The sequence below is a fragment of the Meriones unguiculatus genome, chromosome 1, assembly GCF_030254825.1.
Source record: "Meriones unguiculatus strain TT.TT164.6M chromosome 1, Bangor_MerUng_6.1, whole genome shotgun sequence".
NCBI classification, from domain to species: domain Eukaryota; kingdom Metazoa; phylum Chordata; class Mammalia; order Rodentia; family Muridae; genus Meriones; species Meriones unguiculatus.
This window is the reverse complement of record NC_083349.1, coordinates 17498489-17560963: the sequence shown is the minus strand read 5'-3', so window position 1 is coordinate 17560963 and position 62475 is coordinate 17498489. Positions and strand designations below refer to the sequence as shown.

At 47.3% G+C, this 62475-nt stretch overlaps 3 protein-coding genes across 3 annotated transcripts; 1 reads left to right on the top strand and 2 right to left on the bottom strand.

The window, feature by feature from the left end:
- Window positions 1-2364: 2364 nt before the first annotated feature.
- Scart1 (scavenger receptor family member expressed on T cells 1) lies at window positions 2365-14825 on the bottom strand. The gene is made up of 14 exons (XM_021660362.2): window positions 14762-14825; window positions 13223-13555; window positions 11709-12002; window positions 10686-10994; window positions 10000-10305; window positions 9569-9886; window positions 9183-9497; window positions 5392-5709; window positions 5168-5233; window positions 4780-5094; window positions 4526-4549; window positions 3720-3857; window positions 3046-3242; window positions 2365-2579 (listed from the first exon to the last, which is right to left on the bottom strand). Exons 1-13 carry the CDS (start codon window positions 14823-14825, stop codon window positions 3055-3057), a joined length of 2988 nt encoding a protein of 995 aa, XP_021516037.1. The 3' UTR covers window positions 2365-2579; window positions 3046-3054.
- A 17010-nt stretch (window positions 14826-31835) lies between these two features.
- LOC110563324 (olfactory receptor 226-like) lies at window positions 31836-32792 on the top strand. Its single transcript, XM_021660366.2, has one exon. It carries the CDS (start codon window positions 31836-31838, stop codon window positions 32790-32792), a length of 957 nt encoding a protein of 318 aa, XP_021516041.1.
- A 24229-nt stretch (window positions 32793-57021) lies between these two features.
- Window positions 57022-57975, bottom strand: LOC110563311 (olfactory receptor 287). The gene has a single exon (XM_021660354.2). The coding sequence runs from the start codon at window positions 57973-57975 to the stop codon at window positions 57022-57024; it is 954 nt and encodes a 317-aa protein (XP_021516029.1).
- Between the last annotated feature and the right edge of the window lie 4500 nt (window positions 57976-62475).

The following is a 62475-nucleotide window of genomic DNA, read 5'->3' as shown; positions in this document are numbered from 1 at the left end:
TGGGTGCTGTAGCTAGTGAGAGGCAGGGCCAGCTCTACTACTCTAATGAGTTTGGGACCAGCTCTCCCAACTGTTGCAGGTGGTTAGGGGCAAGGGACAAGGAAAGCATCACCTCTACACCTGTGTCATCTCAGGGCAGACAAGGGGCAGGGTCATCTATCCTATGGTCACAACCTCAGGGCCAGTTTCTGCATGCCTTTGCCACAGGGCCAGCTCCATGATGCTGCCTAGATGAAGGGCAGGGCCTGCTCTCCTAAGTACTACAGTGTGCAGAGGTGGGGATAGCTCTGTAGAATGCTAAAGCTAGTGAGGGCTGGGACCATTCTGCATAGCCATTGGGCAGCCCTTAGTCCCAGGCAGCTGCCCAGACCAGGACATCTTCATGATCTCTAGCAGTAATATGAGCAACAGGTTGACCCATGCTGCACAGACACAGACCCAGACATGGCTCTCAGCGGCAGTACAGGCAGGAACTTCACCATGGCCTCAAGTGGCGAGGCTGATGCCTCACGACAGGCCATTCCTTTCCACCCTCTTGTCTCCAGTCCCATATCTCTTCATAATGCCCAAATTATTCTGCTTCTCTTTCCTATCTGCCCAGATCTGTACAGATCAGCACATTATAGTGTGTCTTACTGCAGGGGGCCCACATGGTTGGTGGGCCTCTGGGTGACCTCTGCCCACATCACATGGCACGGCAGCAGGTTACAGCCAGCCAGTGCCACGTGGTAGCAGGCAGGTCTCTGATGTCTTTCCCCACCTGCTCAGCATATGGCGGTGGGTGGATTTCTCAACTCTGAGGCTTTCAGCTGAGCTCCCTTAATCCAGTTACCCAGCTCCTACTCAGTCTGCCATTGTTCTAACATCACATTGAGCAGAGCCCAGCTCATAAAAGCAGATGTGAGGTGAACAATCCCGTGAACTAATGGAATGTTAACCGACTCTGAAGCATCCAGAGTTTCCTGGGGTCAAAACTAACACTTTCACTATTTTCCCACCATGTAGGCCAAAAATCCACCAGCATTCCAGGGGTGACTCTACCGTGACAACAAGAGATATAAGAGATCATATGCTCAAGGGCATACCAGGGGGTTCTACTTTCTTCCTTGACACTGTAATGGTCAATGGTACACTGGATACTAGAAGACTCCAGTGTTCGTAAGGACCTCATGAAGGTCTGTTTTTATCAGGTGATAGATCCTAACACACATGAGCAGTCTACTTTGCATGAAACAGGGAAGAAGACACCAGAATACAGTTTCCAGAAACCCTGTGGTACTGGAGAGGGTATATGGAAGTATGTATTCCTAGAGGGGTTCATCTACAGAGAAAGTCAGACACAGTGGTCATTAGTAGATGGGCTATGGATAGAGGTGGACATGAGAGTGTGATCATGGGCCGCTTTGGTGAGAAAAGAGGCCCCAGGTTGGTCTGAATTAGGAGGCTATGGTCCTGGATAAAGCTGGCCATGTTGGTTGTGAAGGTATGCTCACATAAACTTTTGTCATACCATTGTTGTGTAACCATTTCCTCTGAAATCGAAACGTTTATTTCTGCAAGAAAGTTCCTTAAGCAGGAGGGTAGACAACTCAAAAAAACCTTCAGGAAGTTACTGAAACCGATCAGATTCACTAGGCCCATTCCTGCCAGAATAAGCAATGATAGTTGAGAGTCCCTCTTAGAGGAGTGTAGCTGATCTGCAAAGAAAACTCTTAAGACCAGACCTGCATGGAAAAAGCGGAAACCAGTCAGCTGCCTAAAAGAGGTTTAGACCAAAAGAAGCATCTGTAAAGGGCACTCTCCATCCAGTTGATCAGCCTGTAGGCTGTATGGTGTGCTCCAGCGTCCCAGCTGTGTGAACTGTCACCCATCCTGGGGTGAGCTTTACTGATGTAGCTGTCCTTGAGTCATTCTGCCCCTGTAAGTAACCCCTCATCCATATTTCTGTAAGTTGCCCCCATAAAACTCAAGTTGGACTCTGATGGTACCTGTTCATTGTTCTATCATAGGATCCCTATCTGAGGTGAATAGGCATGTGTGTTGCGTCTCCCGAGTAAAAGTTTCATCCTGCAATAACCATCAGGCTTCCAGTGTATTCTGAGATCAAGACAGGACAGGCTTGAGAGCTGTAGTGCCATGTCTGTTGCCCTGTCCATTGTCAGGCATGCATCAACACCATGCTTCACTTGGGAGGCCAGCTACCCCTCAAGGGAACTGTGAGAATGATGGATGAGAGTCCTGCAAACTCCATAGAACAAAGAACAGAGGTAAGAGGTCAGAAAAAAAAAAATGAAGCCCAAACCAGAATGAGAACCATAGCCAAATCTGATAACAGTTTCTAGAAAGACTAATAATTAATCTGTGAATCCAAAGTTTAATAACATCTGCGTAATAAAAGAGGGTGAGGAAGACCTTCGTCTCCCAGGAATAGGCCAGTCTTGTGACCCCTAAGGTCAAGCAAGGACATCTGGTGTTGGAATAGGAACTACCATATCTTCTTTCCCAGTTTCTGCATCAGCTCCTGCCTCCAGGTTCTAGCCCTGTTTTAGTTCTTTGCATTGAGCTGCAAAGATGCCTGTCTGTTTAGGAAAAGAAACAAGCATTGTAATACGCATTTCACAGGCATCATCCACTCTAGGTTTTCCACTGAAGATCAAAGCCACAAAGGGATGGACCATGGAAATTGCGGCAATGACTCAGGTGACAGCTCTTGGTACTCAGACAGTCCACCCCTTCTAGCTCACTGTTTATCCAGAGTCCCTCCTACAACCACCATGGACAAGGTTATAAAAGGACATTATGTGTGGCTCATAAAGGGGCTAAGGGAACCGCAAGGACTACTCAGACTGTATGCCTCAGTAGAGGACTCAAAGGACCAACCTTGAAAGGGTAGAGGTATAGCCCAGTGTCCAGGACCGATGTGGGACCAAGGGTCAGAGACACTTAGAAGTAGCTGTTTGGTCCTTTAAATGCAGCAGCTGTGGCAGAACCACCATAAGGAAGCAATGATACAGGCGGATGATGGATCTCCCCACATGGACATACCTATGAAGCTCAGCGGTGCACATTCTGCTGCTCCTCATTCTCCATGGGCTGGTCCTCGGGCTCTTCAGCATCGTCATAATCCTCTTCCTGCATCAGTAGTCTGGATGCTGTGGCCTGCTCCTCTCCTTGCTGCACAGGAACAACTTCAATGTCCTCATAGACACCATCTGACTGTAGATGATCCAACATTCTAGAACCTGTGGAGACCATCCCAGAATCTTCCAGAACAAGCATTGCTCTCGATCCAGCCCACCCTCCTGGGACCTGCAGCCTCCTCTATGTGATGAAACTGTTCACTGGGATCAACCCCTGACTTCCAGAAACACGTGGGCTCAAAGGTCTGGAATGGGGTTTGTGGGTATCATGGCCAGATATCATCTCTGAAGTGTCCCACTGGGAGATAGCACAGGGGATGGAGGGAGACGTGAGGAAGTCCTAGGTACGCACAATGTCCCTATCTAGCCAACTTGGAAGCATGGAGAAAAAGATCCCAACATCCTCTAGACCACACCTTAGGGTCCCCCAGAATCCAGCTTGCCAGTGGCTACCAGAGACCTGCCAGATGCAGGGCAATGACAAGAACAAGATATTCCTGATGGGGTCAGGATCTCATATAGCTTCCCCCAGTTTCCTGTCACATTTCCCCCTGAAAACCATACCAGTATATGCCATACCCTTGCAAGAATCTCTGATGTGGCACCACCGAGCAGCCATAACCAGGAAGACAGTGCCCAAGAGGCAGCCAAGCACCAAGCAGGCAATCTCAGTTAGGTTCCAGACCTCAGCAATGGGTGGAGTGGGCAGGTAAGGAGCTGTGGGTCATAGAAACAGCTGTGCCTTAGCTATATGGAATAAGCTGACCCTAGGCTTAAATGACCTCAGCCTTGCAGAAAGAGGGTGGGACACCCAGGACAGCTGGGTCCCCAGAATACCTGAGAACATTTTGCTGCTCCTCAAGGGAAATGGTCTAAAGATTTATAGGGGAGACTAGCGAAAAAGGAGATCCCAGATGCCCCAGATTAGAGGACGGATGAAAGCCCATGAGGGTAGTTGTGGAGATGCCATAGGGAAATACAATAGGAGTGTTCAAGGATGAGGAACCAAGCAGGGGACGAGGATAAAAGACACAGACGTGGGCACAGGGCAAGGCTTGGGGTCCTCACTGCTCTGCCCTCCACTCTGCACTAGGCAAAAACTGTCCAAGAGAACACAGCATGCCAAGGCTACGCAACATAATCCCCAAATTAAAGGCCTTAAAAAGTGAAGACTTGTGACCCCTGCTATCCAAAAGTTTTCCCATGCAGCGGGCACAAAGGCAGGAAGAATTTCTATCACAGAATCATGATGCGGCCTAGATCTGATCTTGGTGGTGTGGCTGTAATAGCATGGCTTTCCAAAGTGGGCGAGTCAGAATTGAGGTCTACTGCAAGCCCTCTGGGTGATGGAAGGGGGAAAGGCTGTACTGAGAAAGAGAACTTACACAATGAAGTGGTGGAGGAGACAGCTGCAAGAGAAATAGGAGATGGGGAAACCTCAGCAGAAGAGATGTGCCCGCGCCTAGCAGGTAGCCTCTACCAACTGCCAGCTTAGCGTGAGTCACATGGGATTACAGGGAGTTCCCAGTGAAGCCCCACACCTCAGGGCCCAGTACCTACTGATGAGTCTGAGCATAAAGAACCGCTAAAGAAATCAATCAAGCAACCCTTTCTCTGCTGCTGCCTGCTGCCAACTCACCGGCACAATGGACGCCGGCATCTTCTTTGTGTGTGCAGTCTCCATGTCCCCACGGCTCAGACTGGCAGGCCTCCAGGGTCACTTCACTGCCAAGGCACTCCACCTCATCCAGCCACACGGGCCCCAAGCCAGGGCCAAAGGCAGCCCCTCCCAGAGCAGCCAAGGCCTGGCCACAGCCCAGCTGCCGGCAAACAACATGGGCGTCCACCAGATCCCAGGAGTCGTCACACACTGTACCCCACGAGCCTGCATGCCAGAGCTCCACACGCCCGGAACAGCCATCCTCACCCCCAACCACACGTAGCACGCTGTCCTCTGGAAAGGGCGCAGAGGTCACTGTGTTGCCCATCTAAATGGGCAGGTGGACAGGAGGCTGGTAGATGCATACCTAAGCAGCCGGGTGGAGAACAGTTAGAGGCCTGTAGAGGATCCTGTGGGGTTCTCTGCGGTGGTCCTACAAAATAAATGCAGCCAGCTGTGTTAAATGCCCTGTGATGCTTGAGATGGAAATGTTGGCAAACTCAGCCTCCAGTTCAATGGCAGCTCCTTTGGGTGGCTGGTCAGAACATAAAAGCCTTTGCTGGGGTCCTCTCTTTGACTATCAGCACCCACCTTCACAGTTAATCCAGACCTCCTCCTCCCGGGTACAGGAGTGTGCGTTCCATGGGGCAGAAGGGCACTGCCACAGGGTGGCATTGTGTAGCTTTCGACATTTGATATTGTCCACCCAGGAGATGCCCAAGCCAGGCACAGGAGATGGCCTGTTCTCCAGCCAGCCCTGGTCCCCGCACCCCAGCTGTCTGCAGATGATGTCCACGGAGACGTCTCTGAGTGCATTGCTGCACACAGCGCCCCATGACCCATTGTAGAGCACGTCCAGCCATCCAGCACAGCCACTGGTGCCACCTCGCAGCCTCAGAGCCACAGATTCTGTAGGAAAAGCACAGGGAGGCCCTCCTTCACCTCCGCTGACATGCTCAGAAGGAACAGGCTGATCCAAGAAGGTCACAGACACATAATGGCATTTGGCCCAGTCAGGCCCTTGGCATCAACTGTGCATGGATTGTCCTGGTTCCCAGCAATGATGGAAAGCAAAACAGAGGTTCCTTAGAAGTCTAAAAATAAGACCATGCAATCCAGCTGTCAAACTCCTGGGTTTTCTTATGGCTTGAATAGTAAATACCCACAACAGGATTATTGGAGGTTTTGTTTGAAGGCAGTGGGAGTATTTGGAGAGATTCTAGAAAGTTTAAGAGGTGGGGCACAGAGAAAGGAAGCAGACGCTAGGGTGGGCCCTTGTCCATGTCTGTCTGCTTCCTGAACACCATGAGGTGAGAGACTTTGCTTTCTTTCTGCTTAAACTTGCCCAGAGACCACTAAAAGTTTACTAAAAGTTCTAAAACCATGAACCCACATCTCCCTGTCCTCCTTTTTAAGATGTCTTAAGTATTTTGTTACAGTGATGAAAAATATGACTTACACAGCACCAAGGAAAATTAAATCTGTGAGTCAAAGAGAGATCCATGCTCTTGATTATAGCATGATTGACAGTAGCCAGAACATGAAAATGGCAGATGTGTCCAGAGAAAGATGAATACAGATGTTTTGTGTGAATTTACATATGTATAAAAATATAGATATGCATAACAGAAGCAGAGACAGAGATAGAAAATAATATTTCCAGCCTTCTGAAAAGGAAATTAGCTGCAGAGATGGCTCAGAAGTTAATAATGATGCAGCTCTCACAAGGGACCAATGCTCAGTTTCCAGGATTCACATAATGGCTCACAACTGCCCATAACTACAGTTCTGGTCTCCCCAGGCACCAAGGTACATACATGGTACACACACATTCATGCAGACACTCACACATATGGGTAAAATAGAAATAAAATGGAAGTCCTGCAGTTCATGACATCATAGGTGAACCTGAAGGACATGATGTTAATTGAAACAAACTAGGCACAAGAAAACTGCACAATCTCTCTTACATGTGTGTGTTTTTTTTTTAGTCAAGTACATAGAAACAAAATAAAATAATGGCCAGGGGATGGAGATGCCTGCCTTGCTCCAACAGATTTTACAGATAGGTATAATTCCAAAACAAGTTTCTCTTGACTATATGTCTTAGTTAAATGTTTTATTCTGGGTTTGGTTCTAGGTAGACACTTTACTGAAATGTCTTTTCTGTTTTCTTGGCTGCAGTCTGTGTTGATGCCCATATATGTCTCAGTAGCTGGGATTACTGGCTTACAACATCATCTCCAGCTCAGGTTTTTTAAATTATTTTTATTTTTATTAAATACAGTTTATTCATTTTGTATCCCCCCTGTACCTCCCTTCTTCTTCTTCCCCTCCCAATCCCACTCTCTCTCTTCCCTACCCGTGTCCCTCATCCAGTCCACTGAAAAGGGAGGTCCTCCTCCCCTTCCTTCTGACCCTAGTCTATCAGGTCTCATCAGGAGTGGCTGCATTGTTTTCTTCTGTGACCTGGTAAGGCTGCTCCCCCCTCAGGGGGAGGTGATCAAAGAGCAGGCCAATCAGTTCGTGTCAGAGACAGTCCCTGTCTCCATTACTATAGAGGCCACTTGGATACTGAACTGCCATAGGCTACCTCTGTGCAGGGGTTCCAGGCCATCTCCATGAGTGGTCCTTGGCTAGAGTGTCAGTTTCGGAAAAGACCCCTGTGCCCAGACTTTTAGGAACTGTCGCTGTCCTTATGGAGCTCCTGTCCTCTCCAGGTTTTACTATCTCCCACTTCTTTCGTAAGATTCCCTGTACTCTGTCCAAAGTTTAGCTATGATTCTCAACATCTGCCTCAATGCATTGCAGGGTAAAGCCTTTCAGAAACCTCTGTGATAGGCTCCTGTCCCTGTTTTCTCCCTCCTCCAATGTCCATCCTCTTTGCCTTTCTGAATGGGGATTGAGCATCATCAGCTCAGGTTCTTTTACTTGAAAAAGTGAACACAGTTATATTTACAGTTATTTTTAATAAATAAACATGTGCACACTCCTACTATCTCTTTATATCTTATGGCTGTTTGTCTATTGATTTTTTCCTTCCTTCTCTTATTCTGTGCTCTGGTAGTTTGAGCTAACAAGCTAACATTGGTGAGCAGACACACAATCACACAAAGACAGAGATCCCACTGTCTAAAGCAGCAGGAAAACTTGCTAAGACATCTAGGAATTCCTGGTACTTCTCCTGAGAAGAGTAACAAAATAGTAAACCCAAGAATGATGACCTCAGTCATGATCTGATGAACACAAATAGCCTCAGGGGTGATTTGAAGAAACCAAGTTCTCCAGGACACAGTAAGACAAAAATCACAATTAAGAATTGGAGATATCAGTTGGGTGTGGTGGCACATGACTTTAATCCCAGCACCCAGGAAACAGAGGCAGGCAAGCAGCAGCCTTTAGACAAAGGGATCTCCACCCTTGTGCTAATGTGCACCTGCTCACCAACATTAGCCTGTTAGCTCAAACTAGCAGAGCAGAGATGAATAAGAGAAGGAAAGAAAAAGAAATAGATAAACAATCATAAGGACTCTTGTGACTTCAAGACCAACCTGGTCTACATAGAGAGTTCCAACACTGACAGAATAACAAAGGAAGATCCAGTCTTTAAATTAAAAAAAAAAAAATGGAATTGTCTTGGCTGCTTTCATTTCCTAGTTATTGTAAATAGAGTGGCTGGAAACATTGCCAAGCAAGTATCTCTGTAGTAGAACACTGGGTCCTTTGGGTATACACCCAAGGAATAGTATTGCTAACTCATATGGTAGACGTGTTTTAGCTTTCTGAGAATTCTCCACACTGATTGATGCCCTTCAGCTGATGAATGGATAATGAAAATGTGTTACATATGCATAATGAATTCTGTCATCTGTGAAGAAAAATGAAATCATGAAATGTGCAGGTAAATGGCTAAAACTGGAAAATATTTTCTTGAGTGAAACTAATACCCAGAAAGACAAAGGCCATGTGCTCTCTTATGTATGGTTCTCGGCTCCAAATCTAGAGACTGGAGTATGTAACCTGATAACCTGAAGCAACCAAAAGCCAGGAGAGTACAAAGGGATCGTGGGGGCAGAGAGGAGAACTCTTCTAGAGAATGAGAGGGCACAGGTTTTTGAAGTGGGGGGGGAGCTTAACTAAGGAGAGGGAAGGGAGAGTAATACATAGGGAGGTGGAGGAAAAAGAGAAAAATAATGGGTGTTTGACAAGCCATAGGGAAACATTTTATAAACTTACTTAAAAATACGTGTGTGTGTGTGTGTGTGTGTTTAAATAAAGTCTGTCTGCAGAAACAGTTCTCTCGAGATCAAATGGTAACCATGGACACCAAGCCATGCACTTGATAATCAGCTGCTCCGGAAGAGTCCAGACGCAGCACCCACCTGAGCAGAACGCTCCTGCATCCTCCTTGTGCCTGCAGTCGTGTTGGCCCCAGCTTCCTGACTGGCACTCCCACAGCGAAGATTCATTTCCCAGGCAGTCCAGCTCATCCATCCAGATGCGTCCAGTCCCAGCCCCAAAGTGGGCGCCCCCTGGAGCACTGAGGGCATGGCCACAGTCCAGCTGCCTGCAGACCACTTGTGCGTCCCGAAGGTCCCACGCGTCATCACACACAGTGCCCCATGAGCCCTGATAGAACACCTCCACACGCCCGGCACATCGGCCTGGGCCCGCAGCCAGCCTCATGCTCAGGCTCCCTGCAGAGAGACCAAGTCACACATACTGGATATCATGACTGAGGCCGTGGGAGTGGAAGCTACGCACTTACCGGAGCACACCACGCCTGCGTCACGCAAGGTCCCAGCAGGCACCAGCCGGGACGTAGACACGTTGCACTGCAGCAGGCGAGTCTCAGAGCCCAGGCAGCGTACCCGGCTCAGCCCCACAGGCGCTGCCCAAGGAGCAGGGGCTGGAGCATCATAGACTCGCTGTGCCTCTCCACACCCTAGCTGCCTGCACACCACGCTGGCACCACGAAGGTCCCAGGCATCATCCAATACGCGGCCCCACGAACCATCCAGGGAAACCTCCAAACGGCCATCGCAATAGCTCTGTCCGTCTCTTAGTCGCACGATATTTTGAAGACCTGGAAGGAACAGGCTCAACGGGAAGATTACCACACCGGACAGCCCCGCCCACTCTTCACCCACGGTCCGCCACTTCTACAGACCTTCCTCTCCACAAACCTACTGCTCTCACCTGAACAGGTGCTTGAAGCTGAATTTCCCAGATCACAAGGTTGGGCCCCCAGCGTGCTCGCTGCACAGTGCAACAAATGAGGCTCTGTCCCCACACAATGAAATACATCTGGCCAGATGGGGGCATCCCCACCCCCAAAATGTCCTCCCGGAGGTATGGATACCGCATTGCCACAGTTCAGTTGGTGACAGAGAACCATTGCATCTGCTAGGTCCCAGTTGGCAGCACAGAGGGGTGCCCAGGCCCCTTGCACTTGGAGTTCCACGCGGCCTTCACAGTCACTGCTGCCATTGACCAGCCGGAACTCTGCAGAAGAGGCCGAATAAGAACTGCCTCATCCCAGAGACCCAGTTCATGACCCTACTTCTGTGAATTCTTTCTTCTGCACTTAACATGATAAAGCCCTTCTCCTGCAAACCCTAACCCACCTGATTATCAGTAGCCGCCTCTGCCAAGCTGCAGAAGGGCCAAGTGTTGCAGGCTGCACATCTCTGGGCAATCAGGGCCCTTCCCATCCCTCCTCTTCCACCTGAACCAGCGTAGTCAAGATTATCAGGAATATGATCACCCTCCTAGCCAGAAACACCTGTATGGGCTCTGCTGGAAGCCATCTAATGTGGGTCATGGAGGGAGGTTAGTGAGGAAGGGGCATGGATTTCGCCTGCGGAGCCTGCACAGCTACTCACCTGAGCAGGTGATTGCAGCGTCCTGGTTGTGGCCACAGTGGTGACCAGGCTCCTGAGGGCAGTGGAACAGCAGGGATTCATTGCCCACACAGCGGAAGGCTTCTAGCCACACAGGCCCTGAGTTCTGGCCAAACTGAGTACCCCTGAGTGTAGACACAGCCATACCACACCCTAGCTCCCGACACACCACATGGGCTGTGGGCAAGTCCAGATCAGCATGGCAGATGGTACCCCAGGTCAGTCCCCGAAGAACCTCCAGTCGTCCAGCACAGGGATGCTCACCACCTGCCAGCCGGGCCTGCACGTGTCCTGTGAGGGCAGACATCCCCTCAGACAGGAGACCAGTGCTCTCAGGTCAGCATTCCTGTCTTCAGTATGCAGGCAGGGAAATGCCTCTGCCCAAGCAGTATTTCCACACTGGCAGAAACCGACAACCAGAGGTCAGAGGTCAGGCCCACCTGTTCTACTACTCATATTTGTCCCAACCTCTGCTAGCCACGATGCTGACACCATACCCTCAGAGCCAATATCAAGGCCCCCCAGAGCATATGAGTACCCTTTTGTGGGCACTCAGAACATAGCAGCTACGACAGCCGGTGACATACGTATGTACTTTAGGACTAGGAAAGACTGATGTTCAACCCACACCAGCATGAACTGGCCATGAAGCAATCACAGACACCTCGCAGTGGTCTTAGCTAAGGTATCACACCGGCCCAGCTCCATCCTGTTGAAATGATACATCAGACCTGGCCACTCTGCCATCTGCCAGCCCACCCTGGGACCCTTTCTGAGCTCTTCATCTCTGGATCCCCGTCAGAGGGAATTAGGAAGTACTGATGGTGCCGGAGCTTTCAATGCAGAGTTCCAGGCTGTGGTTTTCCTTCCACTTCTCAACCTACTATGTTCCAAGGCAACAGGTTGCTGTGAGAACCAACGCTGAGAGTTAAGGACCTCTCCTGTGCTTTCCGGTACCCGGGCATCCTTGGGGGGCCGCTGGCAGCCTAGGATCGGCAGCCTTACCTGAGCAGACCACCTCTGCGTCCAGCAGGAGGTTGCAGCCGCTGCGTAGTTTGTTGTTGAGTCTGCAGTTGCGGATGGTGGACTCAGTGCCCTTGCAGGTCATGTACTTACTGACGCCCGCATCTTGACGGGGGGCCTGGAGCACACGGCCACACTCCAGCTCACGGCAGAACACCGTGGCCTCCTCCACGTGCAGGCCACAGAGGCGGTCCACCCCATTTGAATTCCTGATCTCGGGAAGTCCCGCACAGGGACTATGGCCATTCACCAACCTGATCTCCTGGAAGGTCCCATCTGTGGTGCACAAGCCCAGGTTATAAAAGGTAACGGCCCTGCAGTCACACAGCCACGGGGAATCTGCATTTGCCTGGCGATAGATCTTTCTATCCGGCAACACTCATCTTTCCCAGCCTCACACTCTAGACCTGGAAGCTTCCAAGGAATGGCAACTGAAACCAGTCTACCCTTCTCCAAGAAGTCAGACCTGGCCCTGACTCGGCCAGCTTCGGGGAACAATGCCTGGTATCAATCAGGCTTCATTCGGACCAATGGTTTGTGGTCAACCTCCCCCCCCCTTAAAAGTCTAAATCATATTTTAAATATTTGGTTTTGGTTGTGTGTATATGAGTGTGTGTAGGTGTGAGTGAGCAAGTGCAGGTACCTGTAGGCATCGGAGTCATTGGCTCCAGCAGGAGGATCTTAGTATCCACACAGAGCTGGATTTACAGGCAGTTAATTGGCTGCTCAGTGTGGATGCTGGGGTTCAAATTCAGGTTCTCGCCAAGAGTAGTACTCAATCTTAACTGCTGAGTCATCTCTCCAGCCTCTAAAGCATTTTGTTTGTTTGGTTTGTTTTGTTTTGCTTTGTTTTTTGAGACAGAGTTTCTCTACATAGTCCTGGACATCCTGGAACTTGCTCAGTAAACCAGGCTGGCCTCAAACTCAGAGATCCAGCTGCCTCTGCCTCCCAAATGCTGGGATTAAAGGTGTGTGCCGCCGCCATCCAGCCAAACAAGCCCTGCAACAGTGTTTGGCGATAGGCCCCACTGTTACATGAGGTTCTACTCCAACCACGGGGTACTTTGGGGGGGTCCAAATAAGTGCACAGTGACAGCCGATGGCCCTAGAAGTCAGCTTCCAAGGGCTGACTTTGCCAAGGCTGACACCGGCCTCTTGGTCATTTTATCAGAAACTTTCAGTCCATGCCTCCCGCGGCTCCTGGAGCCATCCGCAAGATCAACGGGACCCATCCACAGCCTCACTCTGCTTTACTTGTTTTCCCTGCCTCTCCCTGGCAGCATATGCTCCACCAAGCAGGATCTGTCAGGTTTGTTCATGGCTAAGTCAGCGCCTGTCATCTACGCGTGTGTTGAAAGAATTAGAGGACTCCAGAGAGGAAAGATGGCAGCATCTAATGGTGTTCCCGTCTGGAACCTCTGCCATTGAGTCCCAGGATGAACGCTTCCTCATTCCCTTTCTCTCGCCAGCTTCTCCTGCCCCCCAGCTCCACTTACTTGCGCAGAGAGCCACCACCACCCACTCATGGGGACAAATGCTCCGACTCCAGGCCCCGAGGCTGCACTCCCAGAGAGAGGACTCATTGCCCCAACAGGATACATTGTGCAGCCAAGGCTGGGCCATCTCTCCAGGCAGGGGTACATACTTAGGGGCACCCACAGCAGGACCGCAGCCCAGCTGCCTACACACCACAGAGGCCTCTGCCAGAGTCCATTCCTGGTTGCACAGGTGACCCCATTCCCCTTGGTGTCGGACCAGCACCACTCCATCACATGGGCTGTGTCTGTGTGCCAGCCTCAGATCATCTTGGCCACCTTCAGAGGTCATGCCTGGTGAAAAGAGCAGAACCAACCAGGGTCTGGGAGACAGAAGCCACAAACTACATTCATCCTGGCTTACTTCTAAAGCTTTGCTTTAAGTCATCAACTGCAAAGCAGCTCTTCCCGGAAAGGTGACAGAGACCAGACCACTGCTAATGCAGAAGAGGTGCTTGCCCGGAAGGAACTGTGACTACATGGTCCCATCCTTGGCAAGAGAGACACCTCCAGAACCACTGGTAAAGAATTTTATATAGCAATGGGAGTAAAAGCATGGACCCCTTACGTTTCTCTTCCACCAGAGTGAAGCTTGGGCCTCCCCTTGGGTTGGCTTTCACTACAGCCCCACCTCCCCAAGCCTCCTCATCTCCTTTGGCCTGCTCCTCCTTGGAAGTGGCATGCTCTGGCCTTGCCCATTTAGCATAAAGGCAGGTCACTAGGCCCTGGAACCCCACGCACAGCTATCTTCTTCAGGGTGTCACACTTTCAGCGGCTGAGCCCATTAGTACTGAGCCCATTAGTACTTCAGTTCAGCACCATGGTCACCTCCTTCCTTAGCCCCTGGACAACCAGGGAGTGAGGATTTTTCTCACTCAGTTTCAAGAGTCCACATCTGCTATCCTTCCCTTCCACAAACCCTGCCATGTCTTCAAGCTCGCTGTCTCTCTCTCTCTCTCTCTCTCTCTCTCTCTCTCACACACACACACACACACACACACACACACACACACACTGAGCCTGAGCTCACTGCTCCCTCCCATGTTTTCCCTTCTGTCAGCCCCTCCATATTCCCTGTCCTACCTTGGCAGCCCCTCTTCTAAGACTTGATACTACTCAATGGCCAGGCTCCCTCACTACCCTGCCATCCCAACACAGCTCAGGAGACATTGGACAAAAAAGCCTCTGCAGGACCCACAGACTATGACCAGCTTTCCCACTTAGCTTGAGGAAGGTTGGACTTCCTGGGGCGGGAGAGCTGTGAGATGCAAAGGTCTTGCCCTTTGAGGATGCTTCCCCTAATATAAAAAGTGCATGTCTAGCCCGAGCAGGAGTCCAGAACCCAGGCACAGGGCAAAGCCTAAGCCTGGTCATGGAGAATACAACACAGTTTCTGGTCCCTGTGATCCAAATAGACATCAAATGCCATGGGTCCCACGCCCAAGAGCTGCTGCTTCCTTGGCGTTATGTGTATAAATATACCAAAATAAACAAACTTACCACTAAGAGCTGCCTGGAGCATGAGAAGAGGCCCCAAACTCAGAGTCCAGAGAGCTGTCCTCATGGCTCCACAGATTTCAGAGCTTCAGCTATGACAATAAAGGAAATCCTGTCCCAGTGCCAGTACATAGATGTAAGAGAACCACCAGCCTGTGTCCAATGGGTACAGCAAGGGCTTCTCCACACACATCAGCGGCTCTGCATCTCCGTCTGTAGCAAAGCAGCCAATGACCTTGCTGGCCCTCAGCGTTGCCAGGGATGAGCAAGGGGCTGGGGTGGTTTCCTCCCATACTGATAACTGCTGAAGGGGAGCCTCAGCCAGACCGTTCCACCAGACAGGTGGCCCATCTGACTTCAGCAGAGTGATAGAGTGAAGGTCTATGTCTGCGTAGTTCACCCGGAAACCAACACCAGCACAGAAAGTGTATCCAAGGGAAGCATTTCCTGTCATGTAGCTGGCATCTTTGGGGATTCATAGAGTCCCAACCGAAACAGAGGAATGAGACAGACCAACATTGGAAAGAAATCTGCCATTGGTAAATAAAGTCCACAGAAGGGACAGCACCGCACACCAAGCCTGTCAGGCATAGGGGACCCACGAGTCTCATATGCAAAACCAAAATGTCTAAGATCCACAGAGAGCCACCCAACCTATGAAAAACCAGAAACTCATAACTCAATGATTACTGTCAGGGTTAAATGCAAGGATCTGAGAACAGACACCTTAAAAACACTTCTGCACTGCTCTCAAAACAAATGGAAACAAACAAAATATTTCACAGAAAAAAAATATATATATAACCATAGGGTCACCGTGTGAATGTGACAAAATCTGGACTCTCATCCTTTATCGGTGTGGAAAATAATGGAACTGCTTGTAAAGGTTTCTCAGAAGCACTCATCTTATGAATTCAGTTCTTCAAAAAGTTGAACAGAAAGGTGCCCAGGAATTTACGTTTGTCTAAGATGTGAAAGTCAACGTCCGCCCAAGAATCCACATGTAAATGGTGACAGTCGTTCACAGCAAACAAAGCTGGTGTAACCCAAGTGTGTGTCAGTGGGCAGATGGCAGGCAGCAGCATGTCATGAAATGCCATCCTTGGTACACGGTAAGACACAACCGAAAGCAGTGAGGGTGCACCTTGAGAGACACAAATGACCACATACCACGTGTGACTCCTTTATCTGAAATGTCAAGAATGGGCAAGTCCACCAGGACAACAAGCAGACTGGCGATTGCCAATGGAGCACAGGAAGATGAGATGGAAAATGGCCACAAAAGGCACAAGGTTTCCTTCTTAGGCGGTAGCGGTGTGCTAAAATCAGCTGTTTGGCATAGCTGCGTAAGTCTGAAGACAGTGAAGTCTGCGCATTGTGGAAGAGGATATTTGCTATATGAGAGTTATGTCTCAGGAAAGCTGTTACTTAAAACAACAAATAGATACTACTGAAGTAAAAATAAAGTAGCCAAAAGCAAAGTGGAAGACCTCGGTGGTAGATCAACAGGATGGCATTGGTGAACCTGAAGATCACCAAAATTTGCTCAGTTTAAACAACAGAGAAACGGAATCTCCAAGACCTGTGGGGCAGGAGATCTGTTTATCTTTAAATGTTCGTTCAGAAAGGAAAGGATAGATCATGGACCTGAAGAAATACATAAAGAAATAATGGCAAAAAAAGAGAGAAAGAGAGAGGGAGATATTGGCTAGAGTGGAAAGGGAGGGAGGATAGAGGGAGGAGGAAAGGACAGAGGGGAGGAACCGGGAGGAGAGGGGGGAGGAACCAGGAGGAGACGAGGGAGGGGGCTACAATTGAGCTGTAAAGTGAATAACCAAATAAATTTTTAAAAGTTATTTTAATAAAAGGGGAAAAAGAGATAATGGGTAAAAACTTCCCAAATGTGGTGAAAGGCACAAGCCTACAGATTCAATAAACAAATCCTAAATGGAATAAAAAAAAAAAAAAAAAAAAACACGAAGACTATTGTTTTTAAAACTCTGGGGAAACCTCCTTAAAAACAGCTCCACAAAAGGCTGCACTGCCTATAAAGCAGTGGTTGTCAACCTTCCTAATGCTGTGACCCTCACATTGCTACTGTTGTGAATCATAATGTAAATGTCTGATATTCAAGATATCTGTTTTGTGACCCTTGCGAAAGGGTCATTTGGCCTCCAAAGAGGTCACCCACAGGTTGAGAACTGCTGCTGCTGTAAAGAATCACTGAATGACAAGGAATCTCTCATCTGACACAGAAGAAAATAGAACGTGGAACAGCCATCAGACAACTCAAATCCTGTACTTGATAATAGTGTCCTCCTGGGTGAAGGGAAAGGAGTCTCAAGTGGAAAGACCAGCAGCTTAGCCCTTGCTAGCGAAAACACAATAGATGAGAAGGCTGCCTGTTCTGCTTGTTACAGTTTTATTTATGGAAAAAAAAAGGTTCGTCTTTAGCCTTCAGAGAAATGCACATCAAAACTACACTGAGATTCCCATCTCACTCCAGTTGGAAAGGCTATTATCAAAAATTAACAGTGTTGCAAGGCAATAGCATACATTGCTAATAGGAGTATGAGCTGGTGCAGCCTCTGTGGAAATCAGTATGGAGCTTTCCCAAAGTACTAAAAAACAGAGCTACCCTTGACCTGGCTCTCTCACACCTGGGACTGCATCTGAATGAATCTGAGTCTCCTATCACAGAGAGACTTACACGCCCTTGCTTGTGCTGTACTGTTCATAATAACCACAATAAGGAACCAGTCTAGACAGCTATCAGTTGATGGGTGCATAAGCGAGATGTTTACAAACAGAGTGGAATACTATTCCTTAAAGAACAAGGTTGTGTCATCTTCAAAAGTATGCATGGAAATTGAGACAACATGTAAGCAAAAACCAGCCGAACTTGGGAAGACAGGTATCACGTCTTCCCTCATGCGGCATATCTATATTTTAAAATATACAAATTTAGGAAGCTGGAAATGTGTTTCCGTGGATAAAGTGCTTGCTACACAAGCATAAGAATTGGAGTTCAGATCTCCAGAACCCACATACATATTGGGTGGAACTGGAGGCCTACCCATAAGCCTACCCTTCAGAAGGTGGAGACAAAGGGTCCTGAAGCCAGCTGGCTAGCTAGAGTGGCTGTATAAAGGAGCTCTGAGTTCATGTGAGAACCCGCCCCTTCAATATGTAAAGTGGAGCTTGATCAAGAAAGATGTCTCACATTGACCTTGTGTTTCCACATACATGCACACACACATATAGGTGTACACACATACTTGAACATGCATTCACGTGTTTGAATATGCATATACATACAAATATACATCAGTGGCATGAAAGTAGAAAGGGACCACTTGGAGAGGGAGAGGATCACTGAGAGGGGAAGGCACATGAGAAGGTGATGGAGGGGAAATAAGACCAAAGTGGATCATACATTTGCACAAAACAATCACAGTGAAATCTGTCATTTCTATAACAAATGTACATTAAAGAAAGAACGCTTTTAATAAAATTTTAGGAAACCAATAACTCATTACAATGAACATTTGCAAGTAAGGATGTCTGGACAAAAGGGTATACTATATGACACACTACAGTTTCCACAGAGAAATGGTTTATTATTGTTGTTTCTTTGTTTTTTTTTTTCCTTTGGGGGAGAGGACAGATATGAAGGGACAGGGAGACAAGAGAGATTGGGATACATGATGTATTCACAAAGAATTCACAAAGAATCAATTAAAAAGTCAAAATAAAAAAATGAAATGAAAACCTTAGGAAAAAAAAAACAGTAAGTTCTTGCAAGGAACACAAAATTTAATTTATACCCACACTAGGGATAATAAGTGAATTGCTGAGTCCCTCATGTCATAAGTATGTAATTAGAATGTTTTTGAGCTATGATGGTAGTTGGTGGTTGAAATGTTTTAATGTAAATTCAAGTGTCTACAACAAGTCAAAAAAATATTGAACCATTTATTTGCTCGTTGATAGCAATATATTTACCACTGTCGATTTACATGGTCATGCAATAATTCTATTTAGAGAATTTTTTAAAGTAAGTGGTTTTGAAATGTGTCTTTCTAAAATGTGTTGTTTCCTCAGTAATTCAAGCTTTAGAAACTTTTTATAGATTAATAGGATGTTGGTACATTTTTCCTTTTATTAAAAACAAACTCTTTTCTCATACAGTATATCCAATTATAGTTTCCCATCCCTCTACTCCACTCAGTCTCTCCCACCTCCCCTCCCCCATACAAAACATATAAAGACCTCAATTTAAAAAAAAAAAAAAACATAATCCAATTAAAAACTGAGGTGCAGATTTAAACAGAGAGTTCTCAGTAGAGGATATTCAAATGGCCGAGATTCCTGCTGGTGAAGATATGGAATAAGGGGAACACTCCTCCCTTGCTGGTGGGAGTGAAGCCTTGTGTAGCCACTATGGAAATCAATATGGAGATCCCTCAGAAAGTGGAAACTCAATCTATCTAACGATACAGCTATACTGCTCTTGAGCATATACCTAGAGGAGGCTTCATCCTACCACAAGGACGCTTGCTCAACTGTGTTCATTCACAAAATGAATTCTTCCAGTAAAAAAGTTGGCAACACTCACCCCTCAAAAAAATTTAAAAATTCAAAACTTTAGCTCTGTAAAGAACACGCTCCTATAAATAAAGATAGGTTACAGACACAGAGACCCAGGCTGGTAGTCCAAGAACTGGGTCCCCCAGGCCTTGAGAGGAGACACAGGAACAGGAACCCCAAGGTCATAGGAAGACGAAGGCAACTGCCGCCAAGCTTGCTGTAGGCACTTGCTCTCGTGACCCAAAGGTGTCCCATTTGAGTCAGTTGCCCCGTATGTTCGGTTCACCTTTTTTCTGTAGATTATCAGTAAGCAAATCATATTGACGAATGACAACGAGAGCAGTGTCTGTGTATCCTGGGTTTTAAAATATACAGAGAATTAAAGTAAGTGGTTTTAAAATGCAGGAACTAGGCCATGCATCAGGAATGGGTCATGAGTGGACTGTCACTGCAGAGCGAGAGGAGCACAGGGCAGACAGAGACGCCAGCCAGCCTGCCAGGGGTCACGGTGAAATTGAACTAGTAGGCGTTCTGACTAATACGACTTCAGTCATTGTTACTTTGTACAAATATTAGTATCATGAAAAGTTATTCAAAAGGCATTATTGGAGACTAAGTGAATTGTTTTCTCATCATAAAAATGTCTAATTCTCCGAGAATTTTAATTTTGCAAGCACACAAGGAAATGACCTAAAAAAAAATTGTGGGTGCTCAAAACTAACGGAAATGCAGCTGGTAGGAGATTTTAACATATCTGTCAGCAAGTCATAACCGCAATCACAGAAAAAAATCAGTGAGGAGATCAAAACGTTTGAACAACGAGACTAAGAAAATTGCAAAGAGACGTTGTGGTCGGTGCATCTGGCAGCTGCAAACACATCTGCCCTCAACGACAGAGACATTCTCACACTCACCGCCTCAGAGTCCTGAAGGCCCAAAGCCTCAAAACTGATTCATCTTCAGCCTTAATGTTGTACAGAAGAGAACCTCTGACTGCAGTGAGATCCAGGGAGACAGGAAGAACACAAAGATCAGATGTGTTCCCGCTGGGGAACGTGATAGTGCAGAACAAGGAATGCATCCAAATATACAGCAGGGCTCACACCATCCTTGCTTCCTTGTCTCTTTCAGAACATTTCCTTCTTTCTTTCCCCTGCTCAGGTTGTAAAATAACTCCAGGTTTTGTTTTGGGTTGTTTTTTTTTTTGGGGGGGGTACTCTGTACCTTCTATTTGTCTGTTGAGGTCCCAGCTCCAGCTCCATCTTTACTTCATTCTGCATATAGTGAGGATCTTGATTTTCCCAAATGAATATTAACATTGCTGTTCTTCCTGTCCCTATAAGGATATGTTTTTTCCTTTGGCTCCATCATTCGAATATGTTGAGTATTTCTGGAGTTCCCTTGTGTTCTGTTCATCAGCTTTTCTATCTTTATACCAATGCCTCATGACTATTCTTTCTGCAGCTCTAAGTATTAAGATAGTATAGTCTACATCATAGCTGGGCCATGGTGGTGCATGCCTTTAGTCCCAGCACTTGGGAGGCAGAGATAGGTGATTCTCTGTGAGTCCAAGATCAACTGGGTCTACAGAGTGAGTTCCAGGACAGCCGGGGTACACAGAGAAACCCTGTCTCAAAAACAAAAAGTCCACATCTTGACATTTTGTTCTTTTTCAACATTCTTCTGTGCCTCATCAAGGTCCATTCTATGTCTGTGAAAATCATAAACATTCTTCACAATTAAGTACTGGATTACTCGGACTGTGGCTCAGGGTGCACCACTTGCCTACCATGTGTAAGGCTGTAGGTTTAAGCCCCAGTATTAAATACAGAACAATTATATTTTATAAATGTATATATGTATTACATCATACAATGCCTCAGTTGAATTCTGTTTGCCTCCCTTGTCTTTTTGCCAACTGAATTCAATTCTGGGACAGGAGAGACAACTGGAGTCAGTGTATGGGGTATCCATAAGGTGGGGGTTATCTCTGAGACAAACTAGAAATCCAGGACAATGGAAACTCCCAGGAATTTATGAGGGTGACCTTAGCTAAGATTCCTATCAATAGGGGAACGTGAAACAGTCACCTCCTATAACCAGGCAAGACTTCCAATGGAGGGATGAGGATACCAACCCAGCCACAAAACCCTTCAACCCACATTTTTTTTTTCCTGCCCACAAGATGTTCAGGGTGAAGAGGGATGAGAAAGTGAGGGAATGGCCAACCAATGGCTGGCCCAGCTTGGGTCCCATGCTATAACAGAGAGCCCAAGCCTGGCACTATTAATAATATTCTGCTGTACTTGCAGACAGGAGGCTAGCATAACTGTCATCTGAGTGAGTTCACCCAATAGCTGATGAAAACAGATACAGAAACCCAGAGCTGCACTTTGTAGTGCTTTAAAGAGGCTAGAGATGGAGAATGCAGATAGTCCAGGCAGAAGGTTTTGAAAACTGTCAGTGCCTGAGGAGCCCAGGTTGTGACAACGGCCCTGAAACACCTTCCCATCACCCATCTTCTATACCAGTCACAGAAACATGTATCTGTCATGTAATACTGAATTATGTTGATGGGTTTTTATTTGGTTTGATTTATTTAAAAATCGTGCACACACACACACACACACACACACACACACAACCCATACGCCATGGAGTGCAGAGGTCAGAAGACAAACTTCAGGAATCTATTTTCTCCTAACACCATGGGCTCTAGGAATCTAGCCCAGCAGAATATCAAACTAAATGTTTTTAACCAGCTGAGATAATTTTTTTAAAGTTAAATTTATCTCATTCTTGGGAGAAATGGCATCTCTAAAATGTTGTCCTCTTGTAGGTTGCTAGGACTTTGTTAGAAATTCTCTGCTCACAGGGAATATTGTTCTCCAAATCTATTTTCTCAACAGATTTTATTTTCAATATTGTGCCTGTTATAAAAGATCTGGGACATATCTTATACACACACACAAACACACGCACACAATTTTGCATCATGTGTCCTCAGACATCTGATACATCTAACCAGTAAATTTGTTTGGACTTGAACTTTTCTTTGTGCAAAGTTTTTTTTTTTCTATTTTTTATTGTTTGACAGTTTTAAACATTTATGTAATAAATTCCAGTCCTTTTCACGCACACACACACACACACACACACACACACACACATACACACATTCCTATATCTCCTCTCTCTTCGTCTCTCTCTGGAGCGCTTCTCAGTAAATCTCCTTTAGACTTTCATGTTTTCTTTTTGTGTGTGGCCATAGAGTTTAACTAGAGTTTCATATGTGGGAGGTTATCAACAGAAGCAAGGGCAAATCACCAGTGACCATCCAGAAGAAATGACACACACACACACCCAACAATCACTAATTGTCAGTGGTCCCTCAGGGAGGGAAGGGACTCATGGGTCCCTCCTCCATCTGTGATGAAATGCTGAGGCACTCAGTCTTGGTCAGGTCTTTGTAGAAAACTACGCCTGCAGTGAGTTCGTGAATGCAATCGCTATGTGGTACCCAAAAGACATCTTTTTGCTGCCTACCTCCCATCCTCTTACATTCTTTCTGCTGCCTCCTCCTTGATATTCCTTGAGTATTAGAGAGGGTAATACAACTGTCCTCTCCCCACCCCAACACCCCACCATTGCTTACTTTGGCCAGCTATGGGTCTGTGCATTAACCACCAACTTCCACAGTAAGACGCTTTTCTAAAGACTAGATGCAGCACTAACCTATGAGCATAAACAAAGTATTTAGAAGGGATTTTTTTTACAGTGTGACCATAGAGCAAAACAACAGTAGTAGGTCCTCCGAGGACCTATGGCTGCCCAGCCACAGACTCTTGATGGTGTATATAGAACAAGGCATGTGTTTTCATCTCTGGAGTAGACCTCAGAGCCAATCAGAAATTAACAGTCCTATTACCAGAGGTCCGACAGGTCATTATTGTAGTTCACATGGTTCTCAACTAGGTAAAACACACACACATACACGCACACACATTTGTATTTGTGCCACAGAGTGGGGGTGCTGTCCATGGAGACCAGAAAAGGGCATTGGAGTCCCTGGAGCTAGAGTAACAGGCAGTTGTACCACCTGACATGGGTACTGAGAACCAAACTCTGGTCCTCTGCGAGAGCAGCAAGAGTTCTAACCAAGCCATCTCACCTACCCCTATGATGGCCTTAGGGTTTTTCTAATCTTTATTTTCTTTTTAATTGTATGGGGGGATGTTATCTCTGTGTTGGTATATACAAATGTGTGCAGGTGCCTGCAAAGGCCAGAAGAGCGAATCGGATCTTCTGGAACTAGTTATTCCAGAGGTTGTGAGCCTCCCAACATGGATTCTGAGAACCAAACTCAGGTCCTCTGAAAATGTAGCAGCAACTGCCCTTAAATGATGAGCCATCTCTCCGTCCCAGCATCCTTAGTTCTAACTACCTCTTTCTCCTCCCCTCCTTGAATACTTTTTAAATATTTTAGTGACATGCACACTACACATGGTACTTGGTTTCATGAGCATACTTTCCTATAAGTAAATGATGTGTGCTTTGGCTGTATTCACCCTCACTCTCCCCATTTTCTCCATCCCCTGCTTGCTAGTCACCACCATTCCCCAGCCTCACATCTGCCTTCATGTCATAAATTTGTTAATAATTTCTTTATGTACAATCTAGAAGTGAAAGAAGACATGTCTGAGTCTGATGTATTTTATGTAATATGATGGTCTCCAGCTCCAGTCATTTTTCTGCATGGACTTAATTTTGTTCTTCTTTACAGCTGGATAAAAACTCCATTTTGAATATGTTTCATGTCTTTATCCCTAGGCTGGTTCCATAGCTTGGCCACTAGGAGCACTGCTGCAGAAAACTGATGTACAAGTATTTCTGCGAAATGTTGACTGGGAGACCCTTGTGTGAATGGATATGCAAGAGTGGTGTAGCGGCGTCTCTTTTTGTTTTTTTGAGGAACATCCATAATGCGAAGGTTTTATTATAAATTTAATTTCTTTGGTAAATACAGGCATATTCAAATTATCTGTGATTATATCAGTGCTTTTAAATCTGTACATTTAATCCTCACTGATGAATTTATTGTAATAAAACTATTTGTAAATTTCTTATATTATTTAATCATCAGAGAAATCCACAAGATACCCTTTTTAATCTTTCAACACCTACTGATGATTGTGGGTTTTCTCTTTTATCTGAGTTAGTCTTAGTTGAATGAAATTTGTTTTAGTAACATTTTATCTAATTGACCTCCAAGCTTGTTGATAATCCACATTTTCCTTACATTTATTTCTTCATTGTTTCTTTTTTCCCTAGAGGATACATTTTCTCTGTCCTTCTCTTTCTAGTTTCTTAAGACAGAATCTTTGGCTTTTAAGTTTCCCTTCCATTCAGAGTAACACCCAAAATCTATGACTTTCCCTCTAGTCATTGCATTAGCTACATCTCCAGACTGATATATTTCATCCTCATCATCATTCGCCTTGAGTACCTTGAAGGAAGACAGCTTGGGAGTTTCATGAGCTAAACATACCTACCACCTGCTACTGTATTTTACTTTTGGGTGTTTACATAAAAATGAAAACATTTGGGTATGAAATTAAGAGAAACTAAAACATTGGAGGTATAAAAAGACTATACATGAGTGCTCATGACAGAACTGCTCACAACTATCCAAAACTGAAGCGCCTTCATTGTCTTCTCACTGTCATGGGAGCTAATCTCCCATAGGTTCTGATGGAAAACGGTCACAGATGTTTCCAGTGTGCTGCAGCTGTGTGCCACATGGACAATCAGAGCTTCAGACTGGGTGGCTTTACTCATACTGCACTTTTTGCAGTTCTAGGAAACATAAACTAGGCCTTAGTACCAGGAAGCACCAGCGGTCTCTTGGGGAAGAAAGGAGGGAAGTGTGTGGCCTGGGATACTCACTATCTAAATGGCAGTGAGGGTTTCATGGGTGTGTTCTTGAATCAAGCTCACTAAGCTGTGTTCTCTAACTGTTTGTGGCTATCAAACGTCAGCCAGACCTCATTAAGGCTGTTTTAAAGAAATAAAAGGTTCTACCCAAAGGAAACTCCAGACCCAGAACCACAAAGCAGCAATGTCTCAACTGCTTCCTCTGACCAGCAATTAGGGAATACTGGCACAAGTGACCAGCCACTGCTAACTTGCCACATTGGAAAAGACAACCCAGGAAAATCATGTTACCATCTTAAGAGGTGCAAATAAAATAAAATCCAATAGCCATTTGTGATCACAAGTAAACACGGCCAGGTGTTTGCAAACTGGAGGGAAGAGGGAACCTCCTCGCTCTAGAAGCTAGCTTCGTCACTCCCCCACCCTGAACGTCTTGCTTCTCGCTCTTACAGATCTAACCAACTCTTCACCAAGAGCACAGGAAGATGAGCAAAGCATATACCAAAGGGTTAGATGGTGAGCCGCCCCAGATAATGTCACTGATGCAGGAATGCCAGGAGAATGTGCATGAAAGCAAGATGTCAAAGCAAGGTTCAGCCTATTGAAGACCAAACAACAGGAGCCAGATATGCATCTTCCCATAAACCACACGGAAAATGAATTCTAAGAGCACATTCACCTGTAGAGGCAGCAAAAATATCCAGTATGTGGAAATGGGTCCCGTTAAATATGTGAGACCCCTTTATTCAGAAAGCTGAGTCACACTAAATGGAATGCAAATAAATGAGGAAATGTGTCAAGTCTGGAAGTCTCCGTCTTATGAAGATGTGGAATTATGGGAGCACAGTCCACAAATGGACCTACAATAAAAATTGAAATCTTACATGTGTAACAACCCCTACCTGCCTAAAGAGCTAGGTGTGTGGAAGCATGTTTGAGATTTGACATGTTCAGTGGGGTCTTTCCAGAAGTGGAGAGGGCAGAGGGCAGAGAGCAGGTTGGGGTAGGCCTCTTCTTGCCTTCCTGGGAGTTCCTCTAACCTGGGCATGAAGAAGGATGCACAGACTCTAGATAGGGACAAAGACAGAAAGAAGGCAGAGCTTGGAGCTGGGGCTGCAGAGAGAAGGGGAGAGCTGTTTCTGTGCTGTGATATGAGAAACCAGAGAGAATGGTGAGCAAAGAGAGCAGAGGAAGACTTGGGCACCAGAGAGAAAGGACCAGGACACCACGCAACGCTGCTAGGGGCCCCAGGATGCCTGTGGGCACAGATAAGGTCGCTGGAAGCAGGAAGTTGGTCCCCACCTTGCGGCTTCTTTCTGAGAAATGGGGTTGACTAAGAGTGAGAGACTGTGTTGGTGTAGGACTAGAGGCTGGGGCAGTAATAGGACATGGACAATAGGGCACTGGACATTGTGCCCCACTCTTGGGTTCTCTGTGGAAAGGGGCTCCATTGTGGAAAGAGTGGATGAGGAATGGGCAAGACCCTAGATCTCTACACATTCAGGTCTCATTCCAAGCAGTCCTCACTTGTACCACCCCCACCCCCACAACAGAGCTATCCCTTATGAAAACTTATGGCATCTCATCCTCACCCCCGAGACCCCTGCAAAAACCAAGATTGCACTGGAGCTGGGATCTGGAACCCCACGGGTGCAGCCGAGGAGCAAATGAATAACTTACATTCGTAAATGATTTTTGAGGTGGAGATTATGGAGCCAAAGATGCTGGACCCAGGCAATCCCCAAGGCTTGGACTGCATCAGCAATCAAACACAAGATCATGTGATACACTGCAGGTTCCCTAGTCACAGTAGGCTGGCCCACTGTCTTCTGCAATTGGAATGGCCTGTCTTCTGCCTGGACATGTTGAGGCTGAAGCCTCCTTGTCAAAGCCAGACAATTTCTCTTCACTACCCACTGCCCTCTGGCTCCTTAGCCTATATACAATATCACCATGGACCTTTAAGTCAAACCTACCCATGAGGCACACTTGGAAAGATACCTGCCCTATCTGTCATGGTCAAGGAGCATAGATAGAACACCACAAACCCCAGCCAGGGCGGATTCATGAATAAGCCATGGATGAAAGGTAGAGGGTCCTGTGTCCTGTGATCCTCAAAACAGACTGTCCAGGGGTCAAGAAAGTGGTGATGAGACAGAACAGCTCTGAGCAGGCAGGTAGAAAGGGCTTATATCCGTGGTCCTCAGCAGGCAAGTAGGAAAGTATCCAGGGCCCTGAGCCTGAAATGGAGCAGAGGGGTAAAGGGCCCAGGACCCCCTTAGGCCCAATACTAGGTGTTAAGGGGTCTGTTTTCTCATGCCATGCCTACCACACCTGCCCTGTCCCCTGAGGTTTTGGCTTGGGCAAAAGTTCATCTTCTCCTGGTGCAGCCAGTCTGGCTGACAAGCATGTTCTGGGGGAATCACATGAGGATAAGGAGAGAGAGACCTACCAGAAACCACTCAGGGACAGGCATAGGGAGTGGCCTCTGCTCCTCTCTCCTAGCCCCAGCCCTCTGCATAGCTCCAGCTAGGAAATACCTCTCCTGCTAGTTGCTCTGCCGGAAGCCAGCAGAGCTTGTCACACATATTCCCAGTCTGCTCTGCAGAAGCACGCTGGGCTGAGGCAAGATGGGACAACGCCTGCAGCTTCCCAGCTTCCAGCCGACTTCTCCACGCTGAGGTGCAGGGTGAGGTGGGAATCTGAGAACACAGGGTCCCAAATCCCACCGGTGTGGAGTGACAGGAGGCTGGAGGAGCTCCTGTTCCATCTCTGTCCTTGGTACTTGTCTCTGCTGTGAGGGGTCTCTTATGCAACCAAACTCTGGATTTGTGTCCGCCATGTTCTGATCTTGTTGCAACAGTCACTGAGACCCTGAGCACCATCCAAGGGCAAAACCCACCTCCCTCTCCTGGAGGGAAGTGCCTGCGCTGGTTTCGGCTGAGATACAGTGGGTGCCGGGAGCCTACAGTCAGACCCTCAGTCATCTCTACCCCAGTCTTGGTCCTCATCTCCCTCCAGAACCACGGGCCACTGTTTCTCACCCTGAGCTCCTCTGCATCTTCAGGGGTAAGGTCCCAGGAGCAACACTGACTCCAGGAAATTCCAAACAAAGCCATGAAGTGCTTGGTGCCTTCTTAGTGAGCTGGCAGTCAGAACAGACTCAAGCCCCCAGACCCACCACCTAAAAACCTCGTTAGCTCCCACTCAGGTGAGAGCTGTGGTCGGGGAGGGGTTGCAAGTACACGTGTTCATGAGTATGTCTACATGCACCCCTGTGTATGCACATGAGTGGGTCTGTGAGTTTATGTGTGTCCGCATTTTGCTGTGTGTATGTATCTACGTGTGTTTGTGTATGTGCCTGAGTGTGCACTTGTATGTGTGCCTACATGTGTCTGTGAGCATCTGTGTACCTGTGGGCGTCTGTGTGTTAAACCTGCACGGGCACCTGCTTGTGTCTGTGTGTGCATCTTCATGAGCCTGTACAAATGCCTCATGCATTTGCATGTTCGTGATTCTGGTTGTGCACCTGCACATGCGTGTGTGAGTGTGGGGAGGGGGGCGTGTGGGTGTACCGTCATGTGTCTGTCTGAACACGAGCTGCAGCCTAGCTGAGCAGTGAACTGGAGCTGATTTCCGGTGACCATGCTCCTCCTGGGCAGATGTCCATGTGAAGGGTCGACATGTCTGTGTTTTCAAGATCATCATTGTTTCAGAGCTGTGTTCGCCCACCGGCTTCTGTCGGGAGGGGGTGGGAGGGATTGAGGCTGGGAGGTTAGTGTTTGTCCCCTGGGCTACTCATGTGTTGCCAGAGGTGGATTTGCCTAGGGGCATGTCTGTCTATGTGGCAGGTGTCTGCTATCGCTGTGAGGCCCTGTGCTTGGTATGTGGACATGTGGCATTGAAGGTGAGCCTAGATGCCCTGTAAGTGAACTTGAGTTTAATATGGGATTTGTGATTAAGCATTAGGCTTGAAGAAACTGGTGTGCTTCTTGAGTGCCTGTCCATGGTATCTCCAAGTCCAGGACAGGAAACTACTAATCCAGGCTCAGCAGTCCTGGTTTCCCAGCACCCTCCAGTCTGTCTCCACCTGTCTGTGTCAGAAACCTAGACCCTGCCTCCCGTCATATACAGCAACAGATGCTCTTTCAGAGAAAGAAACAGCAGGGAGAGGGAACTATTTGTTCCCTGTGCCTACTGATGAGCAAAAGATCTAAGCAGCCAGCAGTTGTGAGTAGCTGGGGCTGCATCCCGGAAAGACCTGGCTTTTCCCAGCTCAGTTCCCTGGCAGACCTCTCAGAGATAGCAGTAGCAATGATGCAGCTATGCAAAAGAAGGGTCTCTATACCCTAGGCCTTGGCTAATAAGATCTGACTGGACCATCGTACCTGACCTTCCAAGATCTTCCCAGACAACCAGGCCTAACCCTGCTTAGACCTACCAAGACCCTTCTGTTGCACGGTACCCTTTGCCACCATGCTGGCAGTGAACTTGCACTTTTCAACCAGCTCAGGACTGGAACCTACAGAGCCATAGACTTTCCCTGCTCCAAGGAGCCAGCAGGGCAGGTAACCTGTGGGGTTCCCTATTCTTAAGAGCATGCCTTCCACACATTCTGTGAGTAGATGGTGCAGGGATGGTGTCTGCTATGGCTTGTCCAGGTAGCCAGTGGGAGTCCTACCACAATCCTGATTGACAGAAGGGTCTGGGGCTTGAGGATAAAATGGTGTCCTGTTCAAAGTCAGCCCAAGAAAAAGGGTAGGGTGTAAGCCCAGCTCCTGTTTTACCACTCTGCTACATCTGTGGTCTCCAGGGGGAACTGGACATCAGTGACCCTCCTTGCACACTGGAGCAGCACACTGGGATAGGCTTGAGGCACAAATTTGTAGGGGAGTAGAGAAGGTACCTGGGAAGTCTTAGGCTAGGCTGAAAAGCCACCCTTCCAGGAACCCATCTCGCACTCTTACTCCAAGGGCCACTTCATGAGATGGAGGACAGAGTAGCTGCTCTGGGAGGATCTGCATGTTGACTCGTGTCAGAGGCCCCTACAGCACCATCCTCTCTACTCCAGACTCCGTCCTGAGACTTAGCTCGGGCTCTAGTAGGGGCACCTGGGGATTGCAGTTGGAGGGGACTGTAGGTGGAGGTTGGGTTCTGTGCTGGCCACAAGCTGTGTTTCTTAACGGCACTCTAGAGACAGAACGAAAATGGAGACAAGTCTGGAGGCTGACCCTCCTCCACACCTGGTCAAGTGTGTTATTTCTCTGGGAAATAAGCCAGGGCATCCAGCAAACTGGTGGGCTTTCCTTTGCAGTCGTGTGAGGGTGCATCCAGGACAGCCAAGACACTAACCACAGAAACAAGCAGAACATTTTCCAGCCACTCCAAATGAATCGGCTTATTTATGTATTTGCATTTTAATCCCTGTGTGTGCCTGTTCGTGTGTGTGTGTGCATGTGTGTGCATGCCGTGGCACATATGTAAACATCAGAGGATAGCCTCAGATGTCAGTCTTCTCCTTCCACGTTGCCTGAGAGAGGGTTTCCTGTTCACTATTACATACACCAGGCTGGCTCATCCGTGAGCTTCCAGGGGGGAGTCTTCTGTCTCTGACCCCCCATCTCTCCACAACAATGCTGGGGTAACAAGTACATCCAGTGTGTCCAGCTTTAGATGAGTCCTGGGGATCCAAACTCAGCTTCTCAAGCTTATGCAACAAGCATTTTGCCCACAGAACCATCTCCCCAAAGCCGAATACATTTATTTTTAAATAAGTGCAAAGGCTCTGACTAAATTCAGCTATGTTTCAGAAGGCCTAGCCTGGGAAGGGCGCCAGGAGATCTCAGCTTCTCTGCAACATAGAAGAGGAAGCCGACTCCTACCTTCAGCGTGATTGTCTTTCTAGCAATTCCACCCTCCGCGGGGTCTCCTTCCTCAGGGTCTCTTGGTGCCAGCAGTGCCGAAAGGCAGAGCTGAATCTCACAGGAGCAAACCTTGTGGAGCCACCATGACTTTAGCTAGGCTGGTCCTTCCTACTGACCACACATTCCCTCACATGCCCGAGGGATTCCTTCCTTCTTACTGTTCCTCAAGCCTGGCCACTTGCTCTAAGACAGCCTGAGCCCCTTCTCATGATACTAACGGCTGTTCATTCATCCCTGGGCCTAAGGTTACCCCAGCCATGGCCTGTCTCTAACTCAGGGCATGTGGCCTGCACCTGGAAAAGCCAGCCTGGAGTTGGAGAGTGTCCCAGGCTGCCATCCCAAGTGTTTTTTGCTACACAGCCAGGCCTCTGAGATTGCCTTACAGTTCCCGGATGGACTTCAGCATAGATGCCATTTGTCTGATATGTGCTGAGCGATTGTCAGCCCCAAGAAACAAGCCTGGATTCTACAACCAATGTGAGCCAAGCTGTATGCAGTGGGGGTAGGGGGCTGTGGCATACGAGGATGAGGGCTCTTCTGTACCCAAGGGAACTCAACTCAGGGGGACCCTGGCCTTTCCCATGCATAATTCTTCTCCCTTTGCTCCCTCAGGTGAAGTTACGGCCACCATGTCTGCTAAGAGCAACAGCTCAGATGTAACTGAGTTCATCCTGGTAGGCTTTCCGGGCTCCCTGGGGCTCCACCTCAGCCTTCTAGGGCTCTTCCTGCTGGCTTACATGCTGACGGTCACAGAGAACTTGCTCATCATCACTGTGATCCGCGCCAGCCCCTCCCTGCACAAGCCTATGTACCTCTTCCTCAGCAACCTGTCCTTCCTAGAGGTGTGGTACATCTCTGTCACAGTGCCCAAGATGCTGCTCAGCCTGGTCTCACCCAAGTTCCAGCGCATCTCCTTCACAGGCTGCATGGCACAACTGTACTTCTTCTTGGCACTGGCCTGCACCGAGTGTGCGCTCTTGGGTGTCATGGCCTACGACCGTTACGTGGCCGTCTGCAACCCGCTTCGCTACCCAACCATCATGAGCCCTGGTCTCTGCGGCCTACTGGCTGGCGGCTCCTGGTTCTCCGGCTTCACCATTTCCCTGGGGAAGGTCTTCTTTATTTCTCGCCTGGGCTACTGCGGCCCCAACATCATGAACCACTTCTTCTGCGACGTGTCCCCACTGCTGAACCTCGCCTGCTCTGACATGTCCATCGCGGAGCTCGTCGACTTCCTCCTGGCACTGCTCATCCTGTTGGGGCCACTGGTGTTGACTGTCTTCTCCTACACAGCCATCCTCAGCACGGTGCTACGCATGCCGTCCGCTGGTGGCCGGCAGAAGGCCTTCTCCACCTGTGCCTCGCACCTGGCCGTGGTGGTCATCTTCTACTCGGCGTCCCTCTTCATCTATGCCCGGCCACGTGCCATCTACTCCTTCGACTACAACAAGCTCGTATCAGTTGTCTACACAGTGCTCACACCCCTAATCAATCCCATCATCTACTGCCTAAGGAACCAGGAGGTCAAGCAGGCACTGCATAAGGTGCTGCAGCGGGCGGCCCAGGTCCTAGGAGCCTCCTCCTAGGAGGAATCATGCGTCTCCAACCCTGAACCTGCTAACCAGGCTCAACAGATGGGTAGACAGATTGGCACACCCTCCCGCCAGCCCCCGTCTCCTGCTATGACTACCCAAGCCAGCTGCCAGAACATGGCTCCCAAGTCCCAAGCCTCTTGGGATCCCTTGCCTGGACCCATGCAAAGGTTGTGCTCATGTGAGAGTTCTTCCCAACCAACTGTGGTCAGCCTGTAGCTGCAGCCTCTTCTCAACCTGAGGTGAGCAGAGCAGGCCAGAGCACACAGAGATGTCAGTGCGCAGATCTTCTAGCTCTGCAAACCATGCAGGGGCTGCAACGACCAGCAAAAGCCTTGACATCTCCCCCGCTCACCAACCCAGTTCCAGTGGTGTCTGCTGCGAGGTTTGTCTTCCAGCAAAAGAAGCCTCACATGGTTGCAGGAGGTCACGGGAGAGCAGAAAAAACTGCTAGGAAACGAAGATAAAGTAGATAGAACTGGAGAGACTGAAAATGCTGTAGGAACAGCCTCTCAGCTACCTGATGAGCACCAGCCCGCCTCCACCTCTGCCAGGGCACGAAGGGAACCTGGGACCTGCACCTCTGGACAAAGACAAAAGGCTAGAGTTGAGGTATGGTACCCTGGAGCCCACAGCCCAACAGACCATAGCGCCCACTGCCCTGAAAGAGCTGGGCTGCTGCTACAGAGCACGGGTCTTCAAAAGACCCGGATCCCAGGCAGGGTCCAGCCATCAGTGTCCCTGCTGATTACAGACCCGGCTCAAGGGGCTGACCAGGAATCCCAGCACCTCAGTTTCTGTTGGGGGAGCCGTTGGTCTGATCTTCTTGAGGGCTCATAGCAATGAAGACTCCAAACCACATCTTTCTACAGCTCCAGATTCCACCAAATGTGCAGGGACTCCAGGCAATGGGTACCTTCTAATGCATCGTATTTCTACAGGGAACTTCAGGGCCTTGAGGAATCATGCCACCCTCAGCTCGGCCCTCAACCCAGCTGTATGTGGGTCAGAAGTTGTGTGACATCCTCTGGGTCTGTTTGTTTTTTTCTGATGCTGATTCTCAGCAGTGGTGGCAAAGCTACAGAAACATGGAAAGGTCAGCCTGAATTGTAGACACTTGGAAGTCCTGTGTGTCACTCTCGAGCCTGTCATAAATCACACAGACATATCAAAGCCTCAACTGACACCTGGGTACTGTGCTCAGCTATGTAGAACAGGTGTCATGCTGAATGGCTACCAACTCAAAGCCTGCAAGCCACAGCTCTCATCCTGGAGCAGGGAACTCGTGGAGTCACAGACACATGGAGTGTAGGCATATGAGAACAGAGTCTTTCATGTCCTAGGAAGGTGGTCACAACTGCCCTGGAGACGGTACATGGCCCGAGGGTCTGGAGTGCTGTTTGTCTACAAGGAAGATTTTAATAAGAGAAGAAGGAGGGAGGAACAAAGCCCAAAAAATTAGGAGCTCTAGGCAAGTGCTGGCTCAAAGTCCTCTGCTGGTCATGAAATGGCTGGTGAAAGACCCATCTCTGTATTTGCAGTGGAGAGGCCAGAGCCCAGTCCTTACATATCCAGGCACAGGCAGCTTGCCCTTCTGGGTGATAAAAGAGTAGGCATGCTGGGATAGGAGCCTCTAGAACAAAATTCACAAGCATACACTTTCCAAATATCTGTAAACTAGTCTTCTAAACATGCAGAATAGAAGCTGGCTTGCTGATTCATCATTTCATCAGAAAAGCATATGAAATGTCAGCCATGTCTAGGTGCTGCCCAACCCCACAGCAACCAGAGAATCAGGCAGCCCACAGCCTGGCTCCAACACTGAATGCCAGGGCCTGTGCCTGTTTTCAGCAGGATCTGCCAGGTTCCAGGACCCTGGTTGAGAGAGGTGTTGTTGGGGACAGGTGTTTATGCAGCCATACAACTGAGTGTAGAGGCCCACCAGCCCATGGAGGGGACAAGGCCTAGCTCAGAACCAAAAGGCCTCGGGCACAGGCTGAGCAAAGTCTTTGGGCTGCCCAGAGATGATCTAACCTCTCACTGGATACAGAGTCACCAAGTCACACTGAAAAGAGCAGGGACATGGTCAGGTTTTTATTCTAGAAAAACTCCTGTAAGAAGATGAGAGGAAGAAAGGGGAGGGAAGGGGAGATGAGGGGAGAGATGGGAAGAGGAAGGGAAGGGAGAGGAGGAGAGACTAGGGAAAGGGAGAAGAGAGGAAGGAAGGGAAGGGAAAATGAGGGGAGGGGAGGGGAGGAAAGGGAAAAGGGAGAGGGGGATGGAGGGGAGAGGAAAGGGGAAAGGAGAGGAGAAGGAAAGAGAGCAGAGGGGAGGGGAGAAGAGAGGAGGGGAGAGGAGAGGAAGAGATGAGCTAGGGAGAGAGCACTGGAGTAAAACAAAACTGGAGACATTAGAGAGAAAGACGCAGAGGCAGCACCATCCAGCACTGGTTGACTGTTGAGAGGGAGTAAAAATTAAATCTATGAGCCAGGCATGGTGATACACACCTTTAATTCCAGCACTCAAGAGGCAGAAGCAGATGGATCTCTCTGAGTTCGAGGCTAGCTTAGTCTACAAAGCAATTTCCAGACCAGCAAGCGGTGGTGAGGAGCCCTGATTGAGGAGATGATGATCCTTACTCGTTCCCTGGTGATTCAGGGAACAGCTGAAGAAGTAAGGACAGGGGCAGAACAGGCCCTGGGAAGCCAGGGGCTCCTGAAACAGCATAACTCAGACCCACCCTAGAGCCAGACCCTGGGGCTTCTCTGACTCTCTCCCATCCTAGAATTCATCAGAACCCCAACTGATGATCACTGACCACCACTGATCTCACGCACAATGAAACCCTACCTGGAGCTCACAGCTTCTGGTTGTCCTCGGTTAGTGACACTCCATACCCTGGGCCCTTCTGAACAACCCTCTTCTCTGCCCAAACCACCACTCGTTTGAAAGTCCTGGCCCTCACCAGCCTATTCACCCCCACAACCAGACCCACCATGTACCATTAGGCTTCTGGCTGTGCATAGGAGGAACCCCACAATTCTTACCCCAGTTTATCCCAGCCCTTCTCTTCAGTTCCCCACATGGGAACCTCACTCACTGGGTATCAGTCTGACCCATCTGCTTCTGTTACCCCCAGCTACCCACACCTGAGGCTCCCTCACTTGGACCCCCGCCCACCAGCTTGTTTCCAAATGGCATGACAAGATGCATCCCATAAACCAGCCTGTGAGTGTCAGGTCTCCAAAACTCTCAAAGCCCAAGAGATTCTCTGGAAACACTCATCCTGTTCACCTACTATCCAGGACGAATATGCCCAACAGAAAGCAAATTCCTGTGAGGATGAGGACCTGGGTAGTAAGAGCCCATGATGTAGAAGGAGGAGAGAGACTGGTGAGTGGCAGGGGTGGCTGGCTACCATGGAAGCTGCTCAGAGAATGGAGGAGCAGGCCTGCTGCCTGGACACATCTAATCAGTTTCTTCTTCATCCCAAACCTGGCAAGGCCCAGCCCTGACCCAAGTAAACCCCAAAGACAGTAAGCCAGGAGCCAGGATCCTGACTTGGATGGCCCAAACTTCTGAGATCAGAGAGACAGGCCTCAAGTTGTTTCTGCCGCAAGATCCCATCCTTCACCAGGTTCCCAGATATGAGTGGGAGCAGCTTCCAGCAGAAGCCCAGAACATGCTTCTCTGAGGAAGCTGGCATCACGCAGTCCAAACCTTGCTAGTGGCTGGGATGCCCTATGGTCTCATCTCTGCTGTCTTCAGCATGAGCTGAGACAAAAGTCCATAACTGGATGGAGTGTGCCAGAGGACATGTGAATAAAACAGAGGTAGAAGCTGGGAGAGAACCTCAAGGACACCTCCATAAGAAAATATAAATCATGTCTTTTCCACAGTCTATAGTCAATAGGACACGAAGAAAAGTAGTGAGAGAGAATGGAGAGAGAGGAAGAGCATCTCAGAGAAAGACAGCAAAGCCTTGAACACTGAAACCACAAGGATGAAATCTGTAAGGATTTCAGGGATAACTAAGGCAATCACTCCAAAAAGTGTGGAAACAAACATAAATGTGTTTTAAGGGCAGAAACTTAGCCTAGGAAGTACGGTATGAAACCAGGAAGGGGTGCACATCCAGAATGTTCAGGAAGACAGAGTAGCACAGTTTAACCCTTGCTAGAGGACAGCGGGATGATAATCATCTTAAAAGAGGCCAATGAGAGAAAGTCAGGAAAAACTGGCAGGCTGTAGAACAGGAGAGACTGGAGAGAGAGGTGACCCTGAAACAACCAGCCCTTGCCAGCCAGGGACCCGGGAAATGTGGCAAACGTCTAGTCCTGTGATTTCATGCTCTAACTGTGCACCTTGGTGCTCCAACTAGAGATCCCAAACCGGCCTGGGTCTGCAAGTGCTGGATCCTGTGCTATTTATCCATCTTCCATCCTAAGGAGGACTACATCGTCTTATGAGTTGTGCATGGGGCATTACCAAAATGAAGCAATATTCTAGGCTGTGAAATAAATCTCAAATCTAAAATAACTAGAAGGAGTTCGTGGTGTGTTTTCTGACCACCACAGAATCAAAAAATGTTTAAAAAAATCAATAAAAGATATTTGGAAATAATACACTTTCAAGCAAAGAAATAAAAAGAGATATTAAAATATGGTTTGAGAGTGCAATTTAAAAAAAAAACAAACAAACATGAAAATTATGAGATGTGAGGCTGAAGAGAGGGCTCAACACACCAGAAGACCCTGGTTCAATTCTAACACACACACACACACACACACACACACACACACACACACGCAGCTCACAGCCATCTAAAACTCCAATTCCAGGAGATCTGACTCTGACACCCTCTTCTGGCCTCCGTAGGTAATGCATGCAGGTGATGCAGACACACATGCAGGCAAAAGCACCCATACAAATAAAGCAAAAGTCAATAAATCTGTAATTTTTTTAATTCATAAGATGCTACAGAAGCAACATTTAAAGGAAGCTTCATAACACCACACACCTGTGTTAGGAAAGCAGAGAGGCCTTGAATCAGTGCTCTTGTACTCTGCTGTAAATATATAAATTATATATTATATTATATTATATTATATTATATTATATTATATAAATATATATATATTTACATGAACTTTAGAGATATACTGAGGAAATGTTACAAATGATGTTATGCCAATAAACTGACAACTTAGATTAAGTAGGAAAACTGCTTGAAGACACAAATATAAAATCTAAATGTCTAAAATTTGTAAGCAAATACATTTCCCCCTCAACAAATACTTCAGGAGAGATAGCTTTGCTTGTTAATCCTACAAAGCACCCACTGTCTGCTCCTCCAGAGGACACTGGTTCAATTCTAGCACCCACATGGCAGCTCACAACCATCTGTAACTCCAATTCCAGGGTATCTGATGTCTTCTTCTGGGCTCCACAAGTAATGCATGCATGTGATGCAGACATACAAGCAGCAGGCAAAAGCACCCATTTTGAGAGCCTTAAAGGCTTCTCCAGTCATCCTGAGGAAGCATTACTTTGATTAAAAAGCATTGCAAAGTAAACCACAAGCCATATTTCTCAGGACTGTAGATGCAAGATTTCTAGGTAAATTTCAGTCTGTAAAATCCATGGGTAGAAACAAAGCAAAATACACCCTGACCAAGTAAAGATTGTACGAGGCATGCAAGGTTGGATTGACATTTTAAAATCAATGGCTGTGCACGTTGCTGTGTGCCTTTAATGCCAGCAATTGGGAGGAAGAGGCAGGCAGATCTCTCTGAGTTCAAGTTCTACTGGAAGAAATAATAGTAGTTAATCGCACTTACTGCTCTTGCAAAGGAGCACAGTTCAGTTCCCCGCACCCACAATGAGTGCCCCACAATCGCCTGTAGCTCCAGCTCCAGGCTGGAGCATCCTCTTTTGGTGTCCACAGGCATGTGTCCTCACACATACCCACACAGAGAAACAGTTTTAAATTGTTTAAATATTAGAAGGAAGCAGCATGATTCACCAAAGTAACAAAACGTAAAAGACAAATGCTTTGATCGTCTCGTTGCATAAAAACAGAAAACATGTAACATCCATGCCTGAAAATAAAAAGAAAGAAAGAAAGAAAGAAAGAAAGAAAGAAAGAAAGAAAGAAAGAAAGAAAGAAAAGCTCTCTGCAAAAAAAAGACCACGTGAGAGGCTCTTCCTGCAGGAATCCCTGCTGACTGAACTCCTGAGATGGGACAGTTTCACACAATGTCAAAAGCAAAGCACTGTTGTGTGCCCCACCACTTCAGCACTGCACTGAAGGCTCCTGACGGTCCAGGAAAGCAACAAAAGGAGTTCCGGTAGGAAAGAAACAGGCACATTCCCTTCTCATGGCTGACGTGATTGGCCATGCAGACCCTCTAACAGAATCTAAAATAAGCTACACAGGGTAACAGGTGTTGGTTCAGCAAGTTTGCAGGGTACAAAGCAGATTCTCAAAATTCAAATATGTCTACATATTACCAACAAGCAATAGGAAATGTTTAAATATTGTAGGCAGAATCAAAATCATAAAATAGCTAAGCATAAATCTTACAAAAGACATTCAAAACTATAATGAAACGTATTTCATATGTTAATTTGTTCATAAGTCTTAATTATTTCATTAAATTTAACTTCATGTGATTCTTTAACTTTGATGAGAAAGTTAAAGAAGACCTGAAGGAATGGAGTGATAAGTCACATTCATGGTCAGAACTCATATTGTCACGATGCCACATTAGTTTCTGGCATAATCACATCAATCAAAATCTCATCAGACTCCTCTCAGGAAACTCTTAAAGCTCTTATGGAAAGCAGAGGACCTGGGATGCTGAAACAACCTGAAGAGCAGCAACACAGACCCACAGCCTTATGAGCATTCTAAAACTTATCAGGAAGCTGATAGCCAAGGCAGTGAGGTCAGCTAAAGACAAATGAACCACAGCCACGCAGTAACAGTGCAAACAGAGCAAATTATGCTGGAAAAATCAGCAAATACCCAGACTTCAAAAAATAGGTTTTGATATCTCACATCATCTACAGAAGAAAATTCAAAACAGGTCACAGCAGTAGGGTGCAGCTCTATCATAAAGCACCCCCAAAAAGTCAGCAGGCAAGAAGGGCATGATAGCTCATGGTGGCTTGTGCCTTTAATCCCAGAACTTGGAAGGTTGAGACAGGAGGTTTGCTGTTAGTTTAAGGCCAGCCTGGGCTACATAGTGAGTCCCAAGCCAGTCTGGATTACATCATAAGACCTTGTCTCAAACAAAACAAAACAAAAAAGTAGGAGAAGGAAATTGAAGAAATGGTTCAGCAGGACCCAAGTTCAGTTCCCAGCATGTATGTCAGGTGACACAATCACCTGTGACTCAACCTTCTGGACACTGTGGACACTGTCCTCCTATGCACACACAAAGATGCATGCATATGCACACATATTAAAAATTTTTTAAATGTTTAAGAATGTAATCATAAACCTAACTGTAAAATCTAAACTTCCAAAAGAAAATATGTATGAAAAAAAGATTCTACCTCAAGTTAAGCAAAACTCAATAGTAAACAATTAATCCAAGCATTTTTAAATGGACAATTTGAATGAGCATTTGACAAATGAGCACAGAAACAGGAGGTATAAGCACATGAAAATATGATGAAATCTCTAGTCGTTAGGAACCACAAGTAAAAACCACAACGAGAAACCACATCTGGCCTAGATTACAGACTGGCCACTCAGGTAGGGGTGAGGATCTGGAAGAAGTCTTTCAGGATGTCTGTAAGAATAGCAAAACCGCTTTGAAAAACATGGGGGAGTTTTCTAAATCTTTAGGGTACAGCTACTAAATAGTGCAGCCAATTTCCTTGTAAGAAACATGACAACATGGGTCCTTGTAAGGATGTGTGAGGGTCTTTCCATAGTAGCTTTGTATAGAGCAGCCAAAGAGTAGATTAAACCCGCTTGATGTGTCCATACCCTGAGCCACTTGTGGAACATTCACCCATGAAAGAATGGGCCATCAATTCACAATGGGCCATCAAGTCACACAACAGAGATGAAATCAGGATTACTGTGCTGAAGGAAGGAATAACTGAAAGAGCACTTAGTGTATTATACCATCCACATAAAATTCCAGGAGGCACCAGCCAGCCAGCAGAGATGATGACAAATCAGTAGCTGTCTGTGGTGAAAGGTGACAGGAAGACTAACAACCCATCTTTCCACTGGGGTACAGATTTCTCATCATGTTGATTTTAATCAGTTTCACTGGCAAAACTTAAAACAATTCCCTTAAGTATATACAATTTATGCTGTCATTTATACTTCTTTTTTTTTAATTTATTTAAAAGCTTGAATAACTACAGAGAAACAGCCAGATGGGAAAACAGAAGATGGAAACATTTTAATGCCTACGCTATGGTAGGGAGGAATGCCTGTGAAAGATGCCCAAAACCAAAAGTACTGACCAACCTTCCCCAGGAAAGTGCTGTCCCTGAAATGTGGAAATGTCTGACAGTGAATGAAAATATTCCAGAACTGATACAAGACAGATTTATAGACTTCCTAGAGGCATTTTGTCCTTAGCAGGATGAACAGAATCTCATTCGGAATGCAGAAGCTCCAGAGTCAGAAGGGAAAGCACGCTTGGGTCAGAGAACAGTGAGGTGGCCCTGCCAGGGGGCAGAAAGCTGACCTTGTAAACCCCATGCTCAGAGGAGATTGGGTTTGAGAGCAGAGGGGAAAACAGCTCATTTCCAGATGCCAGAGCTTAGTCATGCATTACCTGCACCACAGGCCCATGAGGCTTGTCGCATAAACAAGACGTGAGATCTTGAAAAAAAACAAAAAACTAGACAATCTTAAAGGAAATTAGTTTAACAAAAATAGAACTACAAGTATCTCTACTTCCACAAACAAAATTAAAGTCTAAAAACAAGACACAAAGCTGGAAAAGAAATTACTTATGTAACTGACAGAAAATCTAGGACGTAGGAGTTATCTCTGCAGATGAGCAGAGTCTTCAGTTAGAAAACTGCAGTTCACAAAAGATGATGGCTAAAGGTCAACAAGCTTGCGAGGTCTTCAGCCTCACTGTGAATCGAGGAAATAGGAATGAAACTGTAAACTGTGATCCACAAAGGTTAAAAAAAAAAAAAAAAAAAGACCAGAAATGCCAAGCAGGGACCAATCTACAGAGTGACAAGGGTGCTCCCTCTCTGCCATAGGGTTGTAGCTAGTGCTCTTCAGGAGGTAGTCAGGTCCTGTAAACACGGACAAGTGAGGTCCTTGTCCGGCAGGGCTCTCGAGGATGAAGCCACCCATCCTCTGCAACCTCAGGTACCAAACACAAGAGCAGTCAGCCACAGCATCTGAACAGGCAAACCTGAAACAGTCCAACAGTCCAGGTGTCAGTAAATACACGTGTCGATGAAGAGTTAAGGAACCAAGTCAAGGTCAGTGACACCTGAGAGATGACACCAGCATAACGCTGAGGGAAAGAATCTACAAAGTACAAGTGACCTTTGACTCACTCGAACCTGGAAAGCAAGAAGGTCTGACCCCTAAACAGAGGTGTGTGCAGTCCAGGTATAGTCCAGAGCTCTGTTCCCACTCACATCTCCCCTGTGGGGTAAACATAGATGCTCATACACCCAGTGGTGAAATCTGGTTCTTCACCCTGGGATTCAGGGCTGGACTTGACCATGCTATGACATGGCACTGGGTGGCATCCTGTTAGGAGCTGTTGCTCCAGGAAGACCTTGAAGACACAGAAGTGTCCAAGTGAAAGGCTGTGCTGCCTCTACCCAAGCCTATGCCCAGAGGACATGTTAGAGATGAAGGCAGGAGAGGGCAACCTAGGAAATACCTGTCAGTTGACAGAATTCCAAGAAATTCAGAATTCAGATGCTCTCACTGTGAGTCTGTACACTTGAAGGGGGTTTGCATGCATCAGGATAGGATACGGATGTGTGGCACATAAAACCAGGCAGAGATCACTGTAGAAGCCAGATGGATGGATGAACATGAATGAGGAAAAGAATGTGTGTTCTGACAGGGTGTTGGGTGTACCTCCTAGGCTTTCCTTTCCCATTTATTTTTCTATTCGTTTGCAGGGAGACACGTATGTTGCACTGTACGTACCGAAGTCAGAAGACAACCTGCAGAAATAGGTTCTCCTCATCTACCGTGGTGTTCTAGGGATCCATCTCAGGTCATCAGCCTGGGCAGCAAGCACCTTTAGCTGCTGAGCACTCTCAGGGGACCTCTTCATGATTCTTGCATTGTGTCTCTGTGCTCTCATTAGGATGCTTCCTGTTCATCCATGTTCCTCTTCCCTAATTCATTGCTCGGTTGTGTCCACTCCACTCTTTATTTCAGCTTCTGTGGTTTCCAGTTCTATGGTTTCCAAAGGTGTGAAGTATTTCATTTAAGGTTTAGTTTTGTTTCTGATGCTCTGCAAGTTTTTTTCAGTTCCCCATTCAACACTCCACATGTTATACACGATTATATCAAATTCCCCCTGGTTGGCTCCACGATGGAAGCCTGTTTCTGCCACCTGCTGTTCTCTCAGTTTTGGATGTGCCTTCTTTGCTCATCACTCTAGCTATTTTGGTGCTGTTTGGCATAACATAGCCATTTTTATTTATTTTTTACACATGTATTTTTAACGAACCATGTGGCAAAACAACATTTCAGTTAATAAATGTATAGGAAATTTTCATCTGAAATTTGAAAATACCATACATGTACATATATGTAAATAATACAGACACATAAAATATGCACATACAAACACACACATACATATATTTTGATCTTAATAACACACGACAAACCCCAGCTTCAAAATCTAAAACTTAGTCATAATCAAAATGCTTAGTTTCTGAAGAGCATACAGAAAGTTATATGCAATTTATTGAATCATGATATGGATCATCTAACAATGTATTTATTTAAGGAGGCAAATGTCTTCCAAATACAAGGTCTCTTCTGCGTGGGAGCATGACACCCTGACACATTTCAGTTGTGTGATGCATTTATCATTTATTTCAAGACATTCTTAAGTTGACACATCCTGTATTTAGCTGGCAATGTCTCCATAAGTACTTGCCAATCTTAACAGAAATCAGAAAACATTTCTTGGTCTCCAACAAACCCCTCGTAAGCAACAACTCAGTGGTTGGCTTACCTAAAAGTAAACACAACTCCAACACAGGTCCAAATTCCCAAGGACCTTCAGCAGCTGAGGTGACCCAAAGCTAGCCCTGTCTTGAAAAGCTGATCTAATCCCAGTTTACCCTACCTCTCGATATTTCATTGTCAAGACCCGGATAGTCGCAGGTTCTGAGTCTCAGTTTCCACACTTCCCGTTCATCTCTGGCAGTCATCAGTCACCTTCAGGAAAAAAAAAAAATGGTCCCAGGTTTTAAGGTTCCCTATTAGGGCTTCCCTCTCTTTTATCTTTGACCCTTAGAATGCACTAAATGGATGTTTCTTTTTTTTTTTTTTTTTAATGTATAAAGCTGTTTAATTAGGTTATCAGCAATTTAGAACACCAGCTTGTGAGGATACATCCCGTTTGTCAGGGAGAACTGAGCTCAAAGGTAGCCCTGCAGCTGGGGAACAGCTTTGATCTTTGGCAGAATCTGTGAGTCCACAGTTTTTTCAGGGATCATTTCTATAGTTCGTTAAATGGATGTTTCTGAGGCCTTCAAGAAGATGCGCTTTTGTGGCTGCTATTGGATCTTCCAGATTTCTCCGCATAGGAGAATCAATCATACCTTCTCAAAAGAAGGACCCCAACATGCCCCCTGATGAACTTAAAATATTTTGCTTGCAAATCCACTTTCAACCACTGAAGAGACACCCTGAGGTACAGCACCATCCTCAATTGGACAGAGAGGGTACTAAGCCAGCGTCAGAACCAAACCATCTCTGGCCTAGGAACAGCAGTAACTGACTGTCCATTCTGGGTTTCACACGGGAAAAGCTGCTGCTGTTTTGGCACCAGCAACAGCAACGGCTCCCACCCATTGTGTTGATGCCAGGGCTGAGGACAGGTGTGGACCCCGCGAGGATTAAATAACGCTATGCATTGGTAGCTGACGTGCAAGAGACACTTGGCAAAAAGCCATCTGTACTTCTTGTTATTATACCTATCCCTCCATAGCCCCACAGATCCTCTTCTTCCTGATCTACACAAGAATAACCAGCTGATGTGCTGATGTATAACTTGCCTTTTTCTCTTATTTGAAAGCATGCTAGGTTTTGAGAGAAGGTGGATTTCTTACAAGACTATCAGCTCAAGAAAATGAATGGTCCAGGGGCGAGGAGGTCAACACAGGGTGTTTGGATCTTCTTTTCTAAAATAAAAAAGGGTCTATATCCTGCCACCTAGGGGACCTTCAACATGAGTAGATGAAGCCAGGGCATTTTTGAGAGGGCCACAGCAGTTATAGACAAGCGGTTCCTCAGTCTTTGAAGTGGCAGTGGAGGTGAGGTGTCCAATTCCACCTCCATTTCCAAGTATTCTTGCCAGCCTCTAGCCATGATCCATGACATGATCCCAAGCAGGGCTTGGGTCTCTAAACTTTGGGTCTTCTCCCACCAGATTCCGTGTGCAGGCAACAGCACGTTTCCGACCAACAGGCTGTGCCTAAAGGAGAGCCTCGGAGTGTGACTATTACCATTTGCCGCCTGCAAAGTTGTTCTCTAGCCATTTGCCTAGATCCCAACCTCAACGTGAGAAGAGATAGGCAGGCTGGATAGACCCAGGGTCACAAATAACCTGAAAACAGGCAGAGAGAAAGACCACACTGGACGGCAGCCAACTCTGCCCTGCCAGTGCCTAGTGAGACCAGAGCTACCAGGGTGTGACCAAGCCGCCCTGTGGCCTGTGAGCGAGACAGGGGGATTTCATCTAATGTGATTGCAATGGCATCTTTAAGCCACCCCAGTTTTATTAATGTATTACTGACATATGATAAGGTTCACTCTGGGAGGTGGACCATGTGATGAGCCCTGGTCCCTGTGTAAAATAGTTTGGGTACTGTATCAAATCAGGATGGCCCTTGATCCTAGAGCTCCCTCCAGGGTCCTCTGCCCACAAGCTCTGGCATGTCCCTCCCATTCCATCTTCCTCCTCAGGCACAAAGAGACCAACACAGCATCCTTCACGTTTCACGTAACAGGCTGTTTGCATTTCACCTGGGCTGTGAGTGACATGCTTCACAGGTGTGAAGGCTGTATTTGGCTTGCAGCTGTGATGACTAACACGTTAATCCACCCGAAGTGTTACCCTACCCATTTTGCTCCATAAACACATATTTATTATTGTTGTTAAAATAGAATTGTAAATCATACCCAATGTCTTTGCATAAAAGGATAAAGAGCTTTCTTTTTCTTGAATAAATCCCTGGCTATGGAGTTACTGGGTCACATTAAGTTTGTGTTTAAATTTGTGTGTGAGGCATTTCCACGCTGTATTTCCAAAGTACGCCACTGTGGATAGAGATGGTTTACACCAGCTCACTTAAGGACGGGAGAACTCATCTATCCATCACCAAGTGTAGTGCATAGGCTGATATCTTCCCAGTGGAGATAAAAGCAGGGGTTCTCTTACTACATGTGGGAGGCTCTGGTTCTTATCAGACCCATTACTTTAGCACCTGTGACCCAGGACCCCTTTATACCAAAAGCCTCAGCCCAGAGCTGGACTCACCAGCTTACACCCCACAAAGGCTCACTTGCACAGCAACATTTAAAAAATCATTAATGTAGGTGTGAATCCTAGCAACAGTGATCACAATGTCTAATGACTGAGCCCAGACTAAAGGGAGGCTTGTGCCAAAAAGAATGTTTTTATATAAAGGATCATGTAAAGAGGAGCCCAGCAACAAACCAGGTGCAGACTATTCCCAGAGCGAGCACTCAAACCCTAAGCAGCCATAGTCATCAGTTTCCCCAGAATGAAGAAAACTCACCACGATTCTCCCATCACCTTGTCAGGACTGCACAGCAATGGGTCTCCATCCTTCTTCCTCTTAGCCAGAGCCAGCTATAAAAGAAATGCTCTGTGTAAGTAGAAAGGGATGGGTGGGCAGATGCTTGGACCCCAGGCTGTGAGATTCACTGCAGAGGGATTCCATCTCTGTCTCACTAGATCAGTGCAGAAAAGCAGGTGTGATAACCACACTGGAGTTTATATGAGAAATAAAGCCTGACAGTTTATTCGGGGCCATGGAAGCTAGACTCTATCCAGGCCATCCATTCATGAAAGAGGTACTCATAGTTGCTGCCTCTGACCAGACACTCACGGTAAGGCTCATGACGCTCATGGCTGTCTCTAACTCCACAAAGTATGTTTACAGACCTCAGGGGAGGTTGTTAGCTAGACACATACATTTCAAATGGAGACCAAGAAGGAGGTATGACCAGGAAGTGACGACCACATGGCTTACCTCTTGCGAGTCCCAGGTCAGTGAGGGGATAGGAAGCCCATGCACTCCCAAAGTCCTGAACAACCGAATCACACTTTGAATAACTATTTCACTTAACAGCTGTAGCTGAATGCACACATCCCAATGGCTCTCATACACAGCCAACATGCATATCCTATAATAATAATCAAAGCATTATTTATAATAACCAAATAATGGAAGCAATGCAACTTCTCCTAGACAAGGGGATTCGTTCGGGCTGCCTGTGCTACAGATACAGTCAGCAATGAGAGGTGGTGAGCCATCCCACAGGGCACCATGGAGAACCCACAGACCATGCAGATGGAGGCAAGGAGAACGGAGCCAGCAGCTTTCCACACCAGCTCTCAATAGGATGCTGTCCACATGCTCAGTTTATGAAAACTTATCCAACCCTACCTTTCTAGGCCAGGCACCCTTCTGAGTGTATGATGCACTTCAATAAAAAAGTCTACACAGCTAAAATAAGCATGTGATTCCTTTAAAATATAGGTTGTGATAGAATGCAGAGATAGCTGGAAACCCCCAGCATCCCAAAGAGTAGCCCTTCCTGCTGCTTGTATCCAGGAAAGACCATCTTCCAGGCACATGAGGGCATGCTTTATTCTGGAATGGACAGGAGACACCAGGCAAGCTATGGTGCAACAGGCAGAGGCAAATTCCACGAAGGCCAGGAGGCAAGATGGCTGCCAAGCCAGGATGCCCTTGACTGGCCATCTTTGCACTGCCCCTCCCCTAGGCAGCATTTTGAGAGAAGGAACCTCTCCATAAATGAGTTCATCCCAAGGTACCATTTCCCTTCAGCAGGGCCTGTTGCCTAATAGATAATTGCTTGTTTAAAATTAATCAAGTGCTCTGAAATAATTAACTCCTTGATGAATTTGAAGCGTTATTAACTGGAAGAGTTTTCAACGTCTGTGGCAATACCCTGAACTCTGTGCCTAACGAGCCAGAACCACCAATTTCCTGATGGAGCAGGAGCCAGGCAAGGTGGCCCCATGGCTGCTCAGGCTCCCACAGCCCCTCCCACCTTCTTTTTAATGGAGCCCCAGGGAAAGCAACAGGCAGTCCCCTGGCTCTTAAAACTTCTGACAGAAGTTGGCAGGAACCTTAACACACTGTAAAGCTGATTGGGTACCAAGAGGTTTGTACATTATTCCCCAGTTGCCTGAAAACCGTGAACTTTTTATCCGAAACAAAGCTCAAAATAAAATAATAATTCCTTGCACAGTGCTTCCAGTCCCTTGGGTAGAGCAGGTTAAGAAAGAGGCAAGAGCGGGCTCCCCTGTAAGCTGTGTGAGCGATGACCGCAGGTGCTTGTGAACAGGGAGCAGAGCCTCGGTCACGAGCTCCCCAGAGGTGAGCTACTGCCACCTGCTGCCTACACAAGCCTGTTAACTACAGTAGCAGGGATGCTGAGGTTCTGAGGCATGAAAGTCCGGTACATTTACGTATGGCTAGGGCCCTCTAGCAGCCAGTGGCAGGTGTCTGTCAGCCAGAACCTTATACACACACACACACACACACACACACACACACACACACACACGGCAGAAGACCCTCAATATGCACTTATAGTTGATGGTACCTCGGCCTGTGGCCCCTTTGTAGCTTCTCAGACAGCCTCTCAGACAGGATGCTCAGAGGCTGTCTCATGAGAAAAACACCCCCTCAACAAATGCCTAATCAGCAAATGTCCCTCAGCCAATGTCTACTCCAAGAGTGACCCTGAGCAAGTGTCCTCCACACTTGGGTGTGTGCTCAGCAACTGTCTTTTGGGAAGGAGCCCTCAACAAGCGTCCCCTGGGTGGGGGTGGCCCTTGACAAGTGGCCCTTCAGTGGACATCTCTTCTGATAAGCCTTTCATCCCATACACCACTTGTAGAGTAAACCGTAACCCATCACTGGCCTTGTGGGCTAAGGAGCAATTTTTCCGGGCAGCAGAGAAATTGGTGAAAGACTAAAGTATGTAAAAGAGGCCAGGAAGCAGGAGCAACCAGCAGATGGCCAAATGTGCCCCACTGCCCAGTCATCTGACCTGGGCCTCCAGCAGTTCACACTTCCATGTGCACAGGGAAACTCTGGAAATGGCCAGCAGGCCCCCGAAGTCTGCAGGGGTCCTTGCCATCTGCAGAGCGTGACACCCGCATCCTCCCAGCTGGGTCCCCCAACAGCTGTGCATGTTCTAAATGACACACCACATATCCCAGCTGCCCGGCACCATGAAGGTTCTTGTGTGTGGAGCATGCTTTGATCCTGACTTAGAAAGTTCCACTGTGAAGAACAGTCCCAACGCCATGGAAATATGAAGAATGGTGATCCATTGGATTAGGGGCCACGGCTATTTCAGGAGTAATAATAATAATAATAATGTTGTCTTTTCAAATCGTGCCTTTGACTCAGAGTTGCCTGTGTGGATAAGCTTTCTCATAGATCAAGGCTGCTTAAGACAGAGTGGAGGAATGTGCATAGCTTCTATTCACAATTTACTGAAGCACATCGTTCAATGTGCCAGGGATGGCATTTGCTCTGTTATGACTGATGACATCCAGAAGGCCATATTTAGCAGAGCCCGTGTCAATAAGATGTTGTCCCCAGCATCCAGGAGTCAGTGGATACTGCACCTTCCTCTGTCTCCCTAGCTTGTTTTTCAAGTCACACCTGGCCCTGTTTTTGTTCCTTCAAATCTCTGCCAATGTGAGTGTTCTGGCTGGACGGGCTAGTACAGACCTGAAATCCTGGCTACTCCAGAGGCTGAGGCAGCATGGTTGTAAGTGAAATGCCTGTCTTGTTTACAGAGGAAGTTCAAAGCCAGAATGGGCAAGTTAGAAAAAAAATCCTTGCCTCAAAGTACTAATTTAAGTAAATTTAGAAGGCAGGACATATTGGTAGTTTAGGAGTGCTTGCTGAAATTCCTAAGGGGTGGAATTTAGTTCCCAGCATCCAGAGAGGGCAGCTCACAACTGCCTGCAACTCCAAATCGAGATCCAACCTTCTTCTGACTTCATCTGGCACACACACACACACACACACACACACACACACACACACACACACACCATGAGGTATACCCACAGACACATAAATAAAAAGATAAAATTTTAAATAAATAAATAAACTTAAGGAGATGGGACCGTGAGACATCTTAAAGCAGAAAGATCTTTGGGCTCATGGGGGCTCCCAGAGACTGAGGCAGCAACCACAGAGCCCGTGGTCTGCACTAGGCCCTCTGCATACATGCTGTGGTTGTTTAGCTTGGAGTTTTTGTTGGACTCCTAACAATGGAAGTTGGGGTGAGGGTGTCTCTGACTCTTTTGCCTTCTGGTAGAACTCTTTCCTCCTAGTAGGTCGTCTTATTCAGCTTTGATATGAAGCTTTGTGCCTAGTCATATGGCATCTTGTTATGCCATGTTCAGTTGATATTCCTGGGAGGCCTGCTCTTTTCTGGAGGGAAACAGGGGAGAGAGGATGGGGGTTGGGGTGAGGACTTAGTGGGAGGAGGGTAGAAAAGGAGGCTGTGGTCAGGGTGTATTGTATGAGAGAAGAATAACTTTAAATAATAATAATAATAACATAGCAAAGTACATATGACAAAGAAGAAAAATCAGACAAATTGGACTACACCATTGGTATTACACCAAAATTTAAAACTTATGTTTAAAAAAAAAAAGCCAGGCATGATGACATACACCTACAATCCCAGCACTCAGGGATGCAGAGGGAGGAGGATCTATGTGATTTCAAGGCCAGTCTGGTCTACGAAGGGAGTCCAGGATAGCCAAGGTTACATACACAGAGAAACCCTACCTCAAAAAAAGAAAGAAAGAAAGAGAGAGAGAGAGAGAGAGAGAGAGAGAGAGAGAGAAAAGAATATCTCTGTGAAAAGGCTAACTTGTTGCCAATCTCCCACCTGCTTATCAGGGCCAGGGGCCAACTGAAAACCCTGTCCACAGAAATGGCTTGGAATCTCCTACATCATTTGTCCACCAAAACTCACTGGAGGTGAGCTGGGCCTGTGCTTTCCTACAGAGAGCCTAACCTAAACCACCTATGAACTCTGCCTTCTACTTGTGAATCTGTATTCACAGAAGGAAGAAATACTGCCCTCTGGGGCTGAGCTCCAGGTCATGCCCACTGCCAGGCAGATCACCTGGACAGCAGGAACCACAGTCCTGAGCAACCCACAGCCACCTTATTATCCCAGAGAGGAACAATGTCCCAAAGTAAGGCAGGCACTAACCATATGGAACACTCATACATAAAAATAAAGAAAACACATGACCAAAGATGAAAAATTTAACATTTAATATGAATCCCGATCTGTTTCATTGTTTTTTGTTTTGTTTTGAGACAAGGTCTCCGTATGTAGCCCAGGTTAGCCTGAAACTCATGACAATCTTCTTGCCTCAGCTCCTCCAAGGGATGGAATTACAGAAAGTGCTAATACACCTACTCTAGGAATCCTTATCTTAAACATAAGTATGGTCTCTATCTCAGTGGAGCAAAGGCACATTCTCAAACTGACTCACAAGCTTTCATTCCACACATCCATGACAGTACACACCAAGCCAGAGCCAGGGCCACTGAATTAGAGCAACAGTCACCTATTTCCTTAACCTTTTCCCTGGCACACACAGAATTATTGAAGTGTTATTGATTGGCTAATTGGCAGATTACCTCCATAAACAATAATTAAAGCAAGGACAGAGCCCCAAATTGTAAACAAAATTGAGCTAGAAAAAACAGCTTCCTTAGATCTCAAAACCAGTCCTTGCTAACATAGACCTTAGGAGAGAAGGTAGCCTACAAACAAAGCCCTTTTAGACTAAGAACTGACAAGAAATACATGAACTCAACATGAAGACTATGGCACACTTGAAGGAAATGATGCTGGAACAACAGGTGCAGATATCCATAGTCTATGGGTCCAGCAAAAAGAACCCTTCTTTACTCCAACCCTTGGGAAAATACTAAGGTAGTCCTAGAGCCTCAAAGATTTGACTTTTAATTAGTGAGTGGGTAATAGTGTGGTTGGATGGAGAATGGATGCATGCATAGATAGATAGATAGATAGATAGATAGATAGATAGATAGATAGATGTGTGAAAAAGTGGGCAGGTGGTAGAGAAGAATGGTTGTATGGATGAGAAGGCATGATGGATAAGAGGGTGAGTTTATAGATGGTTAGATAAGTGAAAAGATGGATGGATGGATGGATGGATGGATGGATGGATGGACAAAATAATGGATAAGTGGGTGCGTGGATGGATGGATGGATGGATGGATGGATGGATGGATGGATGGTGGAGGATGGATGAGTGGGTGAGTAGACAGATTGGCTGTGTGGGTTTACAGAGAAATAGGTAAATGGACAGACAGATGGCTGAATGGGTAGCTGGCTTATTGAGCTGGAGGATGATTGGATGATAGCTGACACAGAGAAAAACCATTGACCTGTTCTCAGGGTCCTCAGTCTCGGAAATATTGAAACTGGCAAATAAACATGAATATTTTACCAGAGGGTGCAACATTCTGACATTGCGATTGCATTTTTATAAGTGTGAATAAGGAACTGCCTAGAAGCCACCTAAAAAGACACTAAACCACAAACATGTGTGAACATGCATGATACCATAATAAGGCAAACCAATTGGGTTTCTCAGATCCTTTAAAAGTTTCATACGTCCACTGAGGAAACTGAATCAATCACCAGTCTTTCAAAAGAGAAAGTTCCAGACCCAGTCAGGTTCCTTAGTGAATTCTGTCAAAGATGCTGAAGTTATACAGCTCTCTGGAATCTCTCTAAGGCAGACAGAGAAGCATCTTCTGACTCACTCTGCCAGATCAGCATCACCTGAGCATTCAACGTGGACAAGGACTGCGTGAGAAGGTACTGCAGGTAAGCATCTCCCATGGGCACAGAAACGAAAATTCCCAAAAGAATATTGACATACTTGCTCGTCCCCAAATGTAAACACTGAGTTTCAACAGTACACACAGTTTTTATTTATCGGAAATAAAATTAAATGACACATATTGGTACATAAATGAGCAGTTTAAAATTGTGCACGGTGGGGTGGGTGTGGTAGGACACACCTTTAATCTCAGCACTTGGGAATCAGAAGCTGGTTTCTGTGCGTTTGGGGCTAGCAAGGGCTACATAATGAGACCTTCTCTCAAAAAAAAAATTAAAACCTAAAAGTGTATGTAAGTATGTATGTATGTACGTATGTATTAACAAATGACTGAATGAATGAATTGTGAATTAATGAATTAGACAACCAAGGGAGATCAGTAAACACAAACGGTCAATCACTACAAAGCCACACAGTTGCCATGGAAATATGGCTCCTATTGGCCTAGAACAACACAGCTATCAGATTTCTTCTTTGTCCTGGTTGGATACTTTTTCATCCTGGCGTAAGACAGAGTTATATAGGAATAGGAACCCAAATTGAATCAATGCCTTCATGCAGATTGCCTATAGGCAAGGTTGTAAGATGCATTTTTTTATGGGAGAGCTCAGTCCACTATGGGTGGTGTCACCGATAGGCAAGGGGTCGGGGGAGAGGGTGAATAAGGAAGCAAATGGAGCAAGAAATCTAGTAAACAACACTCCCCAAAGGCTTCTGCTTTAGTTCCTGCCTCCAGTTTCCTGCATTGAGTTCCTGCCCAGGACTCTACTCCCAATGTGGAACCTTAAGCCTCTCCAATAAATCCTGTGTGTGTGTGTGTGTGTGTGTGTGTGTGTGTGTGTGTGTGTGTGTGTTAATTCTTTCAGTTCTGCTACTTTAGAGAACCCTGACTAATACACACATCATATAGGGGAAATCAGTCACTAGAAAAATAATAGAAGGCTTTCCCTTTCAGCATTCAAAAATTGTCTAATTTCTAAACCTAGGAACTAAATTCTCCTCCAAAATGTTAAGTTTCCATGAGAAGCTAACTTTCCTGGGAAAGGTGAGGTCGGGGAAGCACAAATTCACAGATCCTAGGGGCCTGTGGGCTCCTGAGAACTTACTGTTTTGAGCACATTGCAGGGCCCATTCAAAACCCTAGACCTCTACACATATGTAGCAGAAGTCCAGCATGGTCAACATGCGGGTCCCCTAACAACGGGAGTAGGGGCTGTCTCTGTTCCCTGTCTCTGGATCCCTTCCCCTAGCAGGGCTGCCTTGTCAGGCCCCAGTGGGAAAGGATACACTTAGTCCTGCTGCGACTTGAAGTACCTGGGTGCGTTGATAACCCTTGGGGGCCTCCCCTTCTCTGAGAAAAAGGAGAGGGGGAAATGGGAAGATAGCGCATGAGGGCAGGACTGGGAGAAGAGGCAAGAGGCTGGGATCCGGTTGTAAAGCGATTAAATTAATAAATAAATGGGAAAAGGAAACAACAAAAAGAAAACAAAGCCCTGAACACTGTGGTGCATAGCCTCCTGTCACCACCCATATAATTCTGGCATGTTAGCAGAGATGAGAGGTACTGGCTGGCCCTGTCAGGTTAAGCCTAAGGGTGAGATCCTGCACCCAAGGCTACATCTAAAATAAGTACATTGACCCAAAGTAAGGTGGCCAAAGAGGCATTGGTCACCACCACCAGATTCCGGAAATCACCTACCCTGCCTCTTTTGCTCAGGGCCACCCACTAATGGCCATAGTTTCCAAGGAGGGGGATTGGTAAAGCAGTGACATTTCAGAATGACAGAGAGGGGACTAAGAGGTCCCTGAGCGCTTTCCCTGCCATATGGCCTCAGATGCATCACTAGGGCTCTCAGAGTGTCTGGTTAACCAGCATCAGAGAGGCTGTTACTCAGTCGAGCATGGATACTGAATTTAGCTCTTCCCTACCCCCTCCACAACCTGTGCCACTACCCGTATCTCCCAGAAATAGCTGGTGCTCATGAAACCACATTGGTGTAGTGTGTTACTGACTTAGCCATGAATTGTTGAACTCAATACTCTTTAATTCATCATTTAGAAAGTAACCACAAAAGCAAGTTCCAGCTGCCGAGTTCAGTTGAGTGTGAAAGCCTGTGGGTCAGCATGTCCTCTGGCTGCAGACCTTGGCAGAAGGGGAGTTTCTTGGTGGGTGGCATCTGCACCTATGCCTCATCCCAGGCAGGGGTCACAGCAGAGAAGAGTTTCTATACCCTACTTTAGCTTCCACTCTGGAAGTCAGTGAAGAGAAAAGTCAGAGTGGATCATGTAGTCCTCAGCCTTGGGTTGACCAGAACGAGAAGCCATAAAGATCAGGACATGGTGGCCAGAAGAGTCTTAAATGAGGCAGTCTTTGATTAGCCCCAGAGTCATATTTGAGAGGATATGGAGGACCTATCAATGGCCCTGCTTCAGCACATCGCTGCTAGACAATCCTCCTGAGCAGCTAGAGTGAGCCACAAGCTAAGCTTGGACCCACCACACAGCAGCCCTGATTCAGCCTGTAGCAGGGCAGGCAGGCTCAGGCAGCTCAGGTCTCAGCCTGGACAAGAGATGATCCGGCCACAGTTCCCAAAAAGCCCAAAAAGCACAAACTCTCAGAGCCATTGGGGCCTCTCCAAATCCAGATGACCAAACACTTATTTTCAATATAACCTAAGGAGTTCAGTTTCTCTGGGGTCTCTAGGGGCTGAGAGATAAGGGTGGACACAAGGTAGAGGCCACAGACACTATTGGTTATAAAATGAGGATGCTGAGAGGACAGTTTGAGAGCTGGGGATAAAGCTCAGTGTTTTTCCAGCGTTCATGAAGCCCTGGCTTCAATCCCCAGAACCACAAAACTGAGCATTGGTGGCACAGACCTGAAATCCCAGCATTTGGGAAATATTTGGGAAATATCCTTAGGAGGATCAGAAGTTCAAGGTCGTTCTCATTTACATAGCAATTTTGAACACAGCCTCTAAATAAACACACAGACAGACAGACAGAGTCTACATAAAATTGTTAATGGCATTTTCTGTCCTCTGCTATATTTCAGCACTTTGGACATGCTAAGTCATTCATACTCCCAAGGATTCCTTGAGACAGTGCTGTCATGGTCCCATTTATGCATGAAGACAGAGGTTCAGGATAGTGATGCTGCTTCCAAAGTACCAATGTACCAGAGAAGTATCCCAGTCCCTTCCCCAAACCCAACCAGAGCCCGAGGCCATACAAGCACGCAGGGCCCCTGCTCCCTCTGACTCCTTCTTGTACTTCCACTCCCAATAGCTCAGGACCCAGAAAGGTATGAAATGCGATGGATGTGCCCTGAGACCCTAGTGTGAGACAGAGTCCTTGCAGGACCCCGGCTTTTTTCTGAGTCTTCTCTGCTTGGTTTCTTGCCACCATGATTAACCTCTGCCAGCATGGACCCCTGATGGGCTGGCACTTCCTTCCTGGAGATTCTAGGTATGGCTTAGTGGCATCTGCAGAGTAGTGAAGGCCCTATTAGTCCAAGATGCAGACCTAGCAGGGTGTCTTTCAGAACTGGCGCATAGTTTCTGGTGTTTATATTCCTTGGGAGGGAGCTCCTAGGAACCCAGAACCCTGTTTCCAGATTCTTCCTGAAACTGAGGGGTGGGGCAGCAAGCACTCCTGGACAAAGCCATGAGGATATACACTAGGATAGCTGTGGATCTGAGCCCTATAGAGGGAGGGTTGCTGAAACACTGACTCTGGCCCACAGGACAGCCAATGCCGGTCCTGTAGAGCAGCCTCCGAGGGGAAATGCATACGGCAGCAGCTCACTTCCCCTGCACTGTCCTGCGCAGAGCCTCTTTCACATCCTTGTTCCTCAGGGTATATATGAAGGGGTTCAACACTGGTGTTACAATGGTGTTGAGCACCGTGATAGCTTTGGTGAGGTCCAAGGAGCTCTCTACCGAGGTCCGCACATGCAAGAATATGGTGGAGCCGTACCAAATGAGCACCACTGTGAGATGGGATGAGCAGGTAGAGAAGGCACGCTGCCGGCCCTGAGCAGAAGGAATCTTGATGATGGTAGTGATGATGTAGGCATAGGAGACTAGTGTGATACCACATGAGCCCAGAATGACACAGAAGGCAATACCAAAGGACACCAGCTCCACCACCTGCGTGTCAGTGCAGGACAGAACTATCCAGGGCGCAATGTCACAGAAGAAGTGGTTGATGATATGTGAGCCACAAAAAGAGAGGCGGGCAATGAGGGCAGCAGGCACTGCGATTGCAGAAAAGCCACACAGCCAGGATCCCAGGGCCAACCGTGTCGCCAGCCCAGGTGTCATGATGCCACCATAGCGCAGTGGCAAACAGATAGCCAGGTAGCGGTCATAAGCCATCACAGCCAGAAGAAAGTACTCAGTGCAGCCCAGAGAGAAGACAAAGTACATCTGTGTGGCACAGCCAGCCAAGGAGATGGCTCCACCCAGGGGAGCAAAAGTGGCCAGGGTCTTGGGCACACAGGCTGTGGTGAACCAGATCTCCAGGAAGGAGAGGTTGCAGAGAAAGAAGTACATAGGCGTCTGCAGGCATCTGTGGGCCCCTACCAGGGAAATGATGGCTAAGTTTCCAGCTACTGTGAGCAGATACATGACCAAGAAAAGCAGGAAGAGCCCGATGCGCAGGCTCCTTGGCCCAGGGAAGCCCAGCAAGATGAATGGCCCTGGAGTGGAAAGGTTCTGGCCAGTACTCCAAGCCATTAAGTATTTTGGGGACATTGACTACCAAGCTTCCAAGAAGAGGGCTGAGGAAGTGAGGGGTCTGGCCCTCATCTGTTCTCTGTGAAGCTTACTCACCTTGTCCTGCAATCCCAGGACCCAGGCAAGCCCAGCTCCCCTTAGGAGTAACTGGATGGGCAGCATGAACTGTGTCTATGCTGAAGCTGCTCAGCCAGGTGTGGCTGCCTTCTAGTCATTGCCTGTCACCTAGGGGAGGAGGGAACACCGCGTCCTTATTCTTCAGTGTTTGCCACCTGGCAGAGAGAGGTCCTTATTCCAGAGTCAGGAAGCCTGAAAAACAGACAGGAACTATTGGCTTTTCACAAGTGAAGTTTTGAATGCCTTCAGCATTTTCGTCCAACAGACAGACCCTGTAACTCCTATTGCTCCACGGAAATGCCCCACACTGAAGACAACACCTTCAGTAGTACTGCCCATAGGTCACCTCCTCCTCTTCTTTTCCTCCCACTCCTCTAGCTGCTCTTTGCCTCAGGCTCTAACCCTAAACTGTTAGTTGAGAAAGGAATGATCCAGGTTTCCTAAAATTTGTATTTAAAAACTGTCACTCAGCTTGTGAAATGGCGCTGGAGTAAAGACACCTGCTGCCAAACCTGACAAGCCCGAGTTCAATTACCAGGACCCACATGGTAGAAAGAGAAAACACACACAGAAAGAAAGGAATAAAGGAAAAAAGAAAGAAAGAAAAAGAAAGGTAGGAAGGAAGGAAGGTAGGAAGGAAGGAAGGAAGAAGGAAAGAAGGAAAGAAGGGAAGAAAAGAAATAGATTTTGAGCTGTTACTCTTACTTCTAGCCAGAAGCCTGAATGTGTTGGCGAGTGAAAAGGGTGTTTAATGGGTCCTGCAACCCAAGATGTCCAGGATATCAGCACATTGCCCCAGCACCTTCTCAGAGCCAGCTGCTCCTGGGCTGACCAGATAGAAGTTGAGTGACCCTAGGCACAGAGCCCAGAGGCATCTTCCTGCCGTTTATCCTTCTTCCCAGCTATGCACAAACGCACATACTACACAGACATGAACACTCACATACATATACCGAGGCTTCCTTTCTTACCATCATCCCCCCCTCCTGGACCACCATGCTCTACATCTGGGACCCTCTTACTGACCACAGAATCAACAGTCCCTCACCCAGAAGACCTGAAGGTGCCTTAGGTGCCTTGGCTGCAGTCCCGTCCTCAGATTCACAGCAACCCAGCATAAGTGTTCTTAATCAGCACAAGTCTGCAACCAAAACACAAGGTACCTCCTTAGACCTGTTCCAGATACTTGCTAGAGAGAAGTCCCCAGCAGCCTCCCTGGCCATCACCCCTGCAAGCTCATGGGTACCTCCATCAAACCAGAGGTATCTGGCCTGCTCAGGGAGGCAATCTTGACCTAAGCGGCAGTGTCATCCACCCTCAGCTCAAACTCAGACAAGCTTCTCATTTAGAAAAGTGTTTCCACTGTTGCCAGTCAGAATGCAAGGGCCACAAAGAGAAAGAGGAGGCCGTCAAGCCCTGCTCCACCTGGAAGGTGACACTCTCTAGTGTGACATTTGCACTACAGTCTCCTGCTTCTTCCTACGCCCCACATACAATGACGGGTCTCAGGTCTTCTCACTTCCCTCCCACCCCAGAGCCGCACGTGGATGGCGGAGGGTTGCTCACCTGTGCAGGAAGGACACCCAGATATCAGAGTCACGCCAGTCATCATCCCTGCAGCTGAAAGGCATCCCCCGAGTCTCAGAAGACAAGCCTGGCGTTGGAGATCTTGGTCCCAAGCCAGACTGAGGTCCATTCGCCCTAGTCCATATGAGAGTCAAGTAGGTCCTGAGACAATACGACTACGCATATACTGGAAGGTGGCCTGGCTTCTGAGGGATAGGTCAGGGATAGGTCTGCAAGGATGAGAACTCTCCCTCGTCCAAGTGATCTCAGTGACAGCCTCAGGGCCCAAGGAGGTAAGAGACGCATGACTACCCACTCAGGTCTTCAGTATGGCCTCCTTTGCAGCCTGGAGTCCAGAAGCGTCAGCATTAGCAGGGCCAAACTCTCTGAGCAGGAACGCACGCAGACCAAGTGCATGGAGAGCAGCCACAAGCCTGGCTAACCTCTGTCTTACACTGGGAGTTCTTATGGGCTCAACGCTGCTGCTCACCTATAGTCACAAGTCAGTCTGGACATTTAAGGAACAGTTAAATGCCTCCTGCTGCCTTGGCCATCCACTGCTGTGGCCAAAAGCAGATTGGACTACCAATGAAGACACTGGGATGTGCTCTCTACCTGGGCTTTGAGTATATCCCTTCAGCAGACTGTCTGGCTCCAGGACCGCAGACTACCCTCCTCCAGCTGCCCCAGCTGTGGTCACTGGGGAGTGACCACTGCTACTAGCTCCCCCAGGTCAAACCCAGTTCCTGAAGGACCATGAAAGGGAGTTGGGTTCCAGCCTCGCTTCAGACAGCAGCCGCATAGCTCCTCCGGGCCAGAGGCCTGGAGCAGATAGGTCTCCACCAAGCTCTCCCAGCAGTCAGTCATGCAGCCGTCAGAACCCACCCTGAGGCTGCTGTGTCCCTCTCTAGCCCCGTCAACAAAAGCATCTGATGAGAGGGCAGGTGTCTCCGCCTGTGCATGGGAGCCAGGCCAGCCCAGGGCCCAGCAGGCAGAGCTTCCTGCACCTGCCTCTCCCCAGTCCAGGTCTGTGAGGACAATTTTGCCAGTTAGGTAGCTGGCAACAGCTAGGCATGGAGACTTAGGGGAGGCCCAAGGGTGGGCTCCCTGCCCTTAGGCTGCACCTACTTCTCCCCCACACTGGCTGCCTCCTGGCACTGAAATCCAGGCCAGATGCCCACACACCTGCGGAACACTGGCCTGGCATGTGCACCCCCACATAGGTGCCCACCAGATGCTGGGTGCCACTGGAAGAGTTTCTGTGCTTCAGTTTCCCTCTGTGTAAGTAGAGCAGTGAAATCCTACATACCCAGGCAGATTGGGAAACAAATTATGCGTTGTTCCTATCCAAGCACCCCTACAGCCTTCTAGAAAGAACTGTTGCAGCACATACCAATCCTGGTTCGTACTCCTCCCTCCTCCGAGGGGAGGGTACCTCTGCTCATGTGGACAGGAAAAAGTTGTGATCCAGGCAAGGAGCTGCCACCAAGGACCATGTGGCTTGGGGCATGGCCCAACTCAGCCCTGTGAGCATCAACATTGAGACCCCTGAGGCCCATAATCTGGAACTCCCCTAGGGTACCTGGAGCCAGGATGAGGCTTGCAGCCACAGAGTTGTATGGAGTTGATCACATGGGGTCTGGGCCTCAGTGGCAAAGACTAAGTTGGACCCTGGAGGCAGTATGACTATCCCTGCCATCCATCCTCAGTCCATTTTTTTTCTACAACTTTGGGATCCCGGGACAGGGAGTGCTTGGCCACTGTTCAGGAGCTACGTAGACCTCAGTGGGCCACAATCAAGAGTCACACTGCACTGGGGATGCAACCTCCACACAGGACCCTGGATGCCCTAATTGGTAGCTCATTAAAAATGTTGTAAAATCTCTCCAAGGCCCATTGACTGGCACCCACTACAGAAGCTGCCTGGTCTGGGGAAATACAAGGCTGTCATCTGTTAGGTTGGAGGTGCTATCTCCCACCATGATGACATCACTGGAACCCCAAGGATGAAGTAGAAGGAAGGTTTCTAAGCACAAATAGTTCAGAGAGTTTGTATGTTGCTTTCATATGGCCTAGGTTTATTTATCCCATGTCATCTTTCAGTAGTCATGCCTCATGCATGCCCTAAGCTCTCTTCTCATTTAGCATGAGGCACCCAGTCTTCACATGAAGTTGCAGGTACCATGCTCAGTGATTTACAGACACTTCAGCAGTGGAAACTCTGATTTTCCTAGCTGTGACTGGTACTCTTATACGGTCCCTCAGGGCAGTTGAATCATTTCATTTAGAATTAAGTCCACAGCTCCTGACTAACATAACCATTCTCATGTAGGGAGAAGCTGGGGGACAATGACCTGGCACTCACAGGGTTCTCTACTCTGGGAATTCCAGTCTCCAGAAAATGGGATGGAAGTCCTAACCAAATCTCAGCCCCAGGGATAAGCCCCAGGACACCAGAACAGTGCTAAATACCTGTTAAGGGATGTGTGAGAGAGACGGGGGGGGGGGGGGGGAGTGAGGAAATAAACATATCTTCCACAAGGCATCTGAATAAGGCTTGAACCCATTCCAAATTCTACAATAAGATGGCAGAAATAAATTGGTTTTAGAGTAAAAAACCATGTCTGTGAGCCATAGGCCTCCCACCAAGCTCCAAATGGCTCAGGGTTGATAGCGAGCCTCAGGAGAGGAATCAGTTTCTTTGCATAATTTTATGGTTGGGGGTCATCACAACATGAAGAACTGTATTAAAGAGTCACAGCATTAGGAAGGTTGAGAACCACCGCCCTGGAGAAAGGGGTACCTCTTCAGATCTAACATCCAGACTGTATAAAA

What these genes read in the sequence shown, in the direction of transcription:
- LOC110563324 (XM_021660366.2), top strand. Translation starts at nt 31,836, where the DNA reads ATGTCTGCTAAGAGCAACAGCTCAGATGTAACTGAGTTCATCCTGGTA.
- LOC110563311 (XM_021660354.2), bottom strand. Translation starts at nt 57,975, where the DNA reads ATGTCCCCAAAATACTTAATGGCTTGGAGTACTGGCCAGAACCTTTCC.
- Scart1 (XM_021660362.2), bottom strand. Translation starts at nt 14,825, where the DNA reads ATGAGGACAGCTCTCTGGACTCTGAGTTTGGGGCCTCTTCTCATGCTC. An exon ending in CGCAGGCGTGGTGTGCTCCG is followed by an intron (nt 9,498 to 9,568) that starts GTAAGTGCGTAG and finishes GTCTCTCTGCAG; the next exon opens with GGAGCCTGAGCATGAGGCTG. An exon ending in CTCCTCCACCACTTCATTGT is followed by an intron (nt 3,858 to 4,525) that starts GTAAGTTCTCTT and finishes TATGACCCACAG; the next exon opens with CTCCTTACCTGCCCACTCCA.